This window comes from Glycine max, chromosome 20 (genome assembly GCF_000004515.6).
Source record: "Glycine max cultivar Williams 82 chromosome 20, Glycine_max_v4.0, whole genome shotgun sequence".
Taxonomy (NCBI): domain Eukaryota; kingdom Viridiplantae; phylum Streptophyta; class Magnoliopsida; order Fabales; family Fabaceae; genus Glycine; species Glycine max.
Window position 1 is genome coordinate 10,208,191 of NC_038256.2, and position 72,089 is coordinate 10,280,279.

General features: G+C 38.5%; 3 protein-coding genes across 5 annotated transcripts in view; 1 reads left to right on the forward strand and 2 right to left on the reverse strand.

Annotated features, from left to right (window-relative positions):
• The window catches only part of LOC100779917 (zinc finger CCCH domain-containing protein 40), a 4,591-nt gene extending 2,907 nt beyond the window's left edge, over window positions 1-1,684 (forward strand). The window contains exon 4 of the mRNA XM_014772905.3: window positions 555-1,684. Coding sequence (XP_014628391.1) covers window positions 555-1,401 — 847 coding nt within the window. The 3' untranslated portion in view covers window positions 1,402-1,684. The remainder of the gene's footprint in view (window positions 1-554) is intronic.
• Window positions 1,685-3,861: 2,177 nt separating this feature from the next.
• Window positions 3,862-19,121, reverse strand: LOC100817521 (alcohol dehydrogenase-like 7). 3 transcript variants are annotated; one of them, XM_041013606.1, is made up of 10 exons: window positions 18,929-19,098; window positions 18,672-18,808; window positions 17,807-17,853; window positions 15,813-16,138; window positions 15,356-15,438; window positions 15,191-15,266; window positions 14,659-14,723; window positions 13,998-14,093; window positions 13,297-13,461; window positions 3,862-4,051 (listed from the first exon to the last, which is right to left on the reverse strand). In XM_041013606.1, exons 1-10 carry the CDS (start codon window positions 18,993-18,995, stop codon window positions 3,995-3,997), a joined length of 1,119 nt encoding a protein of 372 aa, XP_040869540.1. In that variant the 5' UTR covers window positions 18,996-19,098; the 3' UTR covers window positions 3,862-3,994. The 3 variants fall into 3 exon arrangements, with proteins under 3 accessions (XP_040869540.1, XP_003555362.1, XP_014628467.1); XM_003555314.5 differs by lacking the exon at window positions 3,862-4,051 and adding an exon at window positions 12,160-13,139 and having other exon boundaries at window positions 18,929-19,121; XM_014772981.3 differs by lacking the exon at window positions 3,862-4,051 and adding an exon at window positions 12,160-13,139 and having other exon boundaries at window positions 18,935-19,098.
• Window positions 19,122-29,297: 10,176 nt separating this feature from the next.
• Window positions 29,298-29,687, reverse strand: LOC102665372 (uncharacterized). The gene has a single exon (XM_006606667.3). It carries the CDS (start codon window positions 29,685-29,687, stop codon window positions 29,298-29,300), a length of 390 nt encoding a protein of 129 aa, XP_006606730.3.
• Between the last annotated feature and the right edge of the window lie 42,402 nt (window positions 29,688-72,089).

The window sequence follows — 72,089 nt, forward strand, 5'->3', positions numbered from 1 at the left end:
TGAAGGTTTAATTACGGAACTGGGTAGAATTTAAAAAATTACCATAATGGGTATTTTTTTAAATAAAATTACGAAAATGGGTAAATCGTACTTTGACATACGATTTCACAATGAATAAATCGTATATCAAAGCACTATTTCACTTTTCATTTGTTTAAATTTTTTTTTCTCTAAGAACTGAAATCGTATGTTAAAGTATGATTTCAGTCTATTTTTCTTTTTATGTTAAAATACAATTTCTAAAATAATTAAAAAAAAAACATGTTGAAATCGTATTTTAACATATAGTTTCAACTATTAATAATAAAAAATTAAAAAACTGAAATCGTATATGCATATATGATTTCAGTGTAACAATTTTCTGAAAAACAAAATCATGCTTTGAAGCACGATTTCTTTATAGTGAAATTGTACTTCAAAGCATGATTTATCCATTATGGTAATTTTTTTAAATATACCCATTATGGTAATTTTTTTAAAAAAATTACACCATTATGGTGCAATACCCTGCTTTTGACATTGCTAATTTGCTGTTCATGCTTTAAAATGTTCAGGGTGAATGATCCAGTGGCTTTGAAGCTACTTGGCAAGGCAGGAGAGATGTCCACCCTGGAGGCTCCTGAGGATGAGAGCATTAAAACGCTTTATGTTGGTGGACTTGATGCTAGGGTCACTGAGCAGGATTTGCGGGATCACTTCTATGCCCATGGAGAAATTGAATCTATCAAAATGGTTCTCCAACGGGCTTGTGCTTTTGTAACATATACAACCAGAGAAGGTGCAGAAAAGGCAGCAGAAGAACTCTCCAACAAACTGGTTATTAAGGGCCTTAGGCTAAAGCTGATGTGGGGCAGGCCTCAGACATCGAAACCCGAGTCTGATGGTTCTGATCAAGCTAGGCCGCAGGCATCTGTAGCTCATAGTGGATTGTTGCCTCGGGCAGTTATATCACAGCAGCAAAACCAGGACCAAGCCCAAGGAATGCTTTACTATAACAATCCCCCACCTCCTCAGCAGGAAAGAAGCTACTACCCATCAATGGATCCTCAAAGAATGGGTGCTCTTGTTTCATCCCAAGATGGTCCTCCCGGTGGGCCTTCTGGGTTGGGGGAGAACAAGCCCGGTTTGGAGAAGCAGCAAATGCAACATTATGCCCATCCAATGATGCCTCCTCAACCTGGCCAATACCATCAGTATTATCCACCATATGGTTATATGCCACCACCTCCCCCTTATCATCAGTACCCCCCACCTCCATACAATGCTGCAGTGGCTCCGTCCCAGCCACCAGCCGCAAATCATCCTTATCAGCATTCTATGCAGCCAGGTTCTTCACAGCCAGGATCTTCCCAGGCTGCATCTGCGCCAGCTGAAACTGGAACATCAACATCAGGGTCATAGCAGCAATAAGATTTGCCCATTTACTGATCATATTTCTAGTTATGTTTAATTATTGTCCTAAGCTTTTCCCCTTGAGCTGACCGTGCTGACAGGGAAGATATTTTCACCCAAGCTGTCTATTTACTATCTCTGCTAGCTTGATATTGATCGCCTTGTCTTGAACAAGTTATTTTATGATTTGATTTTGTGCTTTTGTAACTCGTTGCTTCCTGGTTAGATAGTCATGCTCAGCTTTAGTATAACTTTGCATTGAATTCTAATGCTACAACTTATGTTTTGGTTATATAGCATTTGGTAAAGATGGCCAATTGATTTTATATACCCATCAAATAATTCGTGAAGAATGTAGATAGATTGTTTTAGAACTTGTATCGTTGAGGGATATATTAGTTGTTTTTGAAAAGTGGGATCGACACCCACTAAATTGTTCGGTTTTTCATTTTTAACGACTAAATGTGTATTCAAGAATCACTGTAATTTTCATTTGAACCTATCATGACTAATAGTGTGTATTTATATATTTACCCTTCTAAATACCCTGCTTACATCTAACCATTACTTTGTATGGCCTAAAAATGAAACAAAAGCATAATCATTCTTCCATGCTCTTGAAGTGAAGATTTGAATATCAGAATATGCATACTCATGCACATTCGGCTTAGTTCATGTAAATCCCATGGCAAGAGACAAAAGAAAACCTTGAATCTCACTTCCCTATTCGTCGTTACCTAAGCAGTAACACTTAATGCCAACATAAGAGCTTAGTATAGGCAAAAAGAACAAAAATATTTAAGTAGAGCTTTCCAAATCCAAGAAATTTTCACCTATTAATCATCTGTATAAGAAAATTAACAACAACCCAAATGAAATTACTTACTAGCAAAATGACTAAAATCATGTAATTGTTGCATTGGGTTTGTTGATGTGTGCTTGGGGGACATGCTAGGTGCACCCAGCAATATTGCTGGTGCACCCAACAATTTATTGAATGGGCCATTTTATCTTTCATTTAAAAATTTAGAAAGCTGCTCCTCCTCCGGAAGAACCACTTTCGTTCTTCTTCGTGCTGCTTCTTTTCTTCTTCCCCATGAACCTCGTGCCTCTTCTTCTCCGTGAGCCCGACTGCTTCTTCTCATTGGATCAGACGCGATTTTCCTTCGAGGTAGGTGTCCCTAACTTCCCATTGCTTTTATTATGCAGTATAGTTGTAGCATTTAGGCTAGGATAGTGGAACCTTAGGTAGAAGACGTCGGAAAAAATGGGAAAAGCGGACTGGTTACGGTGGCGTTTTCCAAAAGAACCGTGATGGCTTCTTCCGGAAGATTTCCGGAAATAGGGTTCTTCCGGAAGTAACCAAGGGTCATCCGGAAGAACCTTTATTTTGGAAAGTTTCCGAAACACTTCTTCCGGAAAGTTTCCGAAAGAAGTAGTTCATCCAGAAACTTTCCGGAAGAAGGGTTCTTCTGGATGACCTTTGGGTATTTCGGAAGAACTTTTCGGAAGAGCCACTTCTTCCGGAAACTTTCCGGAAGAACTACTTCTTCCGGAAGTTTGTTTTTTTTTTTAAAAAAAAAAAATATTGTTTTGTTTTTTTTATAAAATGAATGAAGTTGTTATTTTATTTTTATAAATTGAGTAGTGTATGTTTTTGAAATTTTATAAAAAAAAATGAGGTTTAGCTTTTTTATGACAAATGAAGTTTTTTTTATAATTTAAATTGTGTATGTTTACTAAATATTTATTTTTAAATTATTTTTGTTTTTGTTTATAAATGAAATTGTTTATTGTTATAAATTAAGTTGTGTGTGTTTTTGTTTATTGTTTTTTTTTAAATTAGTGTATTTTATTTATAAATAAAGTTGGTTATTTGTATAAATTAAGTTGTGTATGTTTTGAAATTTTTGTTAATTGGTTTTGTTTATTTTTTACATGATTTTAGTTGAGTATTTTACTAATTATTTATTTTTAAATTAGTTCTGATCAAGAAAAATTCCCCTTAATGCTTGCTTTAGTTAATTTTATGAAGAGCTTGACATTGAATTCAATATTATGAATAATGATGGATGATGCAGATATTGGACAACTAGTGAAGAAAGCACAATCAATTAAGGCCATAGGAGGAAAGGATTGCAACAAACAAGCAAGCCAAGCTTCCAAGGTGAGGAAGAATGATGGATCCTTATTTGTTGGAGCATTTTGCCAATCAAATGTTGGAGATGTGTCACCAGATGTTCTAGGAGCATTTTGCATTGATAGTGAAAAATCTTGTGACACCATCTACCCCATACATATATTACTAATAATAAACGAAATAGAAATGTAGAATTAATTAAAAGTTTTAAAACACATTAAAATAAAAACATTTGAAAAGGGTAAAAGGTTCAAATTCACTTTTCTAACATCATAATAGAAGTGGTCCAAAAATAATAATAATAATAATAATAAATCATTACGGTTCAAAACAAGGTCATCCATTTTGAATGAAAAAAAGTCAACTAATAGCGGAAAACATAAAATAACTATACTATTAATGAAATTGTAACATATGAAATAAAATCTCATACCCCGATGTCACATTTACCAAATCATTTCCCTAGCAAAGGCTAAGCCTATCCATCTCCAACATGGAACTCATCATGTGCTGGCTCACCTGAAACAAAATGACATTCAACCTAAACACAGACGCAAATCAAGAATAAGTTATCACATTCGTATATAATAAAATACTAGAGCATGTGAAACATATAATACTTAGAGCTGAATTTACATAAACAACATCATTTCACAAAATCACACACATTATTCACACTTATTCAAGTTTGCACACTCCAGAAAATAACACTAGAAACTCAATCGCTAACTCAATGAATGTCAAACACATGTGTTATGCAACAAATACACTAGACTCAAGCCTACATGCAATGTGGTACCATTTTCAGTGACAAGACATATCTCACAGTGGGTAAGTTAGGTCATTCTCACTAAGTGAAATCATAGGAGATTAGTCAAAGTCACTCTATTTTGCGAGAATGCTCCAACCATGTGGGATCGGCAAAGACTTAAAGGAATACTCAAACCAAGTGTATTTACCCCAAGGCCTAGACTTTGAGAAGTCCGTCAGGACCTCTCCCTCTTGATTCAAGTCCAACCCAAAAAATATTTTAACACACAGATTCTACCTATAAACTATGTAATGCACACAACTACTCAATTGTTTTCAAAATCTCAGTTATTTTCAAAAACTATTTTAACTCATTGCGCCTTAAGTGATTAAACTCGTCGGGTTCCCACAGTGGAACCCATTATAATTCATCATGCATTAACTTGTCCCCCTTAAAGAGTCTTACAGTTTTGTGATTGCACAAATCATAACTCACAACTTATTACATACAACATCTCAATTTATCACTTAATCCACCCCATGTTCATTTATACATCTTCATAACATTTATAACAATGTTCATAGGACACAACATACACATACGCATATATCATGATCAATCATAATGTTTCCAATTCCATGACAATAAGCATTTTCAAAATCATGCTATGATAACACCATGATGTCCTAAACATCAATTTATGATATAAATAATGTAATATACATGTATGATCATATATATATATATATATATATATATATATATATATATATATATATATATATAATAAAGTAATATATTATGATAATTATCACGATAATATTCAAGAATATTAATTTAGGACTGAGTCTTGAAACGTATTAATTTATACTATAAGACTTGAAACAACTATAAAAATAATTTATAATATTAATTTAGGACCGAGCCTTGAAACATAAGTAAAAATAATTTATAATATTAATTTACGATCGAGTCTTGAAACAAATTAATTTATACTATAAAACTTGAAACAACTGTAAAACAATTTATAATATTAAACATATCAATTTACACACAAAAAAAATCAAATTGCTTGGATATGTATGTGATCATTACAATATAATATTAATTTATATTATAAAACTTGAAGCAACAGTAAAAAAAATATTCACGTGATGAGATTATATACGTACTAAGAGCTACAATCACTCCTTCTCCCCACATCAAAAGACTGATCCTCCATAAAAGGTTTATAAAGTCCACTCAAAAGTATAATAAACTGAAATCGCATATACCTCTGGGAAACCTTAAGCGCATATTGGACTTTAATGAATATATGTATATTAGATGAAATAGTTACAAGCAATCAGGCACCCATCAAATTCATTTGGCTAATTGAAAAAGGATTTTAACTTAATTTGCATAATCAAAACTATTTGAACCAATTTTAGGCAAAATCGCAAGGATTCATATTTCTTTCTTGCAACTCCATCAATATCTACATAGTTCTATTCCACTCTTGTGTAATCAAATTTGCACTAGTGAAAATCAATCACAATAACAAAAAAAACAAAATTTAGGAAAAAACAGAATTGATTTTCAAGAAAAAGAAACAACCCGAAATTAATCTTCTAGAGATCCCTACACATGTTCATTCTAATCCGCAAGCGTGAGTAACTCATCCCTTATCTCGACGTAGTCGCTCAAGCGTTCTCTATTAGCAATGATGGCCGCTCTTTAGAGATCCTCTAGTTGCTCCGTTCTTGAACGCCAGAGAAAAAGGAACATAAAGTGTTTTGTAAAACGACTATGGCTTAAAAGTTCCTTTATATAATAAGAAAACTCATGACCTAATTCTTATTCTTATTTATTTATTTATTTTTATTTAAAAGAAAAATCAAAAGGCACGACTAGTACAATAATGATTAGTGAGCCTCTCTAATCAAAGATGAGTTCTATAAATGTTTGCTTTTTCATGAAAACACATACACTTTTTAAATAGTAACGTGACATGCCATACTTTTAGGTATTTCTACCTATATTATATAAGAGTTTAATGTTGGAATCTAAGAAATTGGACAAGGTCTCTAAAATCCTAAAACTCTACTATTTTATGATAACAAATATATTAGATTTTCTATGGAAGAATGGATTTCACTGTGTTACAAGAAAACAATCATCCAATCATTTGTTGGTAACGAAATCCAAAACTTGAGATTTTTATGTTGTTAACCAATAAAAAAAATTAAAAGTAGAATTAGGATTAGACAAGTTCTACCTAAATCCAAAGTATGTGCAAAATCCAGATAACCAAAAGTTCTAAGGTTTGAATAATCAGGTTTAGAACCAAAAACAAGTTGAAAAGGGGATTTGTTTTGATTTAAAAAGGAGGATGGCAACCTGTTGATAATATAGACAACATGTCTAATAACATAAGACCAAAAATGAATAGGGAGTTTAGATTGAAACAACAAAGCACGACCAACTTTTAAAAGATGCTGATATTTTCTCTCAGCAATGCCATTCTATTGAGGAGTCTCAGGACAAGATGTCTCATGAAAGATTCCATGTGTGGCAAAAAAATCTGTTAAAAAGAACTCCCTACCATTATTTGATCTTAATTTCTTCAATTTTACTGAAAATTGGTTCTGAACGAGGAGAATAAAGTTTGGAAGCACAATTTTAACCTTGACTTTAGTTTTTAGTGAGTAGATCCAAGTGAATCTATTAAAGTCATCGACAACAATTAAGAAAATCGATGGTCTTCAAAAGAGGGAATAGAATAGGAGCCCCAAATATCAACATGAATTAATTCAAAAAACTTTTGAGCTAACAGTAGTACTGGAAAGGGTAATTTCTTTTGCTTAGCATAATGACAAGTATCACAAGGATGAAAAGAATCAAAAGAAATTTCATTATATTGTGAGAACATAACTGGTGCAACACTTTATTTGAAGTATGGCCTAGTCTAGAGTGCCATAACATGGAACTATCAGTAGCATTTACAATAGAATCTTTAGAAAAAGAAAAAGAATTCAAATCACTGAAATCCTACAAATGGAAAAGACCTTGATGTTGCTTAGCTACTCCAATCATCTTGAAGTTGGAGGTCTGCACAATTAGACAAATGGATTTACAGAAAATGACTAAGCAATCAATAATGCTAAGAAGCTTTGAAATGGAAACAAGGTGAACAGAGAAATGGGGAACATACAGAACATTCTTTGAAAGCAAATCACCTAACTGAATGTCACTAGCAAAAGATGCAATAACAAAACTATTGTTAGGAAGTCGAACATGAATAGGTTTCATCTTCTTAAGAAATGAAAAAGAAGATTTATCAGGACATATGTGGTCTGTGGCACCACTATCAAGAATCCAAAGAGAAGAGACAATACTTGATTGATTAACCACAAAATGTTGAATGTGATTAATAGAAGTAGAAGAGTCCTTGGTCGGCTGAAGAAGGACTATGATGGCATTGTACTGATCTTTGGACAAATAAAATTAGTCTCGACTGGAACTGTCCTCCAAGGTACCATGTTGTGAAGTTGTATCAAAATTTCTTTCAGCCAAGCTAGTAGAATATTTGAAATTTGAAGAAACTCCTTTACCACGGTTTCTATATCCAGCAGGAAATCCATGCATGAAAAAACATGTCTCAACAGTATGATTAGTTTTTCCATAATAAGTGCAAAGCTTATTGCCTTTAGATCCTTTACCAGAATTACCATGAATCTTGTTATGATTAGAAAAACTCTTACTGAAGGAAGAGGAATTGCCATTGTTTTTAACAGTGGAAAAAGCAACAGTATCAGTAGGTGATTGAGAACTAGATTCACCAATAAATTCTCTTTCATGTTGAAGCACAAGAGAAAAGGTTTTAACTAGAGAAAACATGGGTTCCATAAGCATGACTTAAGACCGAACTGATGCATACACATCATTAAGACCACACAAAAAACAAATTGCACAGTCATTTTCACGTTCTTTCTTAAGTTTAGGAATGAGCCCATGGGAACAGATACTAGAACATGTACATAGCAAAAAACATTGATACAGTTCTAGTTCTTTCCATAGAATCTACAGACGTACTAAAAAATGCTAGAATCACCTTGCTTACAACTCTGGAATTGATCTTGAAGATCAGCAATGCAAAACTTGTCAGAATGCGAAAAACAATCCCTGAGATCTTTCCAGATTTCAAATGTTGAATCCATCCACATCATAGATTGCTTGATCGAAGGACTCATCGAACGAGTGAGCCATGGCATCACCATGCGATTGCAACACCTCCAAGCTTCATGCATTGGATCTGTTGATGGAGGACAGGGAAGTGTGCCAAAGAGGAAATGCTCTTTGTTCTTGGATTCAAGCGCCGCAATCATATCACATTCCAATTGATGAAAGTTGCTTTCGGTCAACAGTGGCGAAACAAGAATAACAACGGGATTCTCTCCGGGATGAAGAAAATAGGGATTGGCAGGGTTGACAAGGTGGTCGGAAGTTGAATGCTAATTGTTAACAACCATGGTTGATCAAAAAGAAGAAGACGAGAAGGATCGAAAAAGGAAACTAAATCTTAGATACAGAAAAGCGGAAGAATGATGAACGAAGATAGCTTCATATACAGGGATGATACCATGAAAGAAACTCTAATAGAAATTGGAGAAAAAACTTAGTTTCTGGGATGATCTTCTCTTACATACAACTGAATGTTTACAAGATTAGCTACATACACAAACTAAACTAGAGTTAGTTGTAACTAACTATAAAACTAACCAAAAATAAAAAGTTAACAACTAAGCTAACAGAAATTAGTTGGTAGAACTTGTCTAATCCTAATAAGTAGACTCTTAAGATGATTATTGTAAAAAATTATAAACTTATAATCATATACTACTATAATTTATGATTGAATGACAAAGTACATATACTATTTACTCATTATATAATTTCTTTTACTTTTATTATATAAATTTTTTATATCAATACAAATTGAAATACAACAATAATTTGGTAAACAGTAGCATCTTGTGTCATGCCTGATTTTCAAAATATGAACTTTCTCCCGTGATTTAAAATTTTTATTTAATGTTTAAACTTTAGCATCTTGTTTTAAACTGTTCTTATATATTGTATTATTTTTTAAACTTTTTTAATATCTCAATGTATGTATTGTATTGTATTATATGTATCCCATGTTATGTATGTGATTTCTTGCTGTTTCCTATGCTTGTAGAAAAGGATGTGCTTAAGATGATTATTGTAAAAAATTATAAACTTATAATCATATACTACTACAATTTATGATTGAATGACAAAGTACATATACTATTTACTCATTATATAATTTCTTTTACTTTTATTATATAAATTTTTTATATCAATACAAACTGAAATACAACAATAATTTGGTAAACAGTAGCATCTTGTGTCATGCCTGATTTTCAAAATATGAACTTTCTCCCGTGATTTAAAATTTTTATTTAATGTTTAAACTTTAGCATCTTGTTTTAAACTGTTCTTATATATTGTATTATTTTTTAAACTTTTTTAATATCTCAATGTATGTATTGTATTGTATTATATGTATCCCATGTTATGTATGTGATTTCTTGCTGTTTCCTATGCTTGTAGAAAAGGATGTGCTTATAATTTTGCAAGGAGTAGGTACCCAGATGAAATATTAAGCACAAAAATCATAGGTGAAAGGCAATTCAAAACTGTTGTGGAACTGTTTGAGTCTACTTCAGAGGAACTGTCAGGGAAGATTGACTACAACCATGTGTATCATGAGAGGGCTTTGTGTGTATTTAAAAGGTTGAGACCAATGCAAGTTAAAACAACTCTTACATAATTAAACAACTTTAAAAACTCATATCTACAAAACTTCATATTAACCTAAAATTATATAATTACTTTGATAATATACATCAATTGACATTGTATATATTTTTAAAATATATGAAAATGAAACATTTAACTATATTCATGTGGTTGTTGGGTCTCTGTATTCACTTTAGTAAGAAACATACGTTAACTCACCTTTCAGGTAGAATTAGTCAGCTCTTAGAATCCTCGTTTAGGTTCAATTAATTAACCTAAGATGGAATTTCAAGTACACTTCCTTGAGAGTGTTTATATCATGTTCTTACTTATTCTTTTACCTATGTGTTATAACTAGGCTTAAATATATTTGAGATCTTTAGTATATACTAAATTTTTGTTTTGAGTCGTTGATAATTTTTTTATTATTATTATAAGTCCTTAATATATTAAAAATTTTGTTTTGAGTCTTTGTCGTAATTAAGTGATGATGTGACACTATCTCAACGATTGTTGGGATGATGTCACATTATGACTTAATATACCGTAGGAACTCAAAACAAAACTTTTATTATATCAAAGACTCAACAACGAAACAATTTATCAGGTCTCAAAGCAAACATCTGGTATATATATCATGGACCTAAAAGTTATTTAAGCCTATTAACTAAGATCCAATTGTGCAGATTAATCCATTCTGGAAGAATGTGAGGGATTTTCTGAAAGAACCAAGTCAACATCAAGAGCACTGCCAAAAACCAAAGCCAGTTCTGTTGAGCACCGGTGAAATGTTTTTTCCTTATCCTTGGGCGGTAAGACTACATTTAAGTTCTTGTCTGCTATCTTAAAAGATAACAATCTCCATAACAATGTACTGATCAATAATTATGTTTTGGATGTTGCTACAGCCAGCAATTCTTCCAATCCAAATCATAAGATTGGGAAAGTTTATCATTCTTTCCGTACCAGGAGGTTTGTAATCTTTCCGTTGCCAAATCTTGAATTGAATAGGTAACACTTAAAGAAAAGAAAATAGAAAAAAGGAGAAATTGTTTTTATCCCATAAGCTAGAATTAGCTTATACAAAAGATAATTTGTAGAATTTCTCTTGTTTTAGTTTCTCCTAAAGCTAATTTTAACTCATGCATAAACTAATTTTAGCATATGGGAGAAGCTTATTTTATTTATTTTCTTTTTATTTTTTTCTCCTATAAGTACTTAAAGTTAAAAAAAAAAAAGTATATCTAAACATGGCCTTGCTCTTTTATATGATTAAAGGCTTCATGATGATCTACATAATTGTTAAGTACATAATGAAACACAATCACATGCTCTAACCCTGATTATTATACAGAGTTTATAACAATGGCTGGAAGAAGGCTAAGGGAGGCAGTGAAGGAGACATTAATATCTAGCAACGATGGAGAATTCGATGATGAAACATATGTGGTTATAGCAGGACTGACAAATACTTAATATAATACTGGTCTCAATTATTATAATATTTAATTTAATACATTAAAAAATTAATGTATTTCATTTTTATTTAATAAGTTTTATTTTTTATTAGTAAATTTTAATCACACTATTTTTCATTGCATCTTTTTAGTCTGCAGAGTATGAGAGACACGCTTTTTATGACTTTACCTTTACATGTTCACATAGCTATTATTCAGAGTGCTCTCACTTTCACTTAGATAGGTACATACTGCAATTACACGGCTTTGGATAGCGTGTTCTCTTTCACACAACAGTATTTTTATTTTTTTTTTTCACTTGGAGAACCGGTGAACCACCGATTTTGACGGTTTTATACCTGTTTAATGGTTTTTTAAGCAGTTCTTTTAGTGTCTGGTTTCAGGGCCCATCTAGACCGGACAACAGTTCGATTCCCAGTTCAACCAATCGAACTGGCCAATCCAGTCTGGTTTTAGAAACCTTGACAGGACCAGAGTTGGTATTAGATATCCATGTTTGACAGAAGCAATTGATGTTCAGGAAATCTAACTTCAAGAGTTGCAAGGAGCTAACTTAAAATAAGCCAATGTCTAATTTATCAAAGCTTGGATTAATTTAATGTGTTTGCTTCAGTTTATTATGAAGAAATAAATCAAAGAGTTTTAGGAAAAACAACAATTATTTCCCAAAATTAATCATATGCAAACATGCACTTGTGTTCTTTATGACCCTGACATTATACCATACTTGTATCTGGCATAAGCAAGCAGCACATGCTACCATAGCTTTTAGGCTTTACCTTCGAGACAAACTATATCTAAATTATTACTAATAAGTAATAATATGATTTGCAGGCTGCTTCAACACTGTATGGTCCTCACATTATCAGCATACATCCAAGAATTCAAGAAACTAGCACAGGCAATGGCTAAAGGAGAGAACATCACTATAAAAGGTCCTTCTCCACTTGATCTCTCATCTGTACAAATCAGCTTCTTACTCAAGTAAGACAAAGCCTTACCAAAAAGAGGCTATTTTACAAAGGGAGATACACCAAGGCTACATTCTGGAGTTCCAATCCAAGATATGACCTTCTGACAGAAGGCTCATTTGCAGTGGTGGAGAGGCTTCAAGAGGAAAGATGGATTTCTGTATACGATGATGATGATTTAAGCTTGTTTTTCAGGTGGAAAGTAGATAATAGTTCCTTGCATGGTTTAGCTACCATAGAATGGGAAATACCAAATGATGCTGTTTCTGGATTATACAGACTAAAACACTTTGGAGCAACAAGGACCACTATTATCTCCCCTATTAATTACTTTACTGGCTTCAAGTGCATTTGCAGTGCAATACGATAGCAGCTCTGCTTTATTGAATAAGTTTTAATCAAATACGAAAGGGAAAAAGCACACTTCAACATTTTCATGTTGCAAATCATGATTCAAGGACTAGGAATACATAACAATGTACTCATTTATCCATCCAAATCACACATCGAAGACACTCTCCTTTACTCAATAAATCAAAAGCTTTATTGATGTCCTTAAACTCCACCTCATGAGTGACAAATTTATCCAACTGCAATTCCTATTGATTTATGGGGCAAAAGTTAATAGAATAGAATTGTCACAAATGATTTAATATTTCATTTTGTCATTACTAATTATATATATATATATATATCATTGTTGATGGGACAGACAGCATAGTTAAAAATGAAAATAAAATCAATTGCATACTTTACCTTGTCCATGTAACGTTTAAGGAGAATGGGTACATGAGACTTGGGTTTGAGACCTCCAAATAAGGATCCCATGAGGCTCTTTCCATCATGAAGGACCTCGTAAGAACTGAGGTTTATCCTAGCTCCGGGCTTGTCCACTCCTAAAACAATTGTTTTTCCCCAACCCTGAAGGCAAAATCATCAGCTTTCAACTTATGCTTTCATGACCTATTGATTTGTGTAGCTCATATTATTGGCAAGTTCAATCTAGCCTATTTCTATTTAACCAAAGAGTCTTTTTCTATTCATAAAGTATATGGAATTTCAATTTAGTTAGCCCAAATTAAGACTTCACAACTTTTAGTGGCCTTTCAAGCTTTGTGAAGTGGCGATTGGTCAAAACCATACTTATTTATAGATTCTTTTTTGTTTACATGGTATTGATATGGTATGAAGTAACTTCCGCCGAAAGCTGTAACTAGTCTTCGTCGAGGACCTCGAGCGCATACAAGATAGATATTTTCATCCTAACACAATTTATTCCATACCCAAGGTCCAACTAGAATTCAAACCCTAGATCCCTTGATTAAAGGACACAAGCCGCTATCACTTGTGCCAACTGTTGTTGGTAATTTATTTATAGATTTAGTCACACTATCATTGTCTGCCTATATATGACTATGAGGGATGCGTTTGGGAACTTTTGATGGAGTAGCATGTACCTTTCTACAAGAAGCATATGCTTCATGCACCAATGATGCCATACCAACACATTCAAAGCAATAATCCGCTCCCCCATCAGTTATCTCTATGATAACCTGCTCAGCAGCCACATTTGAATATAGTTTGGCGGACAAATAGTAAAGACAGTGAACTCATGAATATAGTACAATATTTACAAAATTCTTTTCTATGAAGCATGGACACGACAGGAACACGGACCCTTCAACACAGCTGATGTTTAAAATATAAGACACAGGGACACCACAAACACACACAAAGAGGGACACTAATGAAATAAAATGAGTAACATAATAAAATATTTAAATTGATGGTATATTTATCTTTTTAAACCAACATTCTATATTTTTTCAAGTGTTTGAGTTGTGTAAAGGTATCCACTTAAGTGTTCAAGCCAACAAAAAGTCATTTTTAAATTGAAAAATTCATAAGAACTGTCGAACAAGTGTCGAGATGTGTCGGTGTTGGAAACGTGTCCAACACGGACACTTTGAACAAGAGAGATGTCCATGCTTCATAGATTCTTTTAATCTTTTCATTTTATCTCATGCAAAGAGAAAAATTTGTTTCTGCTTCCCTTGGCAACAAGAGGGGAATTTCAACAAAAATAAGATTACGATTGATGCCCTCAAGAGGCTAGACCTGGCCAACAGGTTTGCCCCCACATTCTCCAGCATTGACAAAGTCTGTGACTCCAAACTTCTTTCCTGATTAGAAGTGAAGAACAAAACCATGAAATAAAATTAAGAATTCACGCATCAAAAGAAATTTAAAATATATATGATAGAAAAAGGAATCAGATGAGTCATATCCTATTCACAAAACCAGAATTTCCCTCAGTTAGGAAGTCTCACATCACCTGCCTTAATTCTCAGGGCACAACTTATATATCTGTTGGACAATTTCTCTTAGTGTCAATTGATTTTAAGCTGAAATCTAACATGTTATCAAAGCCTATAGCCTATCTTGGTTCTCGCCTATTCTAGTAGGCTTGCTTGTTCTGACAGGCATCTGATACCAGTTTCGGAAAGAGAGAAATGTAATACTGGAAAATAGAAAGATATCCTTAACACCCTTCCACCACTTTCTGCTTTATACCTTAGTAGTAGGAGCACATCTAACAATTTATTATATAAAGGGTTGATATTATGTTGTTAAACAAACAGTGCATTACCAATTTCAAACTTTTCTGGGTTGATGTCCACACCTATAATCCTAGTTGCTCCACAAAGTCTAGCTCCCTCTGCAACCTAGGAAGCCAATGAATTGTAATAAGCATTTTCATATACAGATACCCAAAGTCACAAATAAAACAAAACCATGTTCAAAGAGTCCATACAGCTAATCCAATAGATCCCAACCCAAAAATAGCTACTGTTGACCCGGGTTCCACACCTGCAGTTCTCCAAGCAGCACCTACCCCTAGAAGATGAAGAATTTATCAAGATTTCAAAACATTGAATCAAATGAATGTTGTTATCTTGTAATATAAGGTTACTACTTAATGGTATGAATATGAAAATTTGAACAATCAATTGATAGGTCAATCTTTTCTCTCTTTTTCATTAAATAAATATTCTCTCTCCCTCGTTAACTCGAAACATCATCTGATTGGTTTGTTAAAAATCATATAAACTGTATGTTGTACTAAATATCAATATCAATTCAGTTTAGAATAAAGAAGAATGTTAGTAACACTATTTCAAATAGTCTCTATTATTGGTTAAAAATCATTAGAAAAGGCGAAATTATGGTGAAAATTATTAAATAATAAATGAAACTTGTTAAGAAATTGCCTGTTGAAACACCACATCCGAGAAGGCATGCTCTGTCAGGAGGAATTTCTGGATCAATCTTTATCAGATTAGCAATGTCCACCACAGTGTACTCACTGAAACTTGAAATAAACAAGAAATGGTATATGATCTCTCCATTTTGGCCAGTGAATCTTGTGGTGCCATCTCGAGGCATCCAAGGAGACACCTTGAAAGGAAAATTAGTGCACCGGTTGCTCTTGGTTGATTTGCAATCTATGCACTCCCCACATTCTGGTAGGATAACTGGAATTACCACATCACCTTTTGTAACTTCAGTTACATCCTTCCCAACACTTTCCACAACCCTGTAATCACATGAAAGGATAAAAATTGGTTGAAACACATCAACAGCTGTCATACTTTTCAATGTTTGTGTTGGACTATAAGTGTGAGGTGAAGTCTCACATTGGGTAGGAATGGAAAGGTTAAACACATATAAGTGAGAAAAAGACTCATAAACCTGAGCCTTATAAGGTTTTGTGTTGTCTCAGTGGACACACAAGGAAACGAATACTTTACAACTAACACAAGATAAGACAAGTGAAGAAACATATGAAGTCACAGAATTACTCTTGTTGAATCATCAAAATGCTTGCACAGATTAGACATCAAAATCAGTCGCAGTTATTCAATCTGAGAATTGGATTGTAAAGTTGTGCCTTGGTGACTTATTGGTCATGGGTTCGAATCCGGAAACAGCCTCTTTGCATATGCAAGGGTAAGGCTGCGTACAATATCCCTCCCCCATACCTTCGCATAGCGAAGAGCCTCTGGGCAATGGGGTACGAAGTTTTTGAGGGCGAGCCCTGGTGCAGCGGTAAAGTTGTGCCTTGGTGACTTGTTAATCATGGGTTCGAATCCGGAAACAGCCTCTTTGCATATGCAAGGGTAAGGCTGTGTACAACATCCCTCCCCCATACCTTCGCATAGCGAAGAGCCTCTAGGCAATGGGGTACGAAGTTTTTTAACTCTTCTTGAGAATCAGGCTATCTATTTAAAAGCGATTTTACCACAAAACCAGAGACGACTCTTAAAAATAGGTTGAAACACATCAACAACTGCCATGCTCTTCAATGTTTGAATATGCAGAAGAAATTAGTGGACGCACAAGGAAGCAAATACCTTAAAGCCAACATAAGATAAGACAAGTGAAAAAACACATGTAGTCACAGAATTACTCTTTTGAATCATCAAAATGCTTGCAGATTAGACATCAAAATCAGTCCCAGTTATTCAATCTGAAAATTGGATTTATACAATTAACTCTTCTTGAGAATACCAAGGAGGTTTAGCTCAATTAGTTGAGCAGGGTATTTGAGTGTTGTAATCTCTGGTACCGTTTTCAATTCAAACGGATAAAAAGAAAAAAACTCTCGAGAATTACGCTATCTATTTATAAGCGATTTTACCACAACAAACTAGAGATGACTCTTAAAAATTATACCACAAGTAACCAAGAAAGTCTATTTACAAGCAATCAAATAAACAGGTACCAAAAGTAGGAATAGAAACCACTTCTCAAGGTCCATAATAAAAATTCAGTGAACTCAAATTAATGCTTTTACATTACGGATCACATGATGCAATAGCAACAACTTGGTTGCGCTGTTTACTGTTGCTACAACCATATCAGGCTGCAATTGGCCCCATCAACTCACAACCACAACTGGAATTTAAAATCTTTCACTGTGCGCATTTAGTTTAGCTATTTTTGAAGAAATAATCATTTATTTTTACAAATAGAGGTTTTGTAAAAAAAAAAAAAAAATGATGTCCCAGAATTAATCTATTACCGAACACCTACATAATAGATGTCCCAGAATTAATGCTCAAATGGTAAAAAAGATTGCAATGTTCAAATAGTTTATATTAATGCAGAAAGATCCTATTCGTAATTCTGCATTTTGTGGGGAATAAGATAAGTTTTCAGTAAATAAAACCATTCCAAAAATAACAAAAATGCAAAAACTCACCCAGTTGCCTCATGACCTAGAATCCTTGGGAAAATGGCAGGAGGGTCCTTCAAAACATAGAAAAAAGACATCTTTAAAAGCCATTCAAAAGTTATTACTATAAAATCACATGAAAACAAAAGTAAGAATAATAAAAGATTGATGCCCAAAAATATATAATAAAGGAAATATTCTTTTATGATTTCCACTTTTTAATAGACTACTTTATCTTCTAACTACTCTCTAGATTACCTACTATTTTACTTTTACTCTTTTTAGTTGTTCTCAATAACAATTCTAAACTCATACCACATGCTTAAAGTATTAAGTCTAATATCATTCTGACCGGTCACTTGTTGATTCATTATTTTACCCTTTAATTACTCTCTAAACTATCCACTACATCCACTATTCTTTGTCAAACTCTCTTATCAAATTAATCAAATTGTCAAAAGATAAAAATTATTAAAAAAATTAGAGGACGGACACTTTTGGTGCATGTTTTCCAATAATAATCTTTAACTATCAATAAAAATAATTATTTCGTTTGATATACATATTTTTTGTTTTTAAATGATCTTTCAATATATATAATTATTTTTATTTTCTTCATAAACCTTCAAAATGTGGTTGTTATTGCCATTACTTTCTTTAATTGTTTTTTCTTTTTCTTTTAAAAATACATATAGAACATGAAGTATCTTTCTTTAAACTAATAATCTATAACTATTAATAAGACAATTATTCTCTTTGATATACATATTTTTTATTTTTAAATTATCCTACAATATATATAATTATTTTCATTTTCTTTCACAAGCCTTTAAAATGTAACTGATACTATCACTCCTCTTTCTTCAAGTTTCAACTAATAATAATAATAAACCTGAAGGTTCCGAAGTGTGATGTCGCTGTGGCAGAGAGAGGAACAAATAATACGAATCCGAGCCTCACGAGGCTTTGGCGGCGCCACAATGATGTCCTCAATAACCAACGGCTCACCAGCTCTTCTAGAAACCGCCGCTACAGTTTTGCAACAAAAATAAACCACACACACTCATGTGAGTCAAAACTGAAATAACACTAAGAAGTACTAATTATAAATAAAAATAATAAAACATATTTGGATAAAGTTTGAAGCACCTTTACATCGTATAGGTTGTCCTTCGGTTGTAGAAGCAGGAACTGGAGCCTGTTTGTCATCTTTCATAGCGAACAGTGGTAGTAATGGCTGTTCTGAAAAAGCTGAGTTGTTGGAACATGCTACTCACACATAGAGTTTGATAAACGGACTTGGGCCTCCGGGTCATCAGTGAAACCGCAACTCTAACAATATACGAGCATTAATATTTTGAATTGTTAATTTAATAAGTTTTTAATATATTTTTTCCTATAATTTAATATTTTTTATTTTCGTCCTTGAAAAAATAAATTATTTTAATTCTGGTAAAATATATTTATTTTGTTTTTTCTTCTTACAATATTTTTATAACACTTTGAATAATAAAAAAAATATTTTGAACAATGATTATTTACGTTATATTAAATATTTTAAGAACGAAAAGTAAAATAATCATTTTGTAAAGATTAAAACAAAAAAAAAATTATAGGTATGAAAAACAAAAAAATCAAGATTGCGGAAATGTATTTAAGCCATGCGGAAATGTATTTAAGCCATGTAATGTAGTGCATGTTATTAAAGCTTAAATACATTTTTAGCCATTCCAATTTAGTGTTTTTTTTTTTTCATTTTTTCATTTTTTTTGTTTTTGTCTTTATAAAAATATGTTTTTTTTTTCATCAAAAATCTATTTTTCACTGTTCAAATTATTTTTTTATTGTTCAAAATATTATCTAAAACACTTTAAGAAAAAAAATACATTTTACAATGATTAAAACAAAACAAAAAATTACATAGACAAAATTAAAAAAATTACTAAATTACACGAAAAAAAAAATATTTAAGTCTATTATTGAAGAGGATTTAATATATTTTAAGTTCTTAGATTTTATATAATATAAAAATGAATCTTCCATGCAACTAATTAAATTCAAATGACTAAATAATATAAAACATAAAAATTTTATATCTTATATTTGAAAAAACTTAAACCTTAACATAACAAAAAAAATGAAGCTAGTTATACAATCATGTCATTACATTAATATTAATTAAATAAGTATCTTATCTTATCTTGTCCAGATTTTATTTTATTTACGGGTTTGGACTTAAAACAGATTTGTAAGCTTTGAGGCTGGGCTGAGAACTTATATAACAGCACAAAGGTTTTAGTTTTAGGCTCCCCTTTCGTTGGAGAGAGGAGAATAATTTTAGTTTTCTTCGTTTTCTATTACAATTTCGTTTTCTACTAATTAATGGAAGGCTAAGTCTCCAGCGTTGTTTTCTCTTGAGGATCAAACACAACTCTCTTTGAGGTTTTATTATTACTATTGAATGTTGATCAGTTTTTCCTCTTCACCAATTACTCTATATTTGTTGCTATTAATCCATGCATGCTTAGTGCTTGATTAATTGTCTTTGCGCTTAATTTACGTTCATGCTTAATGACCAGTTTCGTTCATAATTAATTGGTGTATGTGTTGCTTAATCACATAATGACAGCCTTATATTAAATTTCGCTTAGTAATTTAATTTAGGGTTGGATTAAGTGGTTGAACTGATGAAGGATAAATCCTCGTAACCTAGGATAAGAGACTTGCTTGTAAATCAAGGGGAAACAACATGTCTTAATTCTGTTATTTTCTAATTAAAATTTGTTCGCTGTTTAATTTACAAAAATAAACAATCCCCCCCAATTCGTTACTATTTTCTTACTATCTGTTATGAACATTTGGTTGGCCATTGCTCGTTGGGAGATGATCTATGATCACTTCCTAGATACTGTATTTTTAATGTTTATTTGATTCGGGTACGGCCTCGATCAAATTTGGCGTTGTTGCCGAGGAGCAGTGGGTCAAAGGTTCATAATAGTGTTTAGTTGTCTTGTTTTGTGTAGCGTTCTGTTTTGCATTTCAGTCGTGTCCCCTGTTTAGCAACTGATTTTAGAGATTGTTTCAGCAACTGATTCAGCCTTGTGTTTTGCTGTGAACAATGATTAACGACTGGAATTAGCGACTGATTTTGCAATTTAATTAGCAATTTTTGTTTTGATAGTTAGAGTTGTTATTTTTGGCAGATTTTTTGTGTGGTAGCTTCTTTTGATCCATATTTTGTGTGAAAAATACTAGGAGCACTTAGTGTGACAGTATTTGAGAGAGACAAAAATTTTGGGAACTTGTTTTTAGCAAAACTTAAAACGGCCATAACTTTTGCTCCGGGTGTCAAAATGACTATTATTATATATGCATTTGGGGTAGAAAAAAATTCCCCATACTATGGAAACCCGCTTTAGCTGGTTGGGGTCTCCCAAACACCAAAAATCAGCTGTTTACTAAGTTTTTTTTTTTATTTTTCAAGTAATTTTGTCTTATTTTTCTAAACTTTGCTTAGGTAGTTTTCATAGTTAGACTTTGAATTTCTGTTTGAAATTTTTTGTGCTATATTTTCATGATTTTAGGGTGTTCCTCACAAAATTTCAGCTTATTTGGATATCGTTTGAGTATAGCTGTAATTTTACCCCCTTGTTAGGTGCTTGTTGAGAAACACATTATTTGCTGCATATAGTGCATGACTAGGGGCAATCCAGGTGATTTACAACCCTTTGATCCTGAAATAGATTGTAAAGGTCCTTTTTTGCCTAATGATTTCAGGTGCTATCTTTTCATGTGGTGATGATAAAAAAAAAAATTAAACCACAAGGATGAGCCTTCAATCAACATATAGATGTGGAATTCATACCCCTACATTACATCGTTCCAAAGTAGGAACCTTGCAAAAACACCCAGGATCAAAATGACCACTTCAAGATGTTTCGTGCCTATTCGAACTCGGTAAGTGCACCGGATCGCACAAGTAGTATAAAACGATAAGAATTGAGTATTGAACTCTCGGGGAACTTGTGTTACTTGGTAAAGCTATATTCAGTGAATAGGTGTCTAGTATGAAAAGAGATGTGTCAACTATGCACAAGTATGTAAACTAACTATTAAAAGGAAAATCACATGAGTAATGATGTGTAAAGACAAGTAGACAACACGTTGGTATTCCTATTAGGTGTCTGATGTTAAAAGGATATTCTCTACTTAACAATGCTCATGCGTTCTATGGTGTCTCATGAAATGCTAAACCCTGATTCCTCATGATAGTCTAGCCTAATCCTGATCAAGCATCGTCTTTAGATTCCTCTTGTTGGACTAAACTTGACCAGAACCGCATTAAGACAAACATACAAACAACTAGGTTATCGTACCCCAATCCCTCGTGATAATACGATAAACTAGCCTTGTCCTATCAAGCTCTAAGAATCAGACCAGTTTCCACTATTAAATGATCCTAACAAATCATGCATCTACGTGATCAAGGCAAAAGCACACTGAAATGACGTACTGATAGCACAGAGAACACATAAAACATCATTAAATAGATATACAAGTATTTATGTCAAGTACCTATAAGGAAGAACCAACAGAGGATTTAGCTCTCCATAATTGGGAAGCTTCCTTTACAACAAAGAGAAGAGAAAAATGAAGGATTGAAGAAATACAAGTAGTGGGGATGTCTCCTCCACCTCTAGAACCTCACAATCACTCATAGACTCATCTTATGCTCTCAGGATGACTTCCTCTTCTCGCTCAGTTCTCTGCAGGTCTTCGCACAGCAAAAGCTCTCAAAACTCTCTGGATTCAGACCTTTCTCTCTCTAGAATCTCTCACATGCAGAAGCTCTTTGAGAAAAATGGCCAAAATCCTCTCCAAAATCTGATTTCAGGCTTAAATAGGTGACTTTGTTTGTGCTAGCGCACTTAGCGTGACTATGGACCGCTCAGCGCACATTAGTGGATTTCGGCTTAGCGCGTGCTTTTCTCGCTCAGCGGATGGAATGAAGCGGTGCGCTTAGCGGGATGACCCTTCGCTCAACGCAAATGCACAACTCATCATTCTTTCCAGATTCTTCCTTGCGCTCAGTCGAGGAGTGTTGCGTTCAGCGGATGGCTCGCTAAGCCAGAAGATTGGCTTAGCGAGAGGATGAAAATCATCACTTCACAAACTTGCATAATTAACCTGAAATTGAGAGGAAATGATTATTAAACACACAAAATGTGAATACTAAGTATGTATTACCTATCTTTAACAAAAAGTAATTACAACACTGCAAACTAACCATAAATTGGAGGAGTTTGATACAATTTACACAGGTTTTATACACAAAAGTTAGTCGTATTCATCGACTAACAGTGCCTAGTGTTGATAATAGTGTGTCCAACATGATCAAATGCAAGATGTTTGTTGGCAGTGTGGCAGCAACAACATTGGACTGGTTCAATAGACTTCCTAACCACTCTATCCATTCTTTTGATGACTTCTCCAAGATTTTCCTCACCCAATTTATTGTCTACAAGTGAAAACCTCCAAAGGTTATTGACTTGTTCGACATAAAGCAATACCCCGATGAAACACTAAAGGAGTACTTGAATAAGTTCAACAACATCATTGTTAGAGTGTTGGACCCTAATGAAATGTTTGTCATTGCATTTGTCAAGGACTAGAGGCGAGTCAGCTTAAGGAGTCCTTGGTCCACAAAAGAGCCAAGTCGATGGTGGGGATAAGGTCTAGGTGACTTGCCACATAAAGGTAGAAAAGTTCATTGAGAAAAAGAGGGAGGTTGGGGATAGTGATAGAGAAGTAGGGTCATTCAACTCAAAGCCAAAACAAAAATGGGATTACCCCAAATTGAGGGTTGCATGGAATAGAAAGGGCGATAGTTATTGCCTTAGGCACATGTAGAGTATCAATGATACCCGATGGCTCAAGGGTATCCTGATGCTATCTTGACACATTTAAGTGCCTCTTGGGCAATCGTCAACTATTAAGTCTCGTTGTGTCCAAGTCATATTGGATTGTACCAAATAATTAAATCCCTAAGGTTTTGATGTTAACAAAGTATAAATTTTATGTGTTTATCTTTTATGCTTAAGCTACAGGTTTATCTATCTCTATGAGATACAAGTAGAAAGCATGAATAGAAAGGCTTTAGATGATGGCTAAAGAATCAGTCATTGGACAATACTACCTCAACATCCAGTCCTAAGAAGACAAGTGCTTTAGCACTTGGCTCATAGTCCAAAGGAAGTAGAATAATTACTTGATTCTCAAGTACTAAAAGTAATAATCTGAAAGTAACATTCATGATTCAGTAAGCAATTCATGCCATAGTGCACAAAAGGGAAGTTTTAAATTGTCTTGTCTTGACATTCTTAATTCCTTTTGTTCTATGTTTTTAACATTGTATTTGAATTGTATGCCAAATGTCATCTTTGAGCACAAGGCGACACTGGCAAGTTGTACTTCTATGAAGATTTGATACATAAGATGTTTGTGGTCCCCCCACTTATGCTTTGCACAATAATGTGCCTCATGTAAAGCGCTTAAGCTATTAGACAATGGCTAACTGGGATCTCTCAATGGATCAAAGCTCTGAAGTCTATATAAAACTTGAAGATGTTTGTGATAAAGAGGTCGAACCACTAGACAATCATTTGAGTAAAAAATGAACAAAGTGTTGTAACACTATCAGTTTAGTTGGACGAAAGATACTTGACCGAAATAAGTGAACCTTAGCTCTACTAAGCTAGTAAGTTTCATTGTATTTGAGCTTATTGTGTAAACACTCTTTGAGTTATTAGAGTATATTTTCTATCAAACATATATTATTTGTGAAAGCCAAGAGTGACTTAGTGACAAAAAATACTTGTGTCTTAATCTTAAGGGGAGATTAAGGGTGGTGTCAGGAGTGGCCTAGAGAGTACTCATTATAGCTAGAAGTGGCATAGAGAATACTTGGTTGTAATCAAATATTTGATTAGTGGAACCCTTCAAGTTTTAAGGTGAACCAATATAAAATCTTTGTGTTTTGTTTACTACTTCTATATAACTAGTTTTTTTCCTATAATTTACTTCTACATTATTGTGTCCAAGTTTTGTGAACTAGTTTTTAAGTACAAAGTGATTTCGAACCCCTTGGATGAAACCTATCGTCCATTGATATCTGTTTAAGAAAAGCTTTCAAAGTTTTTAAAAGACAAAGTTTTTATCCATCACAATATTCACCCCCCCTTCTAGTGTGTTTCAGGTACTTTATCAACTTTTCTGACTAGGATTGTAAAAGCATAATGCCTCACAATGATGATTCAATTGTTATTTCAATCATAATGATGAGCTGCAATGTCAAGAGGATCTTAGTAGGTCAAAGGAGCTCGACCAATGTAATATTTTGGGAATCATTTGTGGGATTGCAAATACATATTGACATTTTGCAACTATTTTGATGGAGTCTTGATTGACTTTGTGGGGGAACAAGTTGTAGTCCGTGGTCACGTCGAACTTTTAACCACGTTCGGGGTTAAGGAGTCTACTAAAACCATCATTGAACATACTCCAGATAAAAGTAAATAGTTCAATAGTTATATACAACAACTTCAATCGAAATATCATGGGTTAAACGAAAATAATGAAAGTCACAGAATAGCGGAAATAACAGAAACAACGAAATTAATTTGTCAGAAATATTTAAAATTACAAAAATAATTAAAAAGGATTTAATTAATCCAAGAAAAACGTAGGATTGGATTTCATCATTCATACCCTCAGTATCCAAATAATATTAATACATATGAATCATTTTCTAACATCACTCATGCACACATTAAATCTCCCCAAATCGATTCCTCACATTCGAAAATCCTAAGAATATTAACCAAATATTGATTCCTCATATATTAAATAAATATCCCAGCATTACAATCATAATCTCGTGTTATTTGTAATCAAAACGTCATGCTTTATTCCTAGCAACCTAACGTAAAGAGTAAATTCATTTAGTTCAAATTCTAAGAGTACTTTCCAGTCAAATAGAATCAAGCATTATAAACAGAATGAAATCACCAATAATGAGTAGAAAAGATTCATACATACATAAAATATCAAAAGAAATACATAAGGATACAAAGATTACATCCAATCCTTCTTAGTTTTTGCACCCACACCTTGTTGCTGTTGGTTTGCATGGCTTTTAAAGAAAATGAGTGAAAAGGTGTCAAACCAACTCCCCTAGGCGAGCTGTACTCGCCCAGACGAGTTGGTTGCTTAAGGCTGAAGACATTCCACTCACCCAGGCAAGTTGTACTCACCCAGACGAGTCAAATGCTTAAGGTTGAAGAAACTTCACTAGCCCAGGCAAGTTGGTTACTAGCCTGGGCGAATGGTGCTCTAAAATATTGCAAAAATTACTCTTTTGCCCTTCATCTTTGGCTTGGTTTCTGGATCTACAAACAACCTTCAAAACATAAGGAATGCATGGATGAATCTTCCATATTTAAACCGAAACATTAATAAATGTGCAATATATAAAATAACTAGAATTAAGGGAAGTTTATAAGAAAAATATTACAATCAAAAGATAAGTTCTAACATTTTAATCCCAAAAATAACTAAAATATGACACTTATCATCTATGCCTCATTTGAAGCTAAAATGTCCTGCCGAAGATTGAACAATCAAAGTAATTAGGGTAGATTAGGAGTTGCCTAGAAAAATTTTTAGGAAAGCATGAGAGATAGGAGGAAGTTGAGTTCCCCAGGCCTGAGTCACTAAGTGAACCTTCTAGACCTTGACCCCAAGGAGGGGTTTGATGACCAAAGGCCTTAGCCGACAAAACAAATAAAGGATATTGTCATTAGTAAAGGGAAGACTACAAAAATTGGCATCAATCTGACACTAGATGTTGAATATGCACTGGTTGATCTCTTAAAGGGCAACCTGTGTTCACATGGAGCATTGCAAACATGCCTATAATCGACTTGCATTTTTTATGCCATAAATTAGCACTTGACACAAAAAAGAGAAGACATTCACCCAAAGAAGGAGGAAATTCAGCACCAAAAAAGAGAATTCTTAATAGTAGAAACACAAAAATTGTTGGCGGTAAACCACATAAGGGAAATCCAATACTCAATGTGGTTAGCTAATGTGGTAATGGTGGAAAAATATGAACAGTAAGTAAAGGATGTGCATCAACTTTGTAGAACATGAAGGAAGGCTTCACTGTTATGTATCTAAGTGTTGATGATGTGTATTTGTAATAAGCTCCATAGTGATAAACTTTAATCATAAGTAGGATGTTTGTTTAATTCTTTACTATGCTTGAATGTGTGTGATCATGCATTTGATACTAGGAAATGCATTTCAGCTTACTCATATAGTTATCATGGTATTGATCCATGATTATATTTTGGTTTGAAATGAAACCATTTGAAACTTCTTTAGAAATACTTAAGGTTTTCATCTCTACATCAAAAAAATCAATTATTTGAGAAATGCTCACAATTATCGATTATTGTAAGTGAATAATTGATTATGTGGGTCTAAAGCTATTTTTGCTATTGCACTTAATCGATTAAATGATAATATAATTGCTTATGTGTTCTTCATGTTGCCCAGGTGATGCGAAGAACAAATAAATTGATTATCTCTATCGAGTAATTGATTATTTATGTTTTGTGGCTATAAAAATGATATTTTTGAAGGGTCTCATGTGTGGCACCAATTTTCTCATATTTTTACTTCTTTTTTCTTTGAAAGAATGCTTAGAAATCCAAAGTGTCAATACCCTTTTGATCCATCGATGCAAAACCTTTTCTTACCCAAAGAACCATTGGATATTTGCCATGAAATCATAAAGAGAAGCTTATTTTGCATTATGAAGTGCATTAAATTTCATATCTTTCATATCTTTCACTAATCAGGTGAATTCTTTCCATAGATTGTGAGTATAATTTTGTTTCTTGAGTGGGCTACTCAAGGTTGCATCATCTAATGGCTTTTACATGTAGAATGGGTCTCTTTGATAGGTTTTCAAGAGGTTTGCATGTGTTCATGTGCATGTGAGTTTGTTTGTAAAACTCAAATTATTAGTGGAAAGATCCAAGCTTGGGTTGCTCTGTATCAAACAAGTATAAAGCTTTTGAGTAAATTACTCTAACCCTCATCTCCTTTACCTTCTTGCTTAAGGTTTTTTACACTTGGTAATGAAATTTGCTTTGTAAATTGAACCTAAAATTTGGTTTATGAGTAAAAAGGTTAATTGAAAAAGCATCTCATATTTCCATTCAACTTGGATTAAGAAAGCGTTTTCGAAAACACGTTAAAAAGTGCAAAAACATTTTCAGTAACCAATTTCCTTCCCCCTCTTGGTTAAGTTTCCTAGTCAATGGAGCCTCCAAGTGCGAGCTATTGAGCTTCATGGATGCCTATTCTAGATACAACAGAATTTGTATGCATCCTTGTTTTGATATAAAAAAAGGCATTTATGGCCAAGACGACAAACTACTACTATCAAGTCATGCATTTTGGCTTAAGAATGTAGGGCAAAGTACTAGTGATTGATGGATAAAGTGCTCACTAGCATGTTGGGCATAAATGTGGAAGCCTATGTCGACAACATGGTAGTAAAGTCCATGATTTCTTCAATCCTATAAACAAGTACTACTTGAAATTCAACCCAAAGAAGTGCTCATTCGACGTCAGATTGGATAAATTTCTCTATGAGGGCTGTTACATCTCAAACAAATTTATTTATAAAAACAATTTTATTATATGAGAAGAAAATAAAAAAATGAATTGAACTTTTTTCAAAAGTTAAATTTAATATATGCAATTAGTTTTTTTTTTAATGGATGAAAGGGTTTTAATAAAAAATTAAGTGTATAAGTTAATTTTAGTGTAAACCATCATTTAGTTAACAAAACTGTATAACATTATTACATTAGTCTCTAGAACTAAGAAATTTTCAAGTTTGCAACTTCAAAGTACAATCTATCAAATACATATTAATCCAAAATAAAATAAAAATTAGTCTTAAATGATAATATCAAGGAATTCAATTAAATAAAGAGGACTCACTAGTTGGACAGTGGCACTGAAATATATGTTTAAGGATCAAAATGACAATAAATTGTAAAGATTAAGGACTTAGATGATATAAGAAAAAATTCAAGAAATTATTAGTAATTTCCTTAATTCAAGGATTAAAGTGACAATGCGTTACACTTTCAAGAATCAAGAACCAAAATAATAATTTAATCTTAATTTTAAGTTACAAGAAGGTTTCACTTTATTATCCAAGTAGTGTCTTAAAGACAAAAATAGATAGCACTTAAAGTGTGTTTGGATGAGACAATTTAAAATTCTAAAGAATTTTAAATTCTGAGAAATTCAAATACTCCAATTTAAATTCTTTTATTTTTAAAATTCTGTGTTTGGCTGAGAGAATGAGACAGAGTGAATGAAGAAAGAATGTGGCAGTGTGAAAGCGCCACCTCGTGAGAATGTAGCAGTGCTAGTGAAACGACCTCATCTCCGCCGAGGAGCTCCACCTCGCGAAAGTGCCACTGCTGGGAGACTGCGCCACCGTGATCGGCAAAGATTGAGTGGCATCGGGACCCGGAGGCTCCTGGTACGACGGCTGGTTCAGACTCGGCGGCAAGCCGAGGCCGCGCTGGACGTCGATCTCGAAGGCCAAGCTGCGCTGGCACTGCACACCGCCGCCGGCGTCGGAGAAGAAGTAGTTCAGTCCAGCTATGGTCAACGGAACAATGAAGGTCAATGCTTCGCGGAAACCACGGCTTCCGCCGTTGTACACGAAGGTTCCATTGTCGGAATAATCAGTGGTGCAGTTCAGGTAGGTTGTCTTGTTGTATGTCTGAACTACCGTTTGGTTCGAGTTCATATTGAAAACTAAGAATCAGAAGAAGAAAAAAGAAGAAAATCAAATTAGATTTTCGCGCTTGCTTCATGAAACTCGATCGGAGCATGCTGTCGAGCTCGTCGACGGAGATCTTGCCGTCGCGTCGAAGCGGTTGAAGAGTGTCTCAAGTTCGTTCATGTCTTCGAAGTACGGAAAGAACTTGCTTTTGAGAATTTGAAATTCACTCTCTTGAAGATAGAATTTGACATTCTATTCTTTCAACTAACTAAAATCCCTTTTAAAATTCTAAAATTTTGAATTCCTTTTACTAAAATATCTAAACAGTTACTTTTAATAAAAAAAGAATTTAATTCCCTATAAAAAATACATTATCTAGTAAAATTACCCTATCCAAACACACTCTTAGTGTTTTTGGGAGCTAGTTATGTTGAACTTAATCAAGATTTTTGTCAATCTAATAGAAAAGTTACTTCTACGTTTGGAGTCACAAAATGTGCAAACAACTTATTAAAAGCCTTAACATTAATCCAAACACACTCTTTGTTATCTCTATATATACAAGTATACAATAAAGGAGAAGCTAGAAAATAAATTTTATTATTTCTAGCTTAGTGCAATTCCAACAATATCCTTTATGAGAAAATTTTCTTTGTATTCCTTTTCTTATGTACTTTTTTTACTAATATATGTTTTTTTTTTGTTTTTAATAAGTAATAATGGTTACAATAATAATAATAATAATAATAATAATAATAATAATAATAATAATAATAATAATAATAATAATAATGGTGCTGTTATATAGGTTCTTAGCCCCAAAGCTTACAAATCTGTTTTAAGTCCAAGCCCATAAATAAAATAAAATCTGGACAAGATAAGATAAGATTTGATAAAATAAAATCTAGATGAAATAAAATCTAGATAAGATAAGATAAGATTGGATGAAATAATATCTAGATGAAATAAAATCTAGATAAGATAAGATTTAATTAAATAAAATTGTCTGCTCTCTTCAAGTCCAAGCCCAATTGCTTATAATTCTCTTGAAGTTAAATTAAAAACACAAAATTAGTCAGATAGGCCCAAATGATAAAACTGCATAATTAATTTGACAATTAAGGTTAATCAGTAATTAAAATGATGACAAAAAGGGTTAAGAAATAGGAGAAAATAATGACACATCAGTCCCTTTTGTTGTTTTGTGCATATTCATCTCCTCCTTCTATCATCGGTAATATTTTTTCTTTTGTAAAGTTTAATCTTAACCGATCATTAGCGCTATAAAGTTGTCTTTTAAAGTCATTGAAAGTTAATAAAACCAACACATAACTGATTTTCTCTCCATCAAAGTCACTTGAAATCGTTCAAGGTCCAACGCCTTAACGACCCTTTTTTATTCTTATTAATTAAAAAAAAGAATCTTTCAAAAGCATAAAAACAATTTGACACACAAACTTTCTCACTTTAAAGAACTACATAGGTCTGAATTCCTCATCACACCTGAGGATACGTAGGAGCTAGCGCAATATAAAAATGAAAAATACACAATTTTGAAGTCATATTTTACACACTCGATCAAAAGTTGCCGTCCCTTGTGACGAGCACGTGGGGTGTTAATACCTTCCCCATGCATAAACAACTCCTGAACCCTTATTTTTCAAAATTTGCAGACCTTCTTTTTGGTTTTTCTAACATTTTCCTCAAATAAACGTTGGTGGCGTCATCCCCACACGTTTTCTTTTTTTGGAAGACACACCTTTGACATTTTGCCTCGCCCTCCCGCCAAAGGGTAGGTTGCGACAGATGGTGACTCTACTGGGACTTTTGTTAGAGAGTTCAGCCATTCGGTCAGTGTGCAATTTTATTGTGACTTTTTCTTTGTTTAAGGTTCCCTTTTCTCTTTTATATATATATATATATATATATATATATATATATATATATATATATATATATATATATATATATTTTTCATATTTGTATATAACCTCTTGCTGAGTTACTGTGCTTTTTGTGTGTCTATCTATCTATTACATTCGTAGTCAGAAATATTTGTTTGTTCTATGCACACATGACACCTACACCTTTGCACACACATTGAGGTATTAGGACCTATACCCAGGTATGCGTGAGACCCAAGAAGTGGAGGTCGATCTGTGGTCATGCTGGGTCTCCGACTCGCTTGATGATAGTGAAGCCTCATCTAGAGTTTTCCTCTTTTGATGATGCGTTGTCGCTGGTAGTCCCTACCGCCACAATGTTGTTATGAAAGAGGATGATATCTCTAGAAACCTTGAAAGTTACATACAACTACCCTTGGGGGTTATCACTGGATAGCCAACTTTTGATCCCCTCCATTAGGATCCTAAACTAGGGACACAGAACAAACTCACTATGTCTTGTTTCCTTGATCTAGTCATACATATCTTTGTACGTCGTAATAGTATACATCATTCCCGTGTTTACCATTTTTATTATGTTCACATGCGACATTTGGCATTAAGTCATTATGTTATCATGCTTATTCGTCTAGCATGTTTCTTTGTGCTACCAACCACATACCTTCTATTGCCATTAGTCATTATGTTCACTCATGCATACTTCCACCGTGTCGTGACTCATGTCTTGCATTCTTTTTCATCGTCAAAGTCACAAAAAAGAGGGAAAGTCTGCATCGCTTTCTTAGTTGCATGCGTTGAGTACCATGATAATAACTACAAACAAACCATGATGCCCAATGCATTATGGATAAGAAAAGATGGTCTTTCGGGCGTCTTGCATCGTTTGATAAAAATCGTTTGTCATGCATAGCATAACCATGCCCTGATGCATTCATCATATCTCCTATATGATAGGGTGTTGAAGTATTAGTCATCAGATTTTTTGTTCTCGTAAACATGGGGTCGGACCAAGCGTCACTTTTAAAAAGAGGTTCTATCATGTCAAAGTCAGGAATCTAGAGCTAGGTAGCTTGCGAAAACTAGGGCAACAGATGGATCAAGTTCAGCGTCAAGCCTTCAGCAAGGTATATGGGAAGATCTGGGATTTGGCAATGATAGAAGTGTCCGTTGAAGCCATCGCATCTCTCACTCAATACTATGACCAATCACTCAGATGCTTCACTTTTGGGGACTTTAATTAGCACCAACCATAGAGGAGTTTGAAGGGATCATAGGATGCCTGCTAGGGGGGAGGAAGCCATACCTTTTTTTTGTATTCTATCCTTCCATAGCGAGAATACCAGAAGTGGTCAAGATCTTATAACAAGAGCTAGACCGAGTGAAGCAAAATAGGAATGGAGTGGTAGGGATATTGTTCGCTCTTTGACAAATGCGAAATCTATTAGCAAGTGTACTGAGTCACAAGTAATATAAAATGCAGAAGATTTACCTCACATACAAAGCACTAGCACGAGTAGCAGTTAACCAATCCAAGAGAAAAATAAATTCTGAACTAACTATTCACATAAAAATTAATAAAAGAATAAAGAATCAATGCCTACAAACTGAACTAAACTTTCCTAAATGGAAAGAAACTCCTCGACAACGGTGCCAAAATACTTGTTCGCTCTTTGACAAATGCGAAATCTATCAGCAAGTGTATTGAGTCACAAGTAATATAAAACGGTAAGAACCGAGTATTGAATCACATAGAGTTTGTTTCATTCAGAAAAGCATTCATTCAATAAGTAGACATTTGTATAAAATCATGAAATGGAAATAAACACAAGATATAGTTGCAATTCTAAAGATAACTAAAAAATTAACTATGTAAATGCAAGAGATAAATAGATGATTAAAACGTTGGGTCGTTCTACTGAGTAACTTGATGCAATTAAAGGTTTTTCTCTATTTAAGGTTGTTTCTGTGTTCTATGTTGAGGGCAAATACATCAAACACTGATTCCTCGCGTGAATGGACTAATTCTATTCTAGGATGTCACGTCGAACTTAGACTAAATCCCTACACTCCGTGTCTGGAACTTAATTGGCTTAGTGTGCAGGCTTGCTAAGCCCAATTCCAAAACAAAGAAGAAATTGTGCTTAGCGAGACTGACTCTCTTAACGCATGAACAAAACTTAGAAAACTAAATTGATTTGGGCTTAGCGAGACTAACTCACTTAGCCCAGCCTTATTCACTAGCAGAGGATGGGTGGCTTAGCGAGACTAACTCGCTTAGCCACTAATAGAAGACCAACAACCTCCTGGACTCTGACCTAAGCAACAGAACTCGCTAAGCGCGGCATGTCGGCTTAGTGAGTTCATACGAAGACACAAACAAAATCTGAAAATTTAAACACTCGCTAAGCCGAAGTGCAATGGCTTAGCGAGTTCATACAGATATTCAAACATTCAAACAAAAATGATGAACACGCTTAGCGAAACAGGGCCGGCTTAGCGAGTTCATCAAAAAACCCAGAAATTCATCAGAAATTGATGAACTCGCTTAGCGAGAACATCGAAAATTCCAGAAAATTAGGGTTTTTCAGCGCCTACCACAGGCCCCTATTAGGCCTCAAAACCTAATCAACTCATAGCAAATTAACATACATTATATGCGAAACAAAACCCCTAAAAACATGCTTACTGAGGACTAACCTAACAATCAACAGAATCAAACAAAATTAAGACTTTAGAAACAACTAAAATGGCTTATATCCTAAGGTTCAAAACGAAAATTAAAATGCAAAGTAAGAATTACTTACTTGGATTGTAGTGTAGACAAGCAAGGAGGAAGCAAAAGAAGTAGGAGGCAAGGTGCAGATGCTAACAAAGGATGCCAATGACAAGGGAGAAAGATATGAATTGTGCACAAAAAGTAACTACCTAAGGCAGTAATGTTTATTTTTGGCAGTGTCAATTGCCTTGCTTAGCGCGGGTCACTCACTAAGCGAGCACTCAATGACGTTTGAGTTTTCAAAATTCAAATCCATGCCCTTAGCGAGCAGACTCGCTCAGCCCAATTAAAAAATTAGAAAACCTGAGAAGGATTTAGGCTTAGCGCGAAGGGTACGCGCTTAGCGTGTTCTGCAGCTCTGATTGGTTTGCAACTCTCGCTTAGAGGGCCATGGGCCGGCTTAGCAAATTAAATGCTTCCTGATGCAGTAGTGGGGCTCGCTTAGTGAGATGGTCTCGCTTAGTGCAATTCCAAACCCGAGAAGGATTTGGGCTTAGCAGGCTGACCCGCTGGGCCTAATTCACATGAAGGTCCAGACAGAGGGGAAATTGCGCTTAGCGCGCTGGGGCGCTTAGCAAGATGAAGAGATGACTCGCTTAGCCCAATTAAAAAAAGATGAAATTCCAGAGAGGTTTTTGGGCTTAGCGTACAGAGCTCGCTCAGCGAGCCCCCATCAGCCAATGAGTAAAGGTTGATGCGCTTAGCGCAAGTAGTGACTCACTCAGCTCGTGCATAATTATTCAGTTAGCGCACAGGGCGCACTGAGCGAGTGGATGACTGAAAAATTTTCTAAGTTTTTTTTTTCATCCACAGCTTCAGAAAAGCTTAATCAACCCCATATCAAAATGCAAAACATGTTGATGATTCAAGCTATCACAAACAAGTTAATCCTAGCTAGATGCAATGAACATGAAATTAAAAAGGGTTGGGTTGCCTCCTAGCAAGCACTCATTTAACGTCATTAGCTTGACGCATCTTACTTCATGGATCTGGATCAAATTTGGTTCCAACCTTCAGAACCATCTCCTTCCATCCTTCGTTGACCTTTGAATAGACATTCTGGTTGAGCAAATGCTTTTCTTCATCAGACAAATCAAATTTGATCTTTTGATCAGCTATGCCCATTTCCAGCTTTTTCTTTCCCATATCCACCATGCAACTGGCGGTTAACATGAAGGGACGACCCAAAATCAAGGGGATTTCAGTGTCCTCTTCAATATCCATCACTACAAAATCAGCGGGGAAAGTAAAATGCTTCACTCTAACCTGAACATCTTCAATTACACCATAGGGTCTAGTAATAGAATGATCTGCTAGTTGTAGTGTAATTCTTGTTGGCATAATCTCCAACTCTCCAAGTCTTCTGCACATGGAGAGTGGCATCAAGTTTATACTGGCTCTTAAATCAATGAGAGCTTTTCCAACAGACAGAACCAATAGAGCAGGGAATTGTGACACTCCCAGGATCCTTGTGCTTCGGTGGAAGGATTCTTTAAATCATTGCATTGCAATTTCCTTCCATAACAATATTATCACTGTGAATGTACTTGCTCTTCTTGGTTAACAAATCCTTCAAAAACTTTGAATAGTGTGGCATCTACTGCAGGGCTTCTCCAAAGGGAATTGTTATCTCCAATTTCTTGAAGATGTCAAGGAACCGAGCTAATTGTCACTCTTTGTATTTCTTTGATGGTACCAAAGGATATGGCTCCTCTTTCCCTGTACATGGAATAACCTCCTTCTTCTTTTCACGTGCAAGCTCACTCTTGGTCTTCTTTTCTCCCTCTTTTTCCTTCTCTTTTTCATTTTTTTATTTTTCTTTTTCATTTTCATTTTCTTTTTGTTTTCCTTCTCCATTTATTTCTTTCTCATTCTCATTTATTGATTTCTCCTTCAACTGGTCTTCTTCATCTTTTTCTCCTTCTTCAATCACTAGCTCTTGTCATCAACTGTTCTTCCCTCATCCTTAACCATGGTTGCCTTTCTGCCTCTGGTCATAACAGCTTCGCATTCTTCTTCTGGATTCTTTTTAGTGTTCGCTCCAAAAGTGCTAGAAGAATTTTCTACAATCTGTTTTGCCAACTGTTCCACTTAGATTTCAAGGTTGTGTAGAAGCAAAGCTTCATGATGAATCAAGATTAATTCAAAGATGCTTTGATGATAACAAAGATGATGACAAAGGTGATGACAAAAAGCTCAAAGGTCAATCAAAGAATGAGTTCAAGATTCAAGAGGAAAGTTGAAGAACACTTCAAGATTCAAGAGGAAAGTTGATTTCAAGGATCAACAATCAAGATTCAAGGATCAAGCTTCCAAGAATTAAGATCAAGATTCAAGACTCAAGATTCAAGAATCAAGAGAAGACTTAATCAAGATAAGTATGAAAAGGTTTTTTCAAAAACTGAGTAGCACATGGATTTTTCTCAAAACATATTTACCAAAGAGTTTTTACTCTCTGGTAATCGATTACCAGTAGCAAAATGGATTTGAAAAAGTTTTCAACTGAATTTACAACGTTCCAATTGATTTCAAAAAGCAGTAATCGATTACAATGTTTTGGTAATCGATTACCAGTGCCTTTGAACGTTGAAATTCAAATTCAAATGTGAAGAGTCACATCCTTTCACATAAAAGCTTTGTGTAATCGATTACACTGATTTGATAATCGATTACCAATGATTGTTTCTGAGTAAATCAAAAGATGTAACTCTTCAAATAGTTTTTGACTTTTTCAAATTGGTTTTAAGTTTTTCTAAAAGTCATACCTCTTCTAAATGGTTCTCTTGACCAGACATGAAGAGTCTATAAAAGCAAGACTTTGTTTTGCATTTGAAAATGAATCTTTCTATCAATCCAATCAATCTATTACAATCCTTTACAAGCCTTGAATCTCTTTGAACTTCTTCTTCTTCTTTGTGCCAAAAGATTTCCAATGTTTTCTGGTTTTCTAAACCTTAAAACTTGTGGTATTCATTCTTTTCAAAGTTTTCTGGTTTTCTAAACCTTGAAAACTTATGCTATTCATTCTTTTCATCTCTTCTCCCTTTGCCAAAAAGAATTCACAAAGGACTAACCGCCTGAATTTTTTTGTGTCTCCCTTCTCCCTTGTCAAAGAATTCAAAACGACACAGTCTGAGAATTCTTTTGTATCCCCATTCACAAAGTATCAAAGGTTTAATCGCCTGAGATCTTTGTCTTAACACATTGGAGGGTACAAAGGTTTAACCGCCTGAGATCTTTGTCTTAACACATTGAAGGGTACATCCTTTGTGGTACAAGTAGAGGGTACATCTACTTGGGTTGTTGACTGAGAACAAGAGAGGGTACATCTCTTGTGGATCAGTTCTAGTGGAGGGTACATCCACTAGGTTCAAAGAGAACAAGGGAGGGTACATCCCTTGTGGATCTTTGCTTGTAAAAGGATTTTTACAAGGTTGAAAAGAAATCTCGAGGACCGCAGGTCGCTTGGGGACTGGATGTAGGCACGGGTTGTTGCCGAACCATTATAAAAACTCTTGTGTGTTTGTCTCCTTCTTCCCTACTCTTTTATTTTCCGCTGTGCATTTTAATTTCCGCTTTTACTTTTGGTTAAGTTTCTCTTCTACTCCTTATTCTCTTAACAACATAAGTAAAAGCCTTAGAAGAGTAAATTTTTAATTAGTAAAGGTTTAGGAATAATTAATTCAATCCCCCCTTCTTAATTATTCTGAGGCCACTTGATCCAACAAGTGGTATCAGAGCAGGTATCTTATAGAAAGTCTAACCACTTCAAGATTCATGGCCTCTTCAAATCCCTTGTTTCTTGAAGGTTATGTCATAGAGGCTAGGCTTTTGTTGCTGAGGCCTATTAGATGGTCCACCCTGGTCCTTGTTGAATTGATTCCTTGGATGGGACCTCCACTGCCCTTGTTGTTGGTTATAATTTGAACCTTGCTGAAAACCCGAATATCCCCCTGCATTGAATCCTGACTTGTGTTTTGGTTCCCCCCAGGTAATTCACCTTTTGTGCTATGTCATCTAGGGGAATACAATGTCTAGACTCGTGAGCTCCTCCGCATATGCTACAACCTCCAACCTGCAAAACAGTTGAATGTGAAGGTTGATTAACATGAAATTGATTAGGTAACTTTCTCAATGTTTCTGTTAATGTCTCAAGCTGCTTGGACAACAACTTGTTTTGTGCCAAAAGTGCATCCTAAGAGGAAAGCTCCAGTAGACTTCATTTTGTGGGAATGTGAGTCCGATCACGCAGTATGGCATGATCACTTGCCGCTATATTTTCAATTAGTTCCATGGCCTCTTCCGGGGTCTTCAATTTGATTTTGCCCCCAGCAGAAGCGTCCAAAGGCTGCTTGGACTGCGGCCTTAACCCGTTAATAAAGATATTTAGCTGAATTGGTTCTAAAAATCCGTGAGTCGGTGTTTTCCATAGCAAGCTACGGAATCTTTCTAATACTTCACTTAAAGACTCATCCAAAAACTGGTGGAAGGAAGAGATGGCTGCGTTTCCTTCTGCTGTCTTGGACCCGGGGAGAATGAGAAGAAACTCAGCCGCACAACATCTTCTGGCACGCTTGCAATCTTGACTGTATTGCAAATTTCAATGTAAGTGGCTAGGTGTGCATACGGGTCTTCATTCAGCAGGCCATGAAATATATTTCCTTGTATTAGCTGTATTAAAAAATGAGGATAAGTAATATTATGCGCTTGAACCGCTGGCCGCGCTATACTAGTGAAGAATTGCGGCTCAGTAGAACTAGAGTAGTCTTCAAGGGTAACTCTCCTAGGTTGATCTTCAGCCATTATGTTAGCCTCAGGTGCCCCTGTTTCAGATTCCCTTGTCTCTGGAAAGCTAGAAGACGACTCAGATGATTGGGGTTCCTCAAGAATTGGTGGTGTTGTCCTGTCTTACAGTATTTTTCTTTTTCTCTCTGCATTGTTCCTCCTACAAGTGGCTTCAATTTCCAAATCCAATGGAACTAAATCACCTGTAGAAGATTTACCTCGCATACAAAGCACTAGCATGAGCAGCGGTAAACCAATCCAAGAGAAAAATAAATTCTGAACTAACTATTCACACAAAAATTAATAAAAGAATAAAGAATCAATGCCTACAAACTAAACTAAACTTTCCTAAATGGAAAGAAACTCCCCGACAATGGTGCCAAAATACTTGTTCGCTCTTTGACAAATGCGAAATCTATCAGCAAGTGTACTGAGTCACAAGTAATATAAAATAGTAAGAATCGAGTATTGAATCACAGGGAGTTTGTTTCATTCGGAAAAATGTTCATTCAATAAGTAGACATTTGTATAAAATCATGAAATGAAAATAAACACAGGATATAGTTGCAATTCTAAAGATAACTACAAAATTAACTATGTAAATGCGAGAGATAAACAAATGATTAAAACGTTGGGTCCTTCTACTGAGTAACTTGATGCAATTAAAGGTTTTTCTCTATTTAAGGTTGTTTCTATGTTCTATGCTGAGGGCAAATACACCAAACACTGATTCCTCGTGTGAATGGACTAATTCTATTTAAACCTCGTTCTAGGATGTCTCGTCGAACTTAGCCTAAACGAATTGCATTACGATTACAACATATTAAAATCTAAATCCCTGCACTCTGTGTCCAGACATACAATTATCTAGCCCTGCTCTATCCAGTTCTAAGGATTCAAAACATTTTCCAATGCTAAAAATCTTAACTTTACACACACATGGGTGATCAGTCCACATGCATGTAGTAATTAAATGCAGATAGAAGCAATGAACACATCAAAGCAACATTAAATAGATAATAAAGAGTTTTTACATCAAGGCTCAGTAGAAATTCCCAACAAAAGCTTTAGCCTTCCATGGCAAGTTATCACCTTTCAGTTACAATAGGGGGTTTTGGAAGCAAAATTCAGATTACACAGTGCTGGGGATGTCTCCTCCACCTCTAGGAACCTAGAAATCACTCTAAAACCTATAATCCTCTTGAAAGCTGAGATTTTTGGTGCTCCCTTGCCCTACTGCGTCTCTCACATATATCTCCATTCTTCCAAAAGCTAAAAGACTCCTTTTTTTGCGCCAACTTTAGCTTTTAAGGGCTTTCTGTCCTGGAAGGCTTGCTTAGCGCCATTTTCACGCTAAGTGCGAGTTAGTGATTTTTGGCTGAGCGAGTCAAGCGCGCTGGGTGCCAGAAGAGACAAATGACTCTCTGGGCGAGCTGATGGCGCGCTGAGCGCATGCATACGTGGTAGATTTTCTACCAGATTCTCCTCACTCGCTAAACGAGCCAATGCCTTGCTTAGTGGATGTTGCTCGCTAAGCGCATATACCTCGTTGAGCGAGACACTAGCTACTGCAACCTTCTTATTCTTCATCTTTTCACCTGAAACTGAAGTTGAAAACACATTAATTCACAATGAAGGGAATATCTACTGCACAAAAATTAAACTAAACATAAAAATATGTACAAACCTACAAAAAGAACTATAAATTAGGGAAAAGACATAAATTTCATAATGCTTTTCAATACAAAAATTAGTCATAAATGACGACTAACATCTCCCCCAAATTTACAGTTTTGCTTGTCCTCAAGCAAAGAAAGAACAGTTCACTTGTCCTCAAGTGATAAGATCACAATGGTTATTCAAAGTTGTGTTTGTTTCAAAGAATTCAATCACATGAACACAAGTGGCAAGCAATGTTTTCCACCAACAGCTTCTCATAGAGATATGCAGAATTTCAAAGATAAGAACATGATTATTAAGCAACACAAGTGAAATAAGCTAGCAAGAAAGACATATATCAAGGAAGGTTCATCAAGCCAATATCTTACGGTCACTGTTTCACTCAAGCACAAGTGTTTAGGCAATTTCTCAATCAACAACCAACACAAGTCCCAACTTTTGAATTTCATCTCATGACATACAATTACAAACACACAATTTGAATCTGAAGGACTTTCTAGACTTGTAATGAGGCTGGGCTACAAACAATTCATGGTTTTCCTAGGATGCAAAAGCTTAAGTTCTAGGAGAGCATTCATCCTTAGATCAATTCTTTTTCTTTTTATTCCAGCTTCAGTTACTTGCCTTTTTCATTTAAGGCACTTAGCTTCAAATAAGAGTCCACACAACTTCTATTTTTGAAATTTCTTTTTCTCTCTCTTTTTTTTTATTTTTTTTATTTTAGCAGCTTTTATTTACTGCTTCTAAACAATTTTCTGTGTGGCTGTTATTTGTCTTACCACTCTTATCATCACCCAACAATCTGCCCCAAATTTGGGACAAATTTGCTTTGAACCATAATGCTCTCCTACAAACTAAGGAAAGGTGGATGGAGATTATGACTTTATAGGTTTAAGGTTCAGCTCAATCACTCAAAAATAAGCTCAACATGGGTGCAAGGGATTCATCATTCATGAACAAGGTATGCTTTCGGCTAAGTGGCTATTTCAATCAATCATGGCCTTCATCATTTCCAAAATTCATGAATTCATTCAGTATTTAGAGATTCATGCAAAAATCGGTACCCACTGCTAGTCGTTCTCTCACAATTAAGATCACACAACTCACCGGGTTGTGGCTAATGATTACCTTCACAATTTATCTGTCAAACCAACTAACATTTTCATTCATGCCCCTAATTCATGTTCTTTCTCTTCTAATTACCACATACTTATTCAAAGCAAGTGATCTAAGCATCACAATTCACTCAATCCATGCAATCGATCAATTCAAATCATACACAAACATATAATTTTCCAATCAAGGCAAACCACTGCATAAATCAAACTACAAACTGTTCAACAAGATTTAAACTTTGCTAACTAAATAAATTGAAATGTAAAACTGAAACTAAAAACATAAATTGAACATAAAATGTATCAAAAGCAGAAAAATAAATAGTAATCCAGTCATGGCTCCTCCTGTGCTGGTGCAGGCTCGTCCTAAGGTGAGGAGGGAGCATCCTGGGCTAGCTGAGGGGTGTCCTGAGCTGCTGTGGGCCATGGATCCCAAGTGCTTTGTGTTGCTGCCATATCTACTGCATAATTTGTATCTGCAGCGCCATCCTCCTCCTCTAATACCTCCAAAACTGGTGTAGTGATCGGTGAAGTTCACAGAGTGGTCTCTGGAGTGGCCTCCAGCTGTGGCTGAGGCTCCTGGGTTGCAGAAGCCTCACCTCCCCCCAAAGGAGAAGACTGGACTCCTAGCTAGGCCACCTGTGCTGTAAACTCCTCCATACTGATGATGGGCCGATGTTGAGCCAGGTCATGGATACTCTACATCACCAGGCATAAGCCATGTTGGAGGCTCTGCAACATCGTCACTAGAACGTCTGAGCTCTGCATGGAGGTGTCAGAGGGTGCTGGGACTGATGCTGATGGTGGTGGAGCTGGAGCAGAAGGAGCTAAAGGTGTAGAAGAAGAAGGAGTAGTAGGAGGAGCCTCAAGTCCTCGAGCCTGTGCCTTGCAGGTCCCTGGAAAAGTGATCATGGGATCATCCAGGTTCCAACAATTCTTCTTTATGTATGCCAAGTGTCGCAACCTACCCTTCGGCGGGAGGGCGACGCGTGACTCGCGGGATGCGTGTTCCACGAAAGGAATACGCGCGGAGTCGCCACCAACGTTTATTTGAGGAAAACGTCGGAAAAACCGGAAAAGACGCGATCTACGAACTTTTTAGGTGAAAGGTTCGGGAGTTGTATTTACGCACGGGGAAGGTATTAGCACCCCACACGCCCGTCCCAAGGGACGGCAGCCTTTAATCGAAATGTGCAAACATGACTTTGATTTTTATATTCCCTTTTATGTTCTTATATCCTTTATACCCTTTTTATATTTTTCTTTTTTGTGGTCGACAAGGGTGCTTCCCTTTGCTCCTACGTATTCCTCAATTTGTGATGAGGAAATCAGACCTACGTAGTTCTTTCGGAACAAAGTGTTTGGTTAAGTTGTTTTTGTCATTTTTGCAAAATATGTTTTTATTGAACAAAAGGTCATTTAAGGTGTTGAACCATTAAACGGTCTTTTGATTTTGAAAGGGGAGAAACGTTAAGGCGTTGGACCATTAACGATCTCTTGTTTTTGAAAGGAGAGAAACGTTAAGGCATTGGACCATTAACGATCTCTTGGGGTGGTCGACAAAAGCGGGGCTTTTGCTCCTACGTATCCTCAATGAGGAACTCAGACCTACGTAGTTCTTTCTTATCAAGTGATTCTTTTTTATTTTAAGAGGTGATCATTTTAAGGCGTTGGACCTTAAAAACGATCCATTTTACTTAGTGAGGAATTGAAATGACGAACTTTCAAAAGCCTTATTTTTGTGGACGAGCTTGACTAGGCGAGTTGATTTTAGCCTTAGTTTCACTTTAGTTATTAATCAATTCGATTAAGAATGAGAAATCCCAAAGAGAAAACGTCCGATTGATTTTCCGCTTTATTTCACTAAAAAGATATTTTTTTGATTTATTATATTATTTTTTACCTCTTTTTGATTTCCAACGTGGTTACGGCATGACCGAACGGTCGGAATTTATTTTAACCGAAGTTAATGGATAATACAATTCAAACGTTCGGTGGAAATTTATTTTATTTTTAAGTTAAGCAAGAAATGACTTAAGTAAAATGGCTTAAGCACGTCAACAGGGGGTATAAAAAGTAAACAAAACGAGAATAAAAATGTACGAAACACAATGTGGACCACTACGGGTACATAGAATGAATCGAAAAGCTTGGTTCGAGGTACTTACCCGTTGAAGATCGAAGAACGATGAAGAACGAATGAAGAACGTCGAAGAACGGTTGAAACCTTTGCGAGATTCCTCACGGAAAACGTTATGGAAACGTTTCGGAAGCGCCTCGGCTTAGATTTTCTTCACGGAAACAATTTTTCCAAGCAAATTCGAAAGAGAGAGAAGTGCCTAAGGGGCTGGGGTCCCTTTCTTCTTCATTTCCTCCCCTATTTATAGCAAAATAGGGGAGGTGGTTGCCGCCCAGCTCGCCCAGGCGAGCAGGGTTGCTTCCTCCAGAAGCAACCGCCTTCTGGAGGAATCTTCTGGAGGGCCTAAGTGGGCCTGGGTGCTATTTGCACCCCCATTTTTACTAAGTACACCCCCCTCTGCTGTTTTTTGGTGATTCTTTTTTCGTAAAGTTACGGAAACTTACGAATTTCGTAACGATACTTGTTTTCTTTCCGTAATGTTACGGAACCTTGCGGATTACATAATCATCCCCTTTTTGACTTACGGAATGTTACGGAACCTTACTTAATTATGTAACGATGCTTCCATTTGATTTCCGATGTGTCACGGAAACTTACGGATTGTGCATCAACATTTTTTATATTTTCCGGCATGTCCTGAAATTTCATAAATTGCCTAATGATGGGTGCCAAGCACCTCACAAGGACCAAAGAATGGTCGCATGTCATCAAGCAAAGGTCCCCGGACGAAATTAGGGTATGACAGTTGCCCCTCTTTACTTGTCTTTTATTGGAGATAAAAGAAAAGTAAAGATAAGACACTAATTTCGTCCCTCTCGATTTGACGAGAGTCGCGGGTGACCGTGACTTGTCGTTCCTAGGATTTCACAAATTGCCTAATGATGGGTGCCAAGCACCTCACAAGGACCAAAGAATGGTCACATGTCATCAAGCAAAGGTCCCCGAAAATCAGTGTATGACACTAATTTTGCTCCTCTCGGTTGACGAGAGTCGCGGGCGACCATGAAATTTCCGCATGTAAATGACTTTGTTGTTCCCGGAGGAACAAAAGGTGCAGAAGACTGTGTCAGCCCCTGCATGCTATCAAGCGTTCTGTCTTACAGATAGCAAAAGAATGGGTGCGGATAACCGTAAGGTATCTCCGCGTATCATGGGTGCAGAATGACCAAACTTGGTCTCTGCGTGCCATCGGACACGACTGTGTCTGAATGGCAAAGGGGTGCGGATAACCGTAAGGTATCTCCGCGTATCATGGGTGCAGAATGACCAAACTTGGTCTCTGCGTGCCATCGGACACGACTGTGTCTGAATGGCAAAGGGGTGCGGATAACCGTAAGGTATCTCCGCGTATCATGGGTGCAGAATGACCAAACTTGGTCTCTGCGTGCCATCGGACACAACTGTGTCTGCATAGCAAAGGGGTGCAGATAACCGTAAGGTATCTCCGCGTATCATGGGTGCAGAATGACCAAACTTGGTCTCTGCGTGCCATCGGACACAACTGTGTCTGCATAGCAAAGGGGTGCAGATAACCGTAAGGTATCTCCGCGTATCATGGGTGCAGAATGACCAAACTTGGTCTCTGCGTGCCATCGGACACAACTGTGTCTGCATAGCAAAGGGGTGCAGATAACCGTAAGGTATCTCCGCGTATCATGGGTGCAGAATGACCAAACTTGGTCTCTGCGTGCCATCGGACACAACTGTGTCTGCATAGCAAAGGGGTGCAGATAACCGTAAGGTATCTCCGCGTATCATGGGTGCAGAATGACCAAACTTGGTCTCTGCGTGCCATCGGACACTACTGTGTCTGCATAGCAAAGGGGTGCAGATAACCGTAAGGTATCTCCGCGTATCATGGGTGCAGAATGACCAAACTTGGTCTCTGCGTGCCATCGGACACAACTGTGTCTGCATAGCAAAGGGGTGCAGATAACCGTAAGGTATCTCCGCGTATCATGGGTGCAGAATGACCAAACTTGGTCTCTGCGTGCCATCGGACACAACTGTGTCTGCATAGCAAAGGGGTGCAGATAACCGTAAGGTATCTCCGCGTATCATGGGTGCAGAATGACCAAACTTGGTCTCTGCGTGCCATCGGACACAACTGTGTCTGCATAGCAAAGGGGTGCAGATAACCGTAAGGTATCTCCGCGTATCATGGGTGCAGAATGACCAAACTTGGTCTCTGCGTGCCATCGGACACAACTGTGTCTGCATAGCAAAGGGGTGCAGATAACCGTAAGGTATCTCCGCGTATCATGGGTGCAGAATGACCAAACTTGGTCTCTGCTTGTCATCGGGCCCGCCGCCTCTGGATGACAAAAGGGTGCGAATAACCGTAAGGTATCTCCGCGTTATCATGGGTGCAGAATGACCAAACTTGGTCTCTGCGTGCCATCGGACACGACTGTGTCTGAATGGCAAAGGGGTGCAGATAACCGTAAGGTATCTCCGCGTATCATGGGTGCAGAATGACCAAACTTGGTCTCTGCTTGTCATCGGGCCCGCCGCCTCTGGATGACAAAAGGGTGCATGTCACATGACCTCAGGGTCAGTATGAAAAAGATTATGGGGCGGCCGACAAAAGCAAGGCTCTTGCTCCTACGTATCCTCCAATGAGGAACTCAGACCTACGTAGTTCTGGATAACTTGTGAGACTTGAAAAGTCTCCATCGGAAAATGCTGACATCTCCGGAAAGGGCGCAGATGACCATATTGGTCTCTGCTCGTGAATCACACTTGGGGTCACTGAATGACGAGGTGCGGATAACCGTAAGGTGTCTCCGCGGGCTATCAGCTCTTGAGTCATGGCAACAAAAGGCGGTGTGGTCGACAAAAGCGAGGCTCTTGCTCCTACGTATCCTCCAATGAGGAATTCAGACCTACGTAGTTCTGGATAACTTGTGAGACTTGAAAAAGTCTCGGTGTTTTCTCCACTAAAATGCAAACATGCTTTAGCAAAGAGACAAATATTCCAACTGATTTAGAGCAGCATATGCTTTTTGGAGTGAAAAACAAAGCGTCTACCGGGGAAGGAGAGTCTGCTGATGAAATCTCCCATAACCATAAATGAGATTTTGGATGTTAGCATTTCGTTCCTAAATGACCATTTAGAGGAAACACTGGGTTCGACAAAAATAGAAGAAATCTACTCAAAGTGTATCAATCTCGCACAGGTAAGTGTTTCATCCTAATTCCGAACCATAGATATGTCATGACTTGACTTTGCAAATTATTTCCTATCAAATCAAAAATTACATGCGTGATCATGGATCAAATAGGACTTCCCTTGGGAATGGGTTCTTTTGGTGGTTTCTTCTTCGGCTTTTGTGTGTTTTTGGCTTTTGATTTTTCTGGCTTTTTCTTTTTTTCTGTTTTTTTGTTTAGTGCGGGGCGAGGAAAAAAGGGTCGCTAGCGCACGGGATTTTGGTTGGTAATTAAAGGGAGAAGACCATTTTGGGTCGTGGTTTCCTTTCCTTCCTTTTTTGTTTCATTTGGTGACAATTCTGTATTGTTCAGATATTGTTCGGTCCAAAGACCTCTCTGCATATTTCTTCTAGTTTCTCTGATCAAGAACTTTCTTTCCTTCCTTTTTTACTTTCTCCCATTCTTTGGTTGGGAATTTTCTTTCTTTCTTTTTGCTTTCTCCCACTCTTTGATTGGGAATTTCCTTTCTCTTTTTTTTTCTCTTTCTCCCACTCTTTGATTGGGAATTTCCTTTCTCTTCTTTTTTCTCTTTGATTGGAAATTTTCCTTCTTTTCCTTTTTGCTTCCGAGGGTAAGGATTACGGTGAGTCAGGATTTTGGCTCAAGGTTTGTAGAATGGCTAGACATGATACATGTCGGGGTTTGGTTTGGCTCAAGGATAAAAGGGATGCCCCACATTATTTCCATGACACAAAATGCAAAAATGATGATTTGGAAACTTTATGCAAAACTGGTCATGCATGCATCTACGCGGACAGTCAAATGTCAACTTTTTATGGTCATGTGATGCTAGGGCTCAGGATTCATTTCCTCTATTTTTAATCAACCCAATGTTTCCAAAATATGTTCTTTTATCAATTTGTGCATTCATCCGAGTCCATTTCGGGTGTCCGGGAAATTTCACAGCATTCACCCTTCAGGCGTAGACACATTTCCCAAAAATTGGTTATGATCAATGAATTTTTTTCGAAGAAAAGTTGGAAATCGTCTCTTTTCAAAAGCATGTTGGTTTTTCAGCTTAACAACTTATTTTTTCTTTTTTCCACCTTTTTCCTTATTTGCTTTTTTCTTATTTGCTCTCTTTTTCTCTTCACTTTCTTTTCTTTTCTATTTCATTTTCTTTCCTTTTCTATTTCATTTTCTTTCCTTTTCTATTTTTATTTTTATCATGATTTTTTTTTTTTTTTGTTTATTTTACATATATACTTTTGGACGATGTTCCTAAACGAAGAACTCTACACGGTTCCAGAATTTCAAACATCATCGATAGTAATGATATATAAATACTAACGCAACGATCTAGACAAAATGTATGCGCTGTACAAATGACAATTGAAACAACAAAAACAAACATTAGTCTCTCAAGTCAAAACAATAACATAGAATAAAAATGACAAAAGAAATATGAAAGAAAACATGAATCTGGGGATCTCCCAGTCACGTGTCTCCACTCCCTCCCAAGAAGTCAAGCAAATCAGCCATCTCCTCATCCTCGTGGGCTTCTTCTCCATCGCCGGGAGCTTCTGGGGGTGCCTCTCCGGCTTGGGCCTCGGGCCAATCTCCGGGCCATGCAACCTCTGCCCTGAACTGGTCTGGAGTAGGGCATGAAAAAGGAGCGAAGCCCTGGCTCTGCATGCTAAGACTCATCTGGTACAGACAGTCATGGGTCCGTACATGTGCTCGGTGGTTGGCTGCCTGCTGGCGAACCAAATGCCGTAAATACTGCTCCATGTCAAATGCCCCAGCCTGGCCAGCCTGATGAGGTGGTGGGGGCGCGCCTGCGGCCTGTGGAGCATCACCCTGACCCTGTCTCTGGGTACAGTACTTCTCAATAAAAGCCCGGGTGATGGGCGGCCGAATCACCTTGGTAGGTGCAACGGGGACTCCGAACGACTGGCAGAGTCCTGTGATCAGTGCGGGGAATCCCAGGGCCCTGTTGGACTTATCTGGGTCCAAAGGGTGCCTAGTGGGCGCCATACCTGCAAAAATGTAGATGGCATCAGCGATCAACTGAGCCACATGGATGCTCATCCGTGTCAGGATGGCGTACACCAGCTGGCACTTAGGCATGGGGAGGTCGGAATTATGATCAGTGGGCAGGATGTTGCTGAGGAGCAACGTCATCCATATCTGGGTCAGGGTGGTCATATTGGTGCGCATGATTCGCACTCGCCTCCCTGCAGCAGTCCGGGCAAAATCCTGCCCCGGTATACATAGCAGCTGGGCGATGGCCTCCTCATCGAACCCATCAGACCGGTTCCTCCTCTGGCCATACTCGCATTCCTGGCCCTCTTCCAACACCGTCGGATATCCCAGGAGCTGGCTGATAGCGTCGGCATCGAACGGGATCCACTGACCCCTAACCCAGGATCTCATGTCACGCACGCCCTCCTCTGTTGGCCAAGCATTGGCATAAAATTCAAGGACTATTTCTGGATCAAACTTGGCCATAGGAGTAACCAGTGGTGCCCACCGCCGGCGCCCTATTTCCTCCTGAAAATCAGTATACTCGTCGTCCCTGAGCTGGACGCGTCGCTCCCGGAGAAACGACCATCCCTTGATGGCTTCGAAGCGCTGCTGGTGTACAACGCTCCTAAAGCGGTGACTGTCGTACTCCGGGGCGGAACTAGTTCCTTCGGCCGCCTTGTCCTTCCTGGACCTCTTTGAGGCAAGCTTCCTCGGGGCCATTCCTGCGAAGGCAAACATTTGGAAAGTTAGTTTTAGTGGGACATTACTCTTAAAGCAAAAATGGCATATAACCTCCTCCCATAAATACAAACATCAATGTAAATTTAGAGCAAGCTTATGCGCCTATTTCCTTACAAACGTTCTCTTGCACAAGACATTCAACCGAAAAAATGCACCCATACACAATCAAGGCAGCTTCGTTACCTAGATTATTTACACGTACCTCCAAGGTGTATTTGTTACTTACATCACACACATCTCCTCGGCTAAAGTCACATACATGCATACTCAAAGCATTTTGGGGCACCAAAAATTGCACATGTGCACATCTTGGTGTTTCTAATACCTATACATACGCAAACTTCATGATGAATCTTGACTACCCACACAATAAGGTGCTACATTTCATGCTCTTTTTTTCAAGTTTTTGCTACCTAAAGCCGCATGCAAATTCAAGCATATTTTCCTTTGCTGACTAAAATTGCATTCAAATTAAAAGGTATACATTTTTTTGGTAATGTATCTTCTTTACATAACATGCAACATATTTATGTGTATTTTTTTGTGAGACATTTTGACCACCAAAAATTATATGTACATACATCCAAGTATTTTGCCATCATACCCAAAGTGTAAATTGCCAAAGGTATCTTGCTACCTATTCTAAACCTACACATTCATGACGAGCACAATTCCTAAACAACTAGGCGTAGGGAAAAAAATTATAGTGTGGCCCATAGCTGATTGCTGGCCCAAAAGGGTAACCTTACCCAATATGCACCTCCTTTTGTATTCTTTTTGCATAAAATTTTAGTTTCTAGGCCTAGGATATATGTGGGGCAATTACTCTAGCCTTTTTCGGGAATGAATACATGTTCCAAAAATAGGAACTATGTACAAACCAAAATGCCCCACGGGTTGTTTCCTTACAAAAGTCACGCGCTAATGCCATTGAGGCATTTCACCGAACACTTGGTGGGCGCGCGTTTAGGCATCAATAGCAAGAGAACGGGGACAATGTGGCATGTCCCATTGCTTCAAAATGCATCATAGGCCTAGGGCCATCTCATACAAACCCCCAATTCAACCCAATCAAGCAAGAAAACAAACCAAAATTGCCCCACATATTTGAGCACACTCCCACAATTTAGAGCACCAAAAGGAGATCAAAATACACCAAGGAAAAGCTAGAAAGCTTAGGGATGGAATACTTACTTGTTGGTGATGAACAAAAGCGCAAAACGGAATCAAAAAATGCGAAAAAGGATGACCCTAGGGCTGCAAATTCGTCAATCCCGTGGGTATGGCTTTTGAAAGGGGGGAAAAGAGGTTTTTGAATGTGAAAACGCCCCCCCTTTCGTCATTTTTATAATTTGGTGCAGGGGTGGCTCGCCCAGGCGAGCCCAGCTCGCCCAGGCGAGCTAACCTGCATTTTTTTTTTTTTTTTTTTTTTTTTTGAGGGGAACATTAGCCATGTCCCCTCCCTTCTCATGGATTAGCATTTTGCCTAACTTGAACTTACTTAGGTTAGAATTAGGCGTTGATTACTTATTTTATTATTACTCTTTTCCTTTTTAAAACAAGCAAATAGTAAAAGAAAGTTGCAAAATACAAAGGATACGGGGCTGCCTTGCAGCGACATTCCCTGCTTGTTTCGCACAGAGCAAGGGCAACGATCGGTCGGTCGTGACCCCATAACCGCTTGCGTTCATCCTTAAGTACCTGCAAGTAATAAACAACCAGGTATGGCCAATCTTGACCGCATCATTACCTTACCTTGATTGGTTTCTGCCGTTCATGTTTTGTCTCCCCTCCAGAAGGTAGCCCAAGGTGATCCTGCCCCTGTTTTACCACAACAATATACATGCGTATGCGTATGCGTATGCATGGATGTTTTCAAACGCAGAAAATTTAGGGAAAGTTGGTTCAGGTTCAATTCTAATTAAGCGCTTGGGGGATCCCATGAACTGAGCGGAAGGGCTCAGGCGATCACAAATTAACGCAAGGTGTGAAACTAACGTGAGGACTAAAAGCCTCAAATCCATGTTTATTTCTTTGAAAGATCGTAACAAGAGGTACAACAGACCGGAAAATCCTGGGGGGAAATCTAGAAAACGCATAAAGATAGAGAACATGCAGCGACATCCTTAATTGCCCCAGCTTCTAAGCATAATATTGTTTGACGACATCAGAGTTCACGGGTGAAGGTAGCTCTTCGCCATCCATGTTGGTAAGCATCAGGGCTCCTCCGGAAAAAGCCCTCTTCACAACAAAAGGCCCTTCGTAGTTCGGGGCCCATTTCCCTCGATGGTCCTTGACAGCATGGGACATTTTCTTTAGCACAAGGTCTCCCTCATGGAACTTGCGTAAGCGTACTTTCTTGTCGAACGCGCTCTTCATTCTCTGCTGGTACAAACGCCCATGACTCATGGCCGTTAAGCGCTTACCCTCAATGAGGTTGAGCTGATCGTAGCGTGTTTGAGCCCACTCTGATTCCTTTAATCTGGATTCTGCCAAGATCCTTAATGACGGGACTTCTACCTCAAATGGTAACACCGCCTCCATCCCATATACCAATGAGAACGGCGTTGCCCCAGTTGACGTTCGCACTGAAGTCCGGTAACCGTGTAACGCGAATGGGAGCATCTCGTGCCAATCCTTGTATGACACGGTCATCTTTTGGATAATCTTTTTGATATTCTTATTGGCTGCTTCCACGGCTCCATTCATCTTTGGCCGGTAGGGTGTGGAATTGTGATGCTGGATTTTAAACTCCTCGCACATTTCCCCCATCATTTTGTTATTCAGGTTGGTGCCGTTATCCGTGATAATCTTTCTTGGCAAACCATATCGGCAGATGATCTCCTTCTTAATGAACCTGACCACCACATTCCTCGTGACATTGGTATATGAAGCCGCCTCGACCCACTTGGTGAAATAATCTATCGCTACGAGGATGAAGCGATGACCATTCGAGGCCTTGGGCTCAATGGCCCCGATGACATCTATTCCCCACATGGAGAAAGGCCAAGGGGCGGACATGACATTCAGAGGATGTGGTGGGGCATTGACATTATCTGCGAATGCTTGACATTTGTGGCACTTCCTCACATGGACACAACAATCACTTTCCATGGTAAGCCAGTAATAACCTGCTCTTAAGATCTTCCTGGCCATAGCATGCCCGTTGGCGTGTGTTCCAAACGAGCCCTCATGGACTTCCTCGATCATGTGATTTGCCTCTTTGGCATCCACACATCGCAGGAGTGTCATGTCGTGATTCCTCTTATACAGTGTGCCTCCGCTCATGAAGAAACTGGCTGCCAACCTCCTCAATGTCCTTTTATCGTTGTCGGCAATCTCTGGCGGGTATTCTTTGCTTTCGACATATCGCTTGATGTCGTAATACCAGGGCTTTCCGTCCCGTTCCTCTTCAACTTGGCAACAATGTGCGGGTTTGCCACGACACTGAAATTCAATGTAGGGTAGGTCCCCGTGCGGTGTTAGCTGGAACATAGATGCCAATGTAGCAAGTGCATCCGCCATTTGATTTTCCTCGCGGGGAACATGATGGAAGGAGATTTCATCGAAGGTCTTAGCCAATTCCTTGATATAGGCTTTGTAGGGTATCAGCTTGGGATCTCTAGTTTCCCATTCCCCTCTCAGCTGATGGATTACCAATGCCGAGTCGCCGTACACCTTGAGTAGTTTGACATTGGAGTCAATTGCTGCCTGGACGGCTAGGGCACATGCTTCATATTCGGCCATGTTGTTGGTGCAGTCGAATCCTAGCCTGGCTGTGAAAGGTACACATTGATTGTCCGGGGAGACCAACACTGCCCCAACGCCATGACCTAGAATGTTTGACGCTCCGTCAAACCATACAGTCCATTTGTCCCGATCTTCGTCCAACTTTTCCTCGAACAAGGCCATGATGTCCTCATCCGGGAACTCCGGATGCATGGGCTGGTAGTCGTTAAGAGGCTGTTGAGCCAAATAATCTGCCAAAGCGCTTCCTTTTATCGCCTTTTGGGTGACGTAGACTATATCAAACTCAGATAGCAAGACTTGCCACCGGGCGATTCGTCCTGTGAGAGCTGGCTTTTCAAAGATGTACTTAACTGGGTCCATTTTGGATATCAACCAGGTAGTATGACTCAGCATGTACTGCCTTAAGCGATGGGATGCCCATACTAAAGCACAACACGTTCTTTCGAGCAAGGAGTAATTCATCTCACAGGTCGTGAACTTCTTACTTAGGTAGTAAACAGCGCGCTCTTTCTTCCCAGATTCGTCATGTTGCCCCAGCATACACCCCATTGACTCGTCCAAGATTGTCATGTACAAAATGAGAGGCCTTCCAGGTACTGGTGGCATAAGCACGGGAGGATTCATTAGGCACTTTTTGATCCTTCCAAAAGCCTCTTGGCAATCCTCATTCCACCGGTCAGTTTGGTTTTTACGCAAGAGTTTAAACAACGGCTCACAAATGGCGGTGAGCTGTGATATGAATCTGGCAATATAATTCAAGCGCCCCAGGAAACCTCGGACTTGCCTCTCTGTACGGGGTTCTGGCATCTCAAGGATAGCCTTCACTTTTTCGGGGTCTACCTCTATCCCTTTCTGGCTTACAACGAAACCAAGCAATTTCCCTGATTTGACCCCAAAGGTACACTTAGCGGGGTTCAACCTTAATTGATATTTCTTAAGCCTTTCGAACAACTTCCGCAGGTTGACAAGGTGTTCTTCCTCAGATTTAGATTTAGCAATTATGTCGTCCACGTAGACCTCGATCTCTTGATGCATCATATCATGGAACAAAGCTACCATGGCCCGTTGATAAGTTGCCCCGGCATTCTTGAGTCCAAAGGACATCACCTTGTAACAGAACGTTCCCCACAGGGTGATGAAAGTAGTCTTTTCCATATCCTCGGGCGCCATCTTTATCTGATTGTAACCAGAGAAACCATCCATGAAGGAAAATAAAGCGAAATTGGCCGTGTTATCTACGAGGATATCGATGTGTGGTAACGGAAAATTGTCCTTGGGACTGGCCCGATTCAGGTCCCGGTAATCTACACACATTCGTACTTTCCCACCCTTTTTAGGAACTGGTACGATGTTGGCAACCCATTCTGGATACCGAGCGACGGCCAGAAATCCAGCGTCAAACTGCTTCTTTACTTCTTCTTTTATCTTCAAGGACGTTTCGGGCTTCATCCTCCTCAATTTCTGTTTTACTGGGGAACACCCGGGATTTAGAGGCAATCGGTGCTGCACAATGTCAGAACTCAAACCGGGCATATCTTGGTATGACCAAGCAAAGATGTCTTGGTAGTCTTTTAGCAGGGTTATTAATTCTTCACGGATAGGTGCGGTAATGCCTGTACCTATCTTTACTTCCCTCTTTCCACTGCCAATTCCTAAGTCTACTAGCTCTGTTTCTTCTTGATGAGGCCCCATTTCTTGGTCCTCATGGGCGACCATTCTTTCTAGTTCCGAAGGAAGTCCCACATCCTCATCTCCTTCATCTTCCGTTTGATTCATTTCTTGCTCGAAGTTGATAGACGGGTCCCAGGTATTAGTACCTTCGGGGGACTCGTCATCGAATCTGCCGTTTTAGAAAAAGAAGTAAACATGCAAATGAATGAGAATGGGTAGAGACTAGGAACAGATGAAGAAAGATCCTTGTATTATAAATTCAAAAACAAAAGACACAAAGCCTTAACAAAATAAAAACTCTAAAGCCTAGGCCCAACTATAGAGCTTTTAAAACCGTAAAGGTTTACATTATGCTTGTTGCGTAAATGCCGGGGCGTTCCTCCACTCGCCAATTTCCCAGCTGGAAATCAGGAGGGCATGGTCGGACCAAATCCGAAGTACTTGGAACACCATCTTCACATATCGCGAACACTTGACCTTCGTCTCCCAGACCCGCACTTATAAAGCTTCTACTTATGTGGTAGGGCGGGCTTCCTTCACTTTCTTGTCTCCAACGCGAGCTCTGACCACTGTTCTTCCTTCCCGCGATGCCTCTTTTCACGTCCGCCTGAGTGGGCTTATAGCCTAAACCATACTTCCCACGATTTCCTTGGGTTTTTATCAGGCTAGTTATGCCGCCATTGTCTTTGCCTAAACCCATCCCGGGTTCATAACCGTTCCCCAACATAACTCGGGCCATCATTACCGCCGCATCGGACAGACAAGGTTGCTCAAAGAGGGAGTCCACGGAGGAAATGCTGACCACCTCAAAAGACTGGAAAGCGGTTTCTAACGATTCTTCTGCGGCTTCCACATAAGGCATGGAGGATGGGCAGCTTACCAAGATATCTTCCTCGCCTGACACGATGACCAAGTGCCCCTCCACTACGAATTTCAGCTTTTGGTGGAGTGTAGAAGGCACAACTCCCACTGAGTGGATCCAAGGGCGTCCCAACAGGCAGCTGTAGGGGGGGTTAATATCCATTACTTGGAAGGTAACTTGACAGGTGTGAGGGCCTATTTGTACTGGGAGATCGATCTCTCCCCTAACCTCTCGGCGAGTGCCGTCGAAGGCCCGAACCACCATTGAACTTGGTTTTAAATGGGAAGCATTGAATGGTAACTTGTCCAAAGTGCTCTTAGGCATCACGTTTAAACTGGAACCATTATCGATGAGTACCTTGGCCACGATATGGTCCATACACTTGACTGATACGTGTAAAGCCTTATTATGCCCTCTCCCCTCGGCGGGGATTTCTTCTTCGGCGAAGGCAAGATAGTTGTTGGCAGTGATATTGTTGACCAGCCCTCCGAAACCTTCTACCGAAATATCTTGGGCCACGTGAGCCTCGTTCAGCACTTTTACTAGCAGAGCCCGATGAGGCTCGGAGCTCATAAGTAACTCTAGCAGCGAGACCCTAGCCGGGGTTTTGTTGAGCTGTTCGATAACCTTGAATTCGCTCTGCTGAATTATCCGAAGGAACTCGCTGGCTTCCTCTAGCGACACCTCCTTTCTACCATCCCTTTTCTCTGGGGGCCCCTTTGCTGGCATATCTTTATTCGAAGCGTGGGGTGCTTCGCCATCTTGTTCCTCCACCACTTTTCCTTTTCCTTTGACGTCGGCAGGTTGGACTGGTAGGTCCGGAGGTGCGAACACACGACCACTACGGGTCACACCGCTCAGCCCCGTGATATTTGTTACTTTAGCTGACAGTGAGCTGACGTCAGTGATTTCTTCTTCCTTCTTCCCCGGAGGTGTATATCTCCACGGGACCGCGTGACTATTTTGGTACGGGAAAGGAACAGGTTTGGCCATTAAGGGGTGCCCGGGCTTTTGCGAGGCTGCACTTTTAGTGAAGTATATCACCAAGGGTTTGGGCTTCGCAACATCGCTCCCCTCCGTAGATTGCATGCATATATGCTGCTCTTCTTTTCCTTTAATGCCGACTTCTAGTCGACCTTGGTCTATCATCCGCTGTAACAATTCCTCTACTTCCAAACACGTCTCCATGTCATGCATCTCGCCGGAATGTAGCAGACAGGAATCCTCCTTACACCCACTATGGGGAATTACACCTCCCTTTTGTAGGGCCTCAAAGATAAACCTCCTAGGGGTTGCCACATCTCTTAAAGGTTTGGACCTGTGGGGCCTATCGGATTCAACTGCATTAACTGCTCCCCCTCCATGATTGGCGAGCGGGTTGGTCCTCACATTGGGCCGATCCTCCTGGAAAGTCAGCCATCCGGCATCCATTAGATGTTGGACCTTGTATTTAAGGGCCAAGCATTTTTCGACGGAATGCCCCGGGGCACCCCCATGGTACTTGCAAGTTGCATTAGGGTCATACCACTTCGGGAAAGGGGGTTCGAGGACCCTTCCGGGAGTTACCACGGCCAAATGATTGGCGATGAGGGATGGTAGAAGATCTTCGTACGTCATCGGGAGCGGGGTGAATTCCGGCAATGGCCTTGGAGGGAAGTTCCTTGTCGTGTTGGAGTTACCGGCCGGTCGAGCCGTGTTCGGAGTTGGAACTTGGGGAGCTTCCCTCTGGGTGGGTGCCTTAGGCTGCACGGGTGTTGAGCTAGAGGCGTTCCCAGCATGAGCCGAGAAGCTTGGGTGATGTTGCGCGTACTGATGGGTACCATGAGGTGTTTGCTGGGGTTTGACCCATGCGGGTGTTGAAGAGACGGCATGGGCATCTCCTTCCTTCCTTTTTGCCCCTGTTGCCCCGATTCTTTTGGCGTTCACGTTTGTGGAGGAAACGTAATCAAACTTTCCTCTCTTCAATCCAACCTCGATTCTTTCCCCGGCAAACACCAGATCCGCAAAGCTGGACGGCATATAACCCACTAGCTTCTCATAGTAGAACACTGGCAGAGTGTCTACCATCATGGTGATCATCTCTCTCTCAACCATGGGAGGAGCTACTTGTGCCGCCAAATCCCTCCATCGCTGCGCATATTCTTTAAAGGTTTCACCCTCTTTCTTAAACATATTCTGCAGTTGAGTACGGTCAGGAGCCATATCAGAATTGTACTGATACTGCCTTAGGAAGGCGGTAATCAGATCCTTCCAAGTACGGATACGGGAAGCTTCCAAATTAGTGTACCACACTACCGCAGCTCCGGCCAAGCTATCCTGAAAGAAGTGTATCAACAGCTTTTCATCTTTAGAATGAGCGCCCATCTTACGGCAGTACATCTTGAGATGGTTTTTGGGACAAGTAGTCCCTTTATACTTGTCGAAGTCCGGCACTTTGAACTTCGGGGGAATAACAACATCGGGTACTAAGCAAAGATCCGTCATGTCTGCAAACGGATAGTCCCCAAATCCTTCCACAGCCCTCAATCTTTCCTCAAGGAGATCGAGCTTCCTCCTTTCTTCAGTTGCCGGGGGCGGCCCTTCCATAGACAAAACTATTGGCGATGCTGCGATGTTGGGTTGGGGCAACGTGCCTGGTGCCGGCCCTTCGGGGATCGGGGGATAAAACTCGACATCCCTTCGAGCATAATCTTGAGGGTTTTTATGGACTTCGTCGGGCTGCTGAGGAGGCTCTTTTTCATGGACGGGAGAAGCAATGTGGCCCGCATCTTCTTGCAAGATGGGTGGTGAATAGTTGGGCGGCAATCCATAAGGGTAAGCCGCTCGGTTGTATCCCAGGTGAGGGCTGCCATCGTGCCCCAGTGTGTCCCTTCCCCGTCCTACTATGTTTGAGGGAGGATGGTGCGTAGTTGCCAAGAGAGTCGGGTCTGCTTCGGCAGCCGAACTGACAGCGGCGGCAGTGGCCGCGTTCTTCTCCATGAGCTGTTTCATACCTAACATGGCCTCCATCATGGAGGCCATTTGTTCTTTCAGAGCCGACATGTCGGCTTTCATCTGTTCCTGCGTCTCCTCTTGATCACCCATCGTTCTAGATTTGGATCTGGTGCGATAGGGATCCCTTGCGGCGCGTTTAGTTATGGTGTTTTTTTCCCTAAAAAACCAAACGTGAGGAGTGGGTAAAGAAAGAAAATGCATGCTAGAGATGAGATGTAGGAGTGATTTGATTTGCACAAGTTTTTTTTTGGAGTAGGAACATGGGACCAACTCATTTTATTTCAAAAAGGAAGTCATATCTAGTCAAGGTCTAAGAGACCATACAAGTTTCCTAACGATTTCTAATTATGTGGGCCATTAAGTCTATCATATGCTGACAATAGCCGAGAAGCCCATGAATCTCTCCGGGGGTGGAGTAGGTGTCTGCCATCGCCTTGGCCTTGGCTAACAATCGGGGAAGTTCTTGACTCTCGTTCAAGGTAAGAGCAAACCGATCCATCCACATGGTTGCCTCTTGGTGTAAAGAGTCGATCACCCTTCCTCTAGCCTCTTTTTCCGCATATACTTGAGCATACTCATCCGCGATTCTATGCTCGTGGGCCGTGGCTAGACCTAACTCTTCTTCGTACTTGGCGATGATAGCTAACATGTTGGTCTCTGTCTCGCATAAACGCTGAGACAAGCTTCTTTTGGACCTTGAACAAGCAATCAATTCCTCTTTCAGAAGCATGCTATGTGCTCGCGACTGGTCCCTTTCTTCCCTTCGCAACTTGAGTTCACTATTGCTACCCCATAGAGCTCCGCGAAATTTGTTCCGGCCATACTCTTCCTTGCGAGCCCTCTTGGTCTCTCGTTCAAGGGCTCTTGCGGTAATTGCATTCTCTTCCCGTAACCCGGCACACTCCTTCCGAACGTGTGTAGCAGCCAACTTGAACTTTTCCTTGGCGAGTTTTGCCTTTCCTAACTCGCTTTTGAGAGCTTGGACTTCCTCGTCCTCTTCCGGTGCTTCAAAATTCTCTTCGCTGACGACTTTTAACTTGGCGAGCCAATCTAAACCTCGTATGCGAACTCTCAGCCATTCGCGGTACCCACCAATGATGCCATTACGAATGCCTCTAAGCTCTTGATCTTTCCTTAACGGGGTTTCCCATGCCTTATGGATTCTTTGTATAGTCTTGGAATTTTGTGCGCCGAGATCCCTCACAAGGAAAGGAGACATGCTTTCTTCCGTCGGTGCTCCCCTCATGGGGTACCCTAGTTGTCTTATAGCGAGCGTGGGATTGTAATTAATACAACCCCTCGTTCCTACCAGCGGAATGTTTGGGTATCTTCCACATGAGAAAAGGACTCCTTCTCTTCCTTCCTTCCATCGGGGGAACCAACTGATTGTTCTACTTCCTACCCCAGCCAAGAGCTGGTCCCAATCCATTCTCCTCTTTTCAGTACACGAGCGATGGCTCAGGAGCGGACATGGATGTCTTGTGTCTTGCTGGAACAAGTGTGAAACCAACCAAACACAGAGGGCGGGTAAGCAACAGATGATCCGTGCGCTACTCTTCTCGCACCTTCGGTCAAATGTGTCAAATAGATCTGCCAAGACAGCTACCACCGGACTTTCCTTGCTATGGTGGTAGGCAAGGAAAGCGTCGATCGCTGCTAGGCCTACCAAACCATCCACGTTTGGAAAGAGGACGACCCCAAAAATTAGCAAAGCTAACACATCCATAAACGGGACCCATTCTCCTTGATTGGCCATACCCCTCGCTTTGTCTTCTAGGTACTTCTGTGGTAGGCCCGCTATGCCGTTCCGAGTCTGTTTTATGCGGTCCAAACCTCTGGCTGAATCCTTGACCACAGTTGCAATTCTGCTTAAAGAGGGGAGACACCCGGAGGAAAGATATGGTTTCCTTCCCCCGAGAGGACATCCTAGAATTTCCTCAAATTCTTCAATGGTTGGTACTAATTGGAAGTCCCCGAATGTGAAGCATCTCAAGGGCTGGTCGTAGTATTGGGTAAGTGATGCAATGGCTTCTATGGACACCTCTGCTATGGTCAACTCTAAGATCTTTCCGTAAGTCTTGCGGAAGGCTTGCATTTGGAGGGGTTCCATCAACCGCCCTAATTCCTTGATGCTGGTGGTATCTGGGCTTTTGACCTTGACTTGGTAGAACCTCTTGCCGGTTTGATTTGTTCCCATGCTTACTAAAGTGAGATAAAAGCTGGTGCAAATCAAAACTCCGATATCTCATGGGTGGGATGGATGAATGCATGATGGAATGCATATGACACAGATGCAATCTAGGAATGCGGGGGTCCGGGGAATTTGTCCCCTTCTTAGATACGACGTCTAGGGGTAGCGAAATGCCCCAACGCACGTTTTTTTTTAAAAAGGCGACACGGACCCTCCGTTGGTTTGTTTACAGTAGGGATCAAGACAGAACCCATATGCAATGCCTATGCAAAAGACACAATGCGGGAATGTGCACAGTATGACAATATTTACCGAACATAAGCAAACGGGTATATGATACTATGCATGGCAGTGTGAAAAAATGGCACGCAGCGTGTTTGCTTCGTGCCCCTATTTAAGGGACCTATAAGGGAGAGAACTAACAAGGCTTTTAGCAATAATCCCCCAAGGTAGTTATATCTCTCTTGATGGTTTCTAGAGGTATCATCCCCTTTGAAGAACATATTGTAGCAGTAGGGACTACTAGCAACAATAGGTTTTTTCAAAGAGAAAAGCTCTAGATGAGGGTTCACTGTAATCAAGCAAGTCGGAGACCTAGCATGATCACAGATTCACCTCCACTCCTTATGTTCCCATGAACCCGGGTATAGGGCCCTTTTTCACTCACAGTGTGTGCAAATAGTGTTAGTGTTTGTGTGCATCAAATGAATAAATATTTACCTTATGCATACATTCTAAAACACACTAAAAGCAACAAATAGTTTATATACACAAGAACATAAAACAAATAAAGGGAAACCAACCAAGGAGAAAGTCATGATAAAACATTGCACAAGATTAAATGGCCTAACTCTCTAAAAAACAGTCCCCAGTGGAGTCGCCAACTGTCGCAACCTACCCTTCGACGGGAGGGCGACGCGTGACTCGCGGGATGCGTGTTCCACGAAAGGAATACGCGCGGAGTCGCCACCAACGTTTATTTGAGGAAAACGTCGGAAAAACCGGAAAAGACGCGATCTACGAACTTTTTAGGTGAAAGGTTCGGGAGTTGTATTTACGCACGGGGAAGGTATTAGCACCCCACACGCCCGTCCCAAGGGACGGCAGCCTTTAATCGAAATGTGCAAACATGACTTTGATTTTTATATTCCCTTTTATGTTCTTATATCCTTTATACCCTTTTTATATTTTTCTTTTTTGTGGTCGACAAGGGTGCTTCCCTTTGCTCCTACGTATTCCTCAATTTGTGATGAGGAAATCAGACCTACGTAGTTCTTTCGGAACAAAGTGTTTGGTTAAGTTGTTTTTGTCATTTTTGCAAAATATGTTTTTATTGAACAAAAGGTCATTTAAGGTGTTGAACCATTAAACGGTCTTTTGATTTTGAAAGGGGAGAAACGTTAAGGCGTTGGACCATTAACGATCTCTTGTTTTTGAAAGGAGAGAAACGTTAAGGCATTGGACCATTAACGATCTCTTGGGGTGGTCGACAAAAGCGGGGCTTTTGCTCCTACGTATCCTCAATGAGGAACTCAGACCTACGTAGTTCTTTCTTATCAAGTGATTCTTTTTTATTTTAAGAGGTGATCATTTTAAGGCGTTGGACCTTAAAAACGATCCATTTTACTTAGTGAGGAATTGAAATGACGAACTTTCAAAAGCCTTATTTTTGTGGACGAGCTTGACTAGGCGAGTTGATTTTAGCCTTAGTTTCACTTTAGTTATTAATCAATTCGATTAAGAATGAGAAATCCCAAAGAGAAAACGTCCGATTGATTTTCCGCTTTATTTCACTAAAAAGATATTTTTTTGATTTATTATATTATTTTTTACCTCTTTTTGATTTCCAACGTGGTTACGGCATGACCGAACGGTCGGAATTTATTTTAACCGAAGTTAATGGATAATACAATTCAAACGTTCGGTGGACATTTATTTTATTTTTAAGTTAAGCAAGAAATGACTTAAGTAAAATGGCTTAAGCACGTCAACAGGGGGTATAAAAAGTAAACAAAACGAGAATAAAAATGTACGAAACACAATGTGGACCACTACGGGTACATAGAATGAATCGAAAAGCTTGGTTCGAGGTACTTACCCGTTGAAGATCGAAGAACGATGAAGAACGAATGAAGAACGTCGAAGAACGGTTGAAACCTTTGCGAGATTCCTCACGGAAAACGTTATGGAAACGTTTCGGAAGCGCCTCGGCTTAGATTTTCTTCACGGAAACAATTTTTCCAAGCAAATTCGAAAGAGAGAGAAGTGCCTAAGGGGCTGGGGTCCCTTTCTTCTTCATTTCCTCCCCTATTTATAGCAAAATAGGGGAGGTGGTTGCCGCCCAGCTCGCCCAGGGGAGCTCAGCTCGCCCAGGCGAGCAGGGTTGCTTCCTCCAGAAGCAACCGCCTTCTGGAGGAATCTTCTGGAGGGCCTAAGTGGGCCTGGGTGCTATTTGCACCCCCATTTTTACTAAGTACACCCCCCTCTGCTGTTTTTTGGTGATTCTTTTTTCGTAAAGTTACGGAAACTTACGAATTTCGTAACGATACTTGTTTTCTTTCCGTAATGTTACGGAACCTTGCGGATTACATAATCATCCCCTTTTTGACTTACGGAATGTTACGGAACCTTACTTAATTATGTAACGATGCTTCCATTTGATTTCCGATGTGTCACGGAAACTTGCGGATTGTGCATCAACATTTTTTATATTTTCCGGCATGTCCTGAAATTTCATAAATTGCCTAATGATGGGTGCCAAGCACCTCACAAGGACCAAAGAATGGTCGCATGTCATCAAGCAAAGGTCCCCGGACGAAATTAGGGTATGACACCAAGTTAATGGCAGGGCTCAAGGACTTAAATGTCATTGAGTTTGGAACTACTCCTCGGGCCACGCACAGGGTTGTGATAAGTGCGGGAAAGCCGAGCCTGGAGGAGTTGGACTGGGCCATCTGAGAGATCTGTCCAGAGATAAGTGAGCCCACGTCCATGTCCATCCCCATAACAAGTCCATAAACTAACCTCACCCTGTCCATATTCAAATCAGACGTGTGAGAAGTGGGGGCGAGGTTAGAATATGACAGGACGCTCCAGGTCTGTGCCAGCGTAGTCAAATCCTTCCTAAGGAGCTTCCAGGGTGCACCCTCTACATTAAGTACAAATCCCTTCCATGGGATGCAGAGTCTGGCAGCCAGCTCCTGAGGGGCCATGCGAGTGTTGCAGATGTAACAACCCACCTCGTCGCTACGATATCACCATTCTAAATTGTGATTATTTCAAATTTTAAATAAAAGCTCTGTTAATTTGCTTATGAAAAAATGAAAGTAATTTTTGTCTCGACATACATTCACCAAACAACACACCATTACTTAAGTGAATACATATACATATAGGAATAGTAACTCAGTACGCGTCATACACATAAAGGAAAGTACATTTGTTCATACATATAATTAAATATGTGATTTACATCTTTAGTTAAACAAAAGAATCATGAACCAGCTATGGAGGAGTTGATTAACAAAACACAACTCCTAAAATAATCCCAACGTCATCACGTCAGCTCGACAACTCCTCAATAGAATCTCACTTCCTGCACCCTATTACGGTCATTCTGCTCCCACGAACATGGTTTACGATCATCACAGGTATCAACCACACGATACAAAATTGCAAGGGTGAGTTCATTATAAAAAGAACCAATACTAAATCCAAATAACCACAATTAGTAAGAGAACATAGACAAAACTCATCAGCTTACACAACATTCGTTAATCAACACACACATCCAGCAATTATTCATCATCCATCCATGGATCCAATCAATTATGCTTAGAATGATGCATGCACCTGACCTCAACACTCAGATGCAATGTGGTATCGTACCATCCCCAAGGAAATAGCCTAAGCGTGTCCCCACGACACCTCACTTAGGGAAACTATGCAGTAAGTGTCGAGGCCACCCTGTCGTGCATCGTAACTCCCCCCCATGGTGATCATCCTGGGCCACAAGGGAGTTCCCAAACCGAGTGACACACCCCCTAGTACAAGTAGTCCTCCTCACAAGGAACTACAAGTACATACTGTCATAGTTTATATTATTTCCCGTGTCATATGAGGCATGAAACATGGGCACCATTAAGTGCAAGGACCATTGATGAATTAAAGATCCTAAACATCCCCTCAGAGATGTTTAAACTCTTTAACCACTCTATTTTCCCCCACCAGGGACATCCGACAAGGTCAATGCACCCCCCTATGAACATACATAACATACGATGTATGAACGTGAGCACCATCAAGTACAAAGACCGTGGATGAATTAAAGATCCTAAACATCCCCTCTGAGATGTTTAAACTCTTTAAACACTCTATTTTCCCCCACCAGGGACATTCGACAAGGTCAATGCACCCCCCACGAACATACACAACATCCAACATATGAAACATGGGCACCATCAAGTACACTAACCATGGATGAATTAAAGATCCTAAGACATCCCCTCAGAGATGCTTAAACTCTTTAACCACTCTATTTTCCCCCACCAGGGACATCCGACAAGGTCAATGCACCACCCATGAACATACATAACATGCATCATCTCAATGCATTTCCAACATCATCAACATTTCATTTCAATATCATTCTCAACATAAGCATCATCTCATCTCAATGACATTATCAACAACAACAACCTCATTCCATATCAACATAATCATCAATAATAACATCAATTCATGTTGACCTAATGTCGCAACCTACCTTACGATGGGAGGGCAACGTTAAGGCTCACGGGTGCGTCTTCCAAGGAAGGAAGGCGCACGGAGTCGCCACCAACATTTATTCGAGGAAAACGTTAGAAAAACCGGAACATGTGGTCTACGAACTTTAAGTGCGAAAGGTTCGGGAGTTGTTTTTATGCACAAGGAAGGTATTAGCACCCCACGTGTCCGTCACAAAGGACGACAACCTTTAATCAAATGTGCAATATGACTTTCAAAACTACGTATTTTCCCCTTTTCTGTTTTTATGTATTTTTCCCCTTTTTATGTTTTTTTTCTTTTTATGGGTCTTTTTGTATTTTTTTTATCTTTTTGTGGTCGACAAGGGTGTTTCCCTTGCTCCTACGTATCCTCAATTGCGATGAGGAAATCAGACCTACGTAGTTCTTTCAGAACTAAACGTTGGTTAAGTTGTTTTTATCTTTTTCTGCAAGAAATATTTTCCGAACAAAAGTCGTTTAAGGCATTGGACCTTTAAACACGTTAAGGCATTGGACCATTAACGATTTCTTGGTTTTGAAAGTTGAGAAACATTAAGGCGTTGGACCATTAATGATCTCTTGGTTTTTGAAAGGAGAGAAACGTTAAGGCGTTGGACCATTAATGATCTCTTGGGGTGAAAGAAAAGAAACGTTCAGGCATTGGACCATTAACGATCTCTTGGTTTGTTTGAAAAAGGGTGGTAAAAAAAAGCGGGGCTTTTGCTCCTACCTATCCTCGATTTGTGATGAGGAACTAAGACCTACGTAGTTCTTGCAAAAGCGATAAAGTTATGCGTTGATTTTATGCTTTGAATGGTCCATTTTAACCAATAAAAGCAAAGAGGACCGTTTTAAGGCGTTGGACCTTAAAACGGTTTTGAGTGACTTTTACGGACAAAGCTTGGTTTGTGAGTTGATTTAAGCCTTAGTTTCACTTTGATTATTAGTCAATTCATTCAAGGAAACTTTCAAAGAAAAACGTCCGATTGATTTTTTTTGGTTATTTTATTATTATTTTTTTCTAGATATTTTGATTATTTTATTATTTTTTTTGAAGATATTTTGATTATTTTATTATTATTTTGCTTTTGATTTAACCGAAGTTACAACGTGAACGATCGGTTGGATTTTATTTTAATAGTGATTAAATGAGATTACAACACAAATGATCGGTTGAAATTCATTTTATCAATTATTGGGCGAGATAACGGCTTAAATAAACGGTAAAAAGCTTGTTAAAAGCGGAAGAAAAGAAAATTGAAAGTGAACGAGATGAAGATGAAAGCAAACAAAACAAGAAATGAATTGAAAGTCTTAGATTCGAACACTTACCGGTTGAAGACCGAAGAACGGATGAAGAACGGTGAAGAACGACGAAAAATATTCACGGATTTGCTCATGGAAACGTCTCAGAAGCGTTACAGAAGCACCTCGGCTTGGATTTTCTTCATGGAAACACATTTTTTCACCCAAAACAGCTAAAATGCATAGCATAGGGGTCAGGGATCCTTGAAACTCAGCCTCCCCCTATTTATAGGAGGATTGGGGAGGTGCTTGCCGTCTAGAGGCTTCTTGAGGAAGATTTTTGAGCGCACCCCAATTACTAAATTCACCCCCGTGTTTGATAAGTTCACCCCCGCTTTTGTGTTTTTGGCTGTTTTCTTTTCGACACGTCCCAGAACTTTACAGATTCCATGGCAATGGGTATTAAACATTTTGAAGTGGTCAAACGGAGGTCGCATGCCAACAAACAATGGTCCCCGGACGAAATTTGGTTATGACACCTGATCATCACTAACAACGTCATCTCAAATCAATATCATCATAAATATTAACATCACCACATATCAATTTAAGTCATCAATAGCAACATCAACAGTAAGTCGCATTCCGCATATACATATATCTTTCATGCCTTGGATTTACACTCCCCAGGTCTTCAAACAACACAAGTCTAATAAGGACAATAACGTTATTCATTAACAATAAATATATCGCATCCCATTCCTCAAAAACATTGTTTTCTAAAAACAAAATCAACTTGCAACAGGGATAGGCATATATTCCCATAGTTAGGTTCCCTGACCCTAACCGTGGCATCAAAATAGTAAATTTATAATAAACTCCCCTCACCTATTGTGATCTCTCCTTCATTTCCTCTTCGCGTCGCTCTAAGGTCTCTTTCTCTTGTTCACATTCTTTAGTCCAAATGTAAGGCTCTGTATGCCAAATTGAAGGAAAAACAATATAGATTTCAAAAACAAGGTCAATGACAACATTCGGAGTCAAATACCCCTGTCAAAACATAAAGGGCTGAGGGGTGTTTCGGGCTCTACAAAAAGGAAACATCATTTTGAAATTCCGATCATGCCAATGTGACCGAGGTTTGTGAATGCCGCAAAAATAACCTCAATGTTATAAAAAGATAACTTTTACAATGTCTCATTCTCTAGGGTTTTTCAAAGGAAATGTAAAAAAAAAAACCCTATTACAGTACCCAACACATAAGAGACACTAAAAGGAACTCAAACTAACTAGGAGAAGGTTTAGAAATCAAGATTACCTCAGAGAAACTTTGAAATGGAGGATTGGGGGATTTTCTCCACCGAATCCTTGAGGAGGATTCTGAGGATTCTACTCCGATTAAAGTGTTCCTCTTGGTGTAGGGGTTCAACGGCAAGCAATGACGGCTTACAGCGGTCACCAGTGGTCTTGGGTGGTGGAAAATGAGGTTTTAGGGTTAGGGTGGCATTTTGGAGAAGAGGAGAGTGAAAAATCATGTTTTTCACACTGAAAATGTATTTATAACCTGCAAATTTCGCTTAGCAAGCCTGTCGCCCTAACCTGAAGTCCACTTCTTGCGCTTAGCGTAAGAATTTAGGCTTGGTGCAGCCCCCTCTACACTAGGGCTCGCTTAGCGCACCTCTGGTCATTAAGCGCAGTTCCCTCTCTGGTTGGAATTGGGCTCAGTGCACCTCTGGGTGCTCAGCGCAATTCCCTCTCTGGTTGGAATTGCACTTAGTGCGCCATTCTCACTTTGTGAGAGACCAAAAGTTCTTACTTTCAAAATCACAACGGTCAAATTGTGGGAACATGTCTTAGGAGGCTCCCAACAAAATTTGAGGAGGATCCAACGGTTAAAGAATCCGGGATTTTGATTTTATTGAACTAGGGTTAGGTAAAATCTAAAATCTCATAATTTCAACTTAGCTCAACAAAACTCCACATAACTCACCATCCACATCAAGAAATTCACACATGACTAATTCAAGGCATACTTCAACTCATTCAAGTCAACCATATAGTCAAATAACACAATAAATACAATTAAACATCGATTTATAACTTGTAATATTTCAGGGTGTTACAACTCTCCCACCCTTTTAGAAATTTCATCCCCGAAATTTACCTGACTCAAACAAGGATGGATAGGATGCTCGCATCTGACTCTCTAATTCCCTTGTGGAATCTTCTCCGGATGTACCTCCCCAGATCACCTTGACCAATGGAATCTCCTTTCCTCTTAGGTGTTTTGTTCGTCTATCCTCGATCCTCAAAGGCAATGTTTCATATGTCAAGTTCTCTTTTACTTGTACGTCATCCAATTCGACCACATGAGATGGATCATGGATATACTTACGGATTTGAGACACATGAAAGACATTGTGAAGATTAGAAAGTGACGGGGGTAATGCAATTTGGTATGCCACATGATCGACTCTTTTAAGAATTTGGAAAGGACTGATAAAACGAGGTGTGAGTTTTTGGGATTTCAATGCTCGACCAACCCTAGTCCATGGAGTGACTCTCAAGAATACATGATCACCAACCTTGAATTCCAAGTCTTTCCTCCTCTTATCGTGATAACTTTTCTGCCTACTCTGAGCAGTCTGTGGAAGCAATGCCTTCTAAGATTATTTTGATGATGCCAAAGAATCAAGAGTCAAGCAAGTTTCAAGAATCAAGATCAAGATTCAAGATTCATGATTCAAGAATAATCAAGATCAAGATTCAAGATTCAAGTATAGAATCAAGACTCAAGATTCAAGAATCAAGAGAAGACTCAATCAAGATAAGTATTAAAAGAGTTTTTCAAAAACAATATGAATAGCACAATTTTGTTCAAAAGAATTTTTCAAAAGAAAATTTTACCAAAGAGTTTTACTCTCTGGTAATCGATTACCAGAAGGTAGTAATCGATTAGCAGTAGCCAACATTGTTTTCAAAACTGATTTACAAAGTTGTAATCGATTACCATAATCATGTAATCGATTACCAATGTTTTAAAACGTTAGATTTCAAATTTCAAGAGTCACAACTTGTGATAAAACTTTTTCAAATCATTTCAAACTTGTGTAATCGATTACACAATACTTGTAATCGATTACCAGTGTTTCTAAATATTTTGATTTTCAAATTTAAACATGAAGAGTCACATCTGTTGATATGTAATCGATTACACAATGATGGTAATCGATTACCAGTGATTGATTTCAAAAAATAAATTACCAAAAGTCACGATTCTTAAAGTGACTTGTTTCTGAAGAGTTTTTCAAAAGTCACAACCTTTAAGTGACTAGTTTTCAAAAAGAGTCACAACTTTTAAAGTGACTAGTTTTTTGAAAGAGTCACAACTTTTAAAGTGACTAGTTTTAAAGAAATTGCCAAGAGTCACAAACTTTAACTTGAGTCATCAAATGATTATAAATATGTGACCATGGCACGAATTTTAAAATACTAATTTCTTTCATGCATAACAAGATTTCTTTCATTCATTTCTCTTCATCTTTCTAAAAGTTTTTGTACAATACTTTCTCTTTCAAGAAAAGTTCATTGACCGAAAACTTGTGCTATTCTTTTTCTTCATTCCTTCTCTCTTGTCAAAAGATTCAAAGGACTAACCGCCTGAGAATTGTTTTGTTTCTTCCCTTCTTCCTATTGACAACATATTTCAGAGGACTAACCGCCTGAGATATCTTCTGTTTCTTACAAAAGATTTCAAAGGACTAACTGCCTGAGATATCTTTTTCCCTTTCCCTTTAAACAAAAGATTTCAAAGGACTAACCGCCTGAGATATCTTTTGTTTCCCCTTACAAAGATTCAAGGGACTAACTGCCTAAGAATTCTTTTTCCTTAACACATCGGAGCATACATCCTTTGTGGTACAAGTAGAGCATACATCTACTTGGGTTGTGATACTGAGAACAAGAGAGGGTACATCTCTTGTGGATCAGTTCAAGTGGAGTGTACATCCACTTGGTTGTTCAAAGATAACAAGGGAGGGTACATACCTTGTGGATCTTTACTTGTAAAGGATTTTACAAGGTTATTGAAAATCTCAAGAACCATTGGTTGCTTGGGGACTGGATGTAGGCACAGGTTGTTGCCGAACCAGTATAAATCTTGTGTTTGTCTTCTTCTTCCCTACACTCTTTAATATCCGTTGTGTACTTTTTATTTCCGCTTTACTTTTATTTCCGCTTTACTTTTGCTTGGGGATTGGATGTAGGCACGGGTTGTTTCTGTTCTTTATTTTCTCATAACTTAGTGGTAAAGCCTAATTGAATCTAGTAAATTATGAAGGATAATTTTTTAATTAGTCAAGACACGTTTATAATTAATTAAACCCCACTTCTAATTATTCTGAGGCCACTTGATCCAACACAGTCCTCATCCTTTCTTGGATCAACTTGACCTTCTCTGTCGTTTGTTGTACCACTTCAGGTCCTAATGATGCAATCCTACCCCCCAAGGGCATTGGATAGAAGGCTCCAAGAAGATTGGGCCAAAGATGCAAGAGAAGGCCCTAGGGTTCTCATGAGCCTTAGGGTAGATTTCGGGCCCATGGGCTAAGTATGAGCCCACTTATCTT

Bases quoted from the DNA above. Each gene is read 5' to 3' on its own strand.
- LOC100817521 (XM_003555314.5), bottom strand. From the start codon at position 18,995: ATGAAAGATGACAAACAGGCTCCAGTTCCTGCTTCTACAACCGAAGGA. The intron at 15,439-15,812 runs GCAATTTCTTAA...TTCATCTTCTAG, and splicing joins CGGATGTGGTGTTTCAACAG to GGGTAGGTGCTGCTTGGAGA. The intron at 13,140-13,296 runs GTAAAGTATGCA...ATAAATCAATAG, and splicing joins TTAAACGTTACATGGACAAG to GAATTGCAGTTGGATAAATT.
- LOC102665372 (XM_006606667.3), bottom strand. From the start codon at position 29,687: ATGAACTCGAACCAAACGGTAGTTCAGACATACAACAAGACAACCTAC.